Source organism: Lactuca virosa, chromosome 2 (genome assembly GCF_052849685.1).
Source record: "Lactuca virosa cultivar CGN04683 chromosome 2, Lactuca_virosa_CGN04683_v6, whole genome shotgun sequence".
NCBI classification, from domain to species: domain Eukaryota; kingdom Viridiplantae; phylum Streptophyta; class Magnoliopsida; order Asterales; family Asteraceae; genus Lactuca; species Lactuca virosa.
In genome coordinates, this window is record NC_136427.1 from 238734484 (window position 1) to 238806572 (window position 72089).

General features: G+C 38.3%; 2 protein-coding genes and 1 pseudogene across 2 annotated transcripts; 2 read left to right on the plus strand and 1 right to left on the minus strand.

Annotated features, from left to right (window-relative positions):
- The first annotated feature begins 4935 nt into the window (after nucleotides 1-4935).
- On the plus strand, nucleotides 4936-7541 carry LOC145158332 (uncharacterized; annotated as a pseudogene).
- A 3894-nt stretch (nucleotides 7542-11435) lies between these two features.
- Nucleotides 11436-12825, minus strand: LOC145156884 (uncharacterized). The gene has a single exon (XM_079076106.1). It carries the CDS (start codon nucleotides 12761-12763, stop codon nucleotides 11687-11689), a length of 1077 nt encoding a protein of 358 aa, XP_078932232.1. The 5' UTR covers nucleotides 12764-12825; the 3' UTR covers nucleotides 11436-11686.
- Nucleotides 12826-24643: 11818 nt separating this feature from the next.
- On the plus strand, nucleotides 24644-25114 carry LOC145158333 (uncharacterized). Its single transcript, XM_079077247.1, has one exon. It carries the CDS (start codon nucleotides 24644-24646, stop codon nucleotides 25112-25114), a length of 471 nt encoding a protein of 156 aa, XP_078933373.1.
- Nucleotides 25115-72089: the final 46975 nt, after the last annotated feature.

Here is a 72089-nt window from a genome sequence, read left to right on the forward strand (position 1 = left end):
TTCTCGCATCTCCGCATCGGGCCATTTAGACAGTCCACCCCGAAACCCAATCCGAACTAAAAGTTAGCTCACTCAGGCAACTGCCTTCCCATACTATATTTAGCCCGATCTTAGCGAAACTTATGCACCCCAACCAATAATGAATCCTTGACCCACTAACTTTTATCACTGAAGAAAACCATCACAATCTGCCCGAAATTCGAAAATCCAATACCTCGACTGACTCTCAAGCAAGCAAGACTATCTCGAAACACAGTCAATACGACCTCACTTTACAATCTAAACCATACGGAACCCTTCCGACCCCGAATTACCTTGCTGATACCACTGGGAAACAGAACCCATGACTATCCACTGTTGTTGAACCCTTCATTAAAAAACAAGGCAACTCCCAACACGAGTCTCAGCTTGATAACCGTTGTAGAGAAACACGTACAACGACAACATATTCCATAACTTCCTAGCTATAAGACCTAACTTCTAGAAAGAACCACAAAGCTGGGAATTTTTAAAACTACAACCAGCGAAACAACTCCATCAATATGCTTCCCGGGACCGAGAACCCATTAGTTCTAAGCTTCATAACCCATAATCCAGGACTGATCTTCATCCATTCGTTGAACCTACCCCTATCTTTGACTAAGAATACCACCAAACATGCGGAACAAAGTACTCAAAATACACCGGTTGTGAATTCCAACCAATCCCAAATTTAGAAGTTATACTAAAAACCTTGACTACACCCTTGATTCCCTGACACGTCATTACCATCCCACTGCTCCTACTAGCAAAGATGATCAAACCAAAATTTTTTACGTTGTATCCAAACCCTTATCAGCTCAGGTGTATTCTGACCTGACAACTCACTCGAAACATTCACAATGAACTTCTTGACTTGAGGTTCCAGAACTAACTCCTCATACTGGAAACTAATCTCCTAATAGACAACCCACAAGAAGACGGGGTCCACCATAGCAACCATTCATTAAGCGAATTCCAGTTTACAAATAATATATCAACCTAGATAACCTTTATTGACCACATGATCCAAACCAGCTGATCACAGAGTCTCCCGACCCCCAAAACAACGCACTGCCATCCAATCATGCCAATAAGACTAACGATTCGAGACCTAAGAGTCTCAACCAAACGATTATTGGGTCTCGCCCACAAGAATCATACATCCCATGGTTCACGATACGTCGTGAGACCTGCTAACCACAAAAAGATAAGGTCATGGTACTAATTGAAGACTCATGACCAACACCACAAGGGCCTAAAGATACCTAACCATCATTTCACCGACTTGTAGGAACCCAAACAACATCCCCCTCAATGCTAATCGAACACAACACGACCATACTCCTCCATCACGCACAATTCCTTTCACAGTACAGGTTGTTACCAACGTGAAACCAGATGAAAACATGGTCACACACAACCAGAATGAGATAGGTGGTTGTATTCTTGTTCGAATTCAAAGGATACAAACCAATTAAGAACCATACCAATAACTCGAGCCAAATACTCTCATGCTATCATACTCAGCCTACATACATCCCTCATGACAATATCTAATGAACTTATCACCTTACCTAAAGGTGAAGTACTAGTAGATCTAATGAAATGGACCCTCAATCATGAACATAAACATCCTCATGAACGACCGAAACAGATCCCATCAATACGTAACTAGATCGATAAAACTTTTAAAGTTAACCAGAACTATTGCTAAAACCATGGACATATTCCAAACTCTAGCCGAACTTGACGATAGGCTGATGAATCCATTGAACTTCAACTGATATGGCTCAAAACTTCCGAAGAATCTCCGCTTGATGATGAACAAAATATCCAATTTATCGAGAATGGATTGACACATAATCCAATAAACCCTAACCCACACAGAGCAGACCATACCTATCTCTGAAATTGATTTACCGATCGACAACTTCCCAAACTAGACTATAAATAGCAATCCATACATCCAGTTGACAAATCCCTCAACAATCGATACTCAACTTGAGCGATCCTAATGCCTCCTCATCTATTCATTGGCATCCCAAAATAAACCAATGGCTACAACGATCTCCTTGACCAACTACTTCCTGCTGCGAGACAACTCGTGTATTTCCTGAACACATACATCCGATAGCCACTTTCTCTACACCCCTGACTTGACCAAATATTGAATCGAAGTCTCGCATACCCGCACCGTAGATCCCTATGAACCATTCTTTTGACACCACAGACTCGAATAGACCGATGATCCTCCAAGCAGAATACCTAGTTCTCCCCCACTTAGTGTTCGAACTACCACTCGCTGGTGTTGCAACCAAACCATATCTCAAACCGGCTCAACCAGGTACAAACCATCCCTGACTCTTGGAATGTATAACACACACAAGATGATCTTCCAGATAAGGACCAAAAAAACCTTAAGAGATTCTAAATCTCAGATGAAGAACTCAAAATTTCCAATCATAACCACTTCTAACATTAAGAATTCCATGCAGATGCACAACTAATAACTGAGAGTCCATTCATGACACCAACTTCCTATCTAGAAAAGAATGAACTACTACACTCCTCGCATGCAAATGCCCAACCGTCAATTCATTGCGACGATTAGTCATAAATACAAGAGACATCATTCTCATAATTGGGATACATCAGAGACAACATAAGTTGTCATTCCCAATACACTTCCCTGATCACCCGAAGCAATCAGCTAACACCAGACCTCACTATATTTAAAGAAAGAAGACCCTTGATCTCATCTCAAGGCAATCATACCACAAGGATCCTCTTGTGCATTTCCACACTTCCATACTGCCGCCAAAAACCGCAACCATCTAGCCTTATGTTGGGCCTACACCCCAACTCTGAAGATCACATGTCCGCGCTCTCTCTCTCTTTCTCTCTCTCTCTCTCTCTCTCTCTCTCCTCTAAACACAACAAGCTAGAAGAACATAATCTCGGCCGTAGATAGTGACATTCCTATCCATCTGTCAACCACTTAGCCTCCGACTGCAATCCTTGAGTCGATCATAACAATTGCTTTCATCTTGAGTCCCGTGACTCAACTGGAATTACCTCGAGCAAGGCCTTCGAGACATCAAAATGCACTAATCCCCCTAGGTTTGCACCATTCAAACCCAAACAGACATGGTTACTAAGGCCCAAACAATCACCAGACTCATCCTCATGCCTGAACAACCATAACCAAAAGATTGACAGACATGGAAACATTGCCACGAACCATGGTATCCAACCATGCTACCTATCCTCAACCAACTCCTTAGAATCCTCGTGACTTCCCTTGATTCGAGTATGAATTATATGCTTCTAGTAGTACAAGCCCAATACTACCTTCCATACCAACCATACTTTCCTCAAGAGTCAATCATGAGTCCTCTAAGTCATCAACTCATACTAATACTCTTGATACCTTCCAAACAGCGTATCACCCACACTAAAGCACTCCCTAGGCTCTCCTAGGATCCCCACCTCACCCTCCTATCAGCTACTGAAGAATCCCTATTAATGTTAGATAACCACTTCATGAATACAATTACATGCAACAAAACTTAAATAATATTTTGACTAAAAGACACATCCCTAGAATGGTTAGACTCATATAAGAGTTGCGCAATAGGTCCGAATCCATCATTGTAAAATTATTTAAACCTTGCAGCATGTAACTTAACATATTCATTTAATATTTATCTCACATCAATATGAGTCCCACAAAGCACAATGCAAGCAACATTCGAGTAGTAAAACTGACTGGCACTAAAACACCATAAGATCAGACAGATTCTTAGACGTAATCCTGGACCACTATGCCCAAACATCAAGGATACACATACATCATTCATCTAGTCTCCCAAGAGTGGCTAATTATTCCTCACGCTAGCCTGCTATAAACTGTACTCACTAATGAAACTTCCACCAACCCTGTAGCCACTCGTATATGTTATACATAACGCTGGATCCTTTAGACAGTTAAATACTTGACCCTACCCATTGTTTTGAAAACCGGACCGGACCGGCCGGTTCAACCGGGAACCGGTCATGGTTCCGGTTCTTTCACTCCCGAAAACCGTTCGTATCTTAAACCGGAAAAAACCGCCGGTTTTTGTCGACCCGCGGTCTAACCGGGCCGGTTCAACCTCCTCCAAAACCGGTTTTATTTAATTTTTTTGTTTACTCAAAAATCATCGAGGGAAAAGCAAACACTATCTTAATTTCTCAATTGCACATCCAGTATCAACAGAAGGGAGAACCGTTTGCAACCCAAACTCTAAACCAAATGTCGACTAACACAATCGAGTGAAGAGTACCTCCGATTTTCAGTTTCTCCGATTTTTAATCGACTGAAGGGGCAAGAATTTCTGATTTCTGCGATTTGTGCTCCACTCCACCATCAACGACTCGGTGAGGATTTCTGATTTCTCTGATTTCCACCATAATCGACACTTCCATAATACAAAGGTAAGTAATCACTAGTTCTTATCAGGCTATAACTGTTTTAGCGTTTCTCTTTTATATAGACTAAAACCAATATTTTGTGATTTTGAAAATAGTCCCGACCCCAACACAGGAGCAATATATAGGCATTTAGTTTTAGTCACTGTTTTGGAGCTTTTGTACAGTTAACTTAACATTGATATTTGATGCCAACCTGAGTACCTGACTTGCTAGCATGTTTTAGTCAGAAAGCATTATTTTCAGAAATAATTTAGATTGTTTAGCATGTTTACTTGTTTATTATTGCTTAGGATTGTTTAGCATGTTCATTGTTTCTCTGTTAATATCTACTTTTCTTTTATGATTGTTTAGGATTGTTTAACATGTTTACTTGTTTAGGATTACTAATAATTTGATATAAATGTAACATTGGTTGTTTGTGTTTCTATTATAGTATAGATTATGAGCACTCCTGGTTCAAGTTCTAATCCATCCGAAGAAGCACAGTCGAATACTGTCCCATCTGGTTCACAAGCTTCTACTAAACCAAATGTTCGGGCAAAAAAGGATCCTGCTTGGAGGTATATTACTCAACTTGATGGTGGAGGCGGAAAAAAGGCATACTTTTGTACTTTTTGTAAAAAAAACGTATAACGGTGGAGGTATCAATAGAATGAAACAACACCTTGCTGGAGTGCCAAGTGCTATTTCAGCATGTCCGAGTTGTCCAGGAGATATAAAGTTTGTCATGAAAACTTCACTGAATGAAAATGCCCCAAAAACAAAAGAGAAACGTGCTAGTATGCTTAGTGATACTTCGGGGGTGAATGTAGATAACATGTATGATGTTGATGATGATGATGATGACGTTCAAGTACTCACCCAACAATCAACTCAAAAAAAGATGGAAAGAGAAAAGCTCCTCATACCTCCCAAACACAAACCGTGCCACCTTTTTTCAAACGAGGTATGCATGATCCTTCTCAACCATCGATTAAGGCAACATTGCAAAGTAAGGAAAGATGGCGTGATACGGATTTAGCTCTTGCTATGTGGTTTTATGATTCTTGTATACCTATGAATGCCGTGAATTCTCCCTTTTTCCAAATAGCAATGAGCAAAGTCGCTAGTATGGGTCATGGATACACGGGGCCTTCATATCATGCTATGTGTGTCACGTTGTTGAAAGATGCGAAACAGTCTGTACAACTTATAGTTGATTCTTATAGACGTTACTGGGCAGAAAATGGTTGTACAGTTATGGGTGATGGGTAGCGGGATACAAGACAAAGACTCCTTATCAATTTTATGGTGTATTGTGCAAAAGGGATATCATTCATCAAATCAGTTGATGCATCGGATATTGAGAGTAATGCCCAAACATTATGCAACTTGTTTAGTGAGATTGTTGAGATTATTGGTCGTCAGAATGTCATTCATTTAGTTACTGATAATGCTGTAAACTATAAGGCTGCAGGAAGATTGTCATGTGAGAAGTATCCGTCCATTGTTTGGTCTCCTTGTGCAGCTCACCGTATGAACTTGATTATGAAGGACATGTCGGAGATGCATGAAGTCACTGATTTGGTTACACTTGCATCGAGGGTTACAGTTATTGTTTATAACCACAAATGGCCATTAAATTGGTTAAGAAGACCAGGTTGGACAGAGATTATTCATCCGGGTGCCACTCATTTTGGTACTGCATTTATTGCATTGAAGAGTTTGTGTGATCACAAACATGATTTGCAAGCTATGGTCACCTCCTCGGATTATAAAAAAGTGATTATATTAGAAAAAGCAAAAGAAGTTAAGCTTATCATATTGAATGAAAGTTTTTGGAATAATTGTGCTATCATAGTAAAGGTGATGACTCCAATGTTGAGACTTTTACGGATTTGTAATTCGGATGAGAAGTCTGCTTTAGGTATTTTTTTTTATATTCTTTAATGATGTTTACAAATATATTATTATTTTTATTATTTTAATTGATGTTTTTTTTTCTTTTTTTTAGGTTATGTATACGAAGGGATGTATAGGGCAAAAAAAGGAATTAAGAAACTTTTTCGCAACAACAGAGAGTTATACACCCCGTATACTAACATCATTAAAAATCGGTGGGATAGGATGTTGCGTAAGAGTCTTCATGCTGCTGCTTATTGGTTGAATCCAATCTTTCAATATGATCAATAAATTTTTTCTAAGAAACCAGAGGTGGTTAGGGGGAGGGGGGGGGGGGTAATGGATATGATTGAGCGTTATAGTAGTGCTGGTACTGTGGATGGTCTAACTCTCATGGACCAACTAAAGTTGTTTCGTGAGCATGAAGGTAGTTTTGGTAGAAAACTTGCTTTCGCTTCTCGCAATACTACTCGTCCAGGTAACTTTTTTTTTCAACTTTTTGTTAATAGCGAATGATAGTAAAAATATTATAATAATATTTTGTTATTTTCCATTAGATGAATGGTGGAAATTACATGTTGGAGATGCTCCGGAATTGCAAAAATTTGCAATTCGAATTTTAAGCCAAACTGCTTCTTATTCCGGGTGTGAAAGGAATTGGAGTGTCTTTGAGAGAATCCACACTAAAAGACTTAATGACCTTGTTTATGTTCATTATAATTTGCGTCTACAAAATAGGTAATGTATACTTTCAAACTTTCTTTTTTCATTTTCTTTATTTATGTGTAAAAGTATATTAATATTTTTCTCTAGGCTCAAGGATTACAAAAAGTCTTATGATCCGATCGATTATGAAAGTATTGATAAAATCGAGTTTTGGGTGGTTGATGAAATACCGGAAGGTGAACTAAGTTATAATGAATTGGAAAATATGGTTGAAGAAGAACCACCAAACTACAATGAATCAACGATGTTTGAATCCCAAGTTTCTCAATGTTAGTATTTTATGTTATTCTATCAATATTTTGTTATTCTTCTATTTGAGTTTAAGTTTTGCTAAAATTGAATTTGTATTTGGTATTGAAGATGATGAAGAAGATGATGATGGAGTTGCGTTAGAAGAAATTGACATGGATTCCTTTAGAAGAAAATTAAATTGTGATTGAAGTTTGCATTTTGATACATTTCATGGTATTTTGATGTTTATGTTGTGAACTTTGTTTTTTTTGAAGACTAGAATCAAGATGTGGTGAATTAATTTCATGGTATTTTGTATATTTGGTACTTTGATTTAATGTTGAAAACTAATGTTTATTGATATTTTTGGTTTAAAGTTTATTTTTGTATTTTTTTGGAATATTTTAAAATTTTAAATACAATAATGATGTAATAATGACGTCATCCGGTTTTTTGGATCGGTCCGACCGGTTGATCAACCGGTTGACCCATCGACCCGATATGGCGGCCGGTTCGATGTCCGTTCCGGTTTTCAAAACATTGACCCTACCCTAAGCCCTTCATCAGAAAATAATAGGAAATAAGGCTAAACCAAACATTATCCGGCGATAAAATCTTAGTTATGTACAACTATGATGCACACACTAAGCAACTACATCAATGATGCCAATTTCATCTAACATACAAGAAATCCTCCTAGGCTATCAGGCATCATACATCGGGAAATTCTATCATGCAATTCCTAAAGATCCCTAGCCTACCACTAGCATGCAGCCCTATCATATTCATCAATAAAAAATAATAGTGTGGGTAACTTGGGGGTAAACTTGCTTGCTCTGGCTGATCGTACACATCTCATCCTTCCTTGGTTACTTTTGAAAATAATTCAGAAAACAATTTTAAAACAATTTTGAAACAAATTTTGAAAACAATTTTGAAAACTTTTACAGATCCTTAGCTTGAGACTGGATTCACACGTCTGCTTATCCAATTCACTCAAACCAGGGCTTTGTAACATCCCAAAAATCATAGAAAAATTATTATTTTTCAAAATCAACCCAATGACCATAATTGTTTACAAAACATTGTTTCAAAAGTGATAGTAAAAAATCAGAATATCCCAAAATTCAAATAACATAAACTCTGAAGGATGTGCACGATAGCGCCTTCGCCTTGCCCCGATCATCTGAAGAACCTGAAACCATAACAAACAACTGTAAGCACGAAGCTTAGTGAGTTCCCCCAAAGTATCACGACACAAACATATAACCAAATAGATATCGGGTCCACAACCTCGTGGTTCACGCACATAGCAATAAAGCCTCAACCCGAGCCTTCAGCATGATTGGACCGCCTCGCAGGCCTATAGACTATCTAGACTGCTCTCAGAGCCTTCGGTCTGACTGGACCGCCTCACATGCCTTCAGTCAATTTGGGCCGTCCTGGGTGTCTTGGCCTTCAACACCAGCTAGTCTTCCTCAACCCAACAAACCATAACATGTTGACATGTACATAAAAGATAACATATAACCAGTTAACAAACCACAGGCAGATCTACAGATCACTACCGCATAGCAACATCCTATATACCAGGACACAGATCTAATAGATCACTACACCATAACAACATCCTCTATACCAGGATACATAAACTAATGGCCCGTAACTAGTGCCTTCGACCTACAAGAACAACGAGGAAACTCACCTCTCAGTCCGAACAAATAGTTGAATAGGTCTCTGCTCCGAATATAAGCTCTACCCATCACCTTCAAATGTTGTCAAATGATGTTGTTATTCTAGATCCAAAGTGTTCCACTTCTCCAAGATGATCTTCCCTTCTTTCTCCCTCCTTCAAGATCACCAAAACACACTCAAAGGCTCAAAAATGCTCTCAAACGGATTAGGGTTTACAAAGTGGTCGAAATGGAGTTGGAGGATGATGAAAGGAAGAAGATATGGGAGTTAAAGATGTTTAAATAGGGTCCAACCCCTAAAAATTAAAGTTTGCACCCTGGCCACTTATGCCCAGTTCCTGGAGGAACGCCTAGAGTTCCCATGATTAGCCCAAAAATTACGAAAATGCCATTATGGACCAATTTTTTAATTAACTCTCATCCAAGGGGTTAAAAGGTAAATATTGAAAAATCCAGATGTTACACCCCACCTCACCCACCCCCATCTTCTTCTTCCACAAAATTCTTCTTGTTGTTGTTCCTCGCCTGCACCACAAATCTCTTATTGTTGTTGTTACTCACCTGCACCACAAAGACAATTCCATATATGTTTGTGATATAAACAAGATTGTACAAGAATAATTAATTGAAAATTGTGGGTAATGGTAAAGATTAAGGAGCATCACAGAGTGAAATTGGTAACGAGAGAAGAGGATGAATAAGATCAAAACACCCAAATTCAAAGCTTTTTATACGAAGATTATAAAAACACCCAAAAGCACAAAAAGTGAATTCCTTTAAATCAAACAATTGAAATCTAATACTTAGGAGATTGGCCAAATTCCATACACCCAAACATCATTAAGTCAACCAACATAATCATTGCCAGTTCTCCATGATCTTGGACCTTTGAAAAACCTTTTCCACTTTTCACAGTCGTCCTTTTCATTTTCTTTTTAAGGGTGATTATCTCATTAATCATGACAGAGATATAGTAGTAAGAGAGAACAAGAATGGTTGTAGGAGAAGGTGTTTTAAAAGAATTCACCATTGCAGATCTGGAATGATGCCTAGAATAATTCAAGTTTTTTTCCTGTGGTATCCAATCGACGTTAAATAAAGAAGATTGGAGTTTTTGATACTGATGTTTGGTCAGAGAGCAAGAACTTTGACAACATTGGAATGGGAGCAGTCCCTAGCACGTCGATAAATGTCGGAGATGAAGTGGATTTGACAGAATACGATTTCTTGTGACTTTTTGTATGAAGTGTGGTGGTGGTATATATCTAAGATTTTAAGGGAGGTGACCGGAGATCTGACATGAGATGACAGAGATAGAAATGGCAGAGCATATATGGGCGATGATGGGGTGGTTAAAGGCGGTGGACGGTGGTGACTGGTGGTGGATAGTGGATGGTGGTTTGAGACATTAGTTCTTGAGTAAGGTGTTTTTTTTTTTTTTTTTTTTTTTTTTTTTTTTTTTTTTTTTTTTTTTGAGAGAGAGAGGTGGTCCCCACTTCCCATATTAATTATTAATAAAACATTAAATTAAATAGAAAAATATAAAAAATGTATTAGGAGGGCATTTTAGTCTCTTTTCAATTTTCCGAGGGACCGGAATCACAAGCAAACTAGCTCAAAAGGACCATGAAGCCCAAAAAGTCGATGTTTAGACTAAACCTCAGAAAAAATGCATACCATAAAGATCATTTTTGCAGTTTTGTCAAAAAAAATATTTTGATTTCATAAGCTTTTCTTTAATTTCTCTAAGTAGATTATAGACATAGGATTTAATCCACCATTGAAAGTGGCAATGACAAGGAAATTGCATATTAATTGGTTCGAGAAATACCTTTAAACACCAGGATGGAAATTGTTGAAGATGGCGATTTGAAAAAACTACTGACTATGACAAACTTTGGCGACGACGAAGCCCGATTGGCAGCAATGAAGATGACTTTGTGTTTTTGGTGACTATTTTGCATTTGTGATATCCTCCGATAGTTTGATTCATGTATTCCTAAATGGGAGAATTACAGCTAGGGTAATTATGGATATTTCTGATTATCTTATAATAATAATAATTAAAAATAAATGATTATAAAAATATTAAAAGTAGTATTTGGACAAATATGATATTTTAAAAGCTTATTAAGGGTATGTATGAAATTTAGAAATTAGAATAGAGAAATATGATATTTTACAATTTTATAAGGATGTATACAAAATTCTCCCTTAAAAATGTTACCTTGGTAGGCTTCTATAGCATGTAAGAGTTACTTGTTACATTTATAAAAATTTAAGGTCTAATTTAACAAAGACTCAATTGTGACCAAACCAAAACTTGGATTGTCAATTTTATCATTAGTCTTTTCTAAAAATATATCATCCTAAACCTTCATATTAAATTATGAACTAATGGATACTCCATGAAAATAGAAAAGAACATCTAGATGCCCAATAAAACAGTGAACTTCATACAAAGTCTAACCAAAAGACAACACTCGAAAGTAGAGATAAAACAAATGTATGCAACTAACTAACGCCTCCTCAGCATGGATGAAGGTGGTGATGGAATGGCGGGTGTCACCATGTGAATGACAATAACGTTCAAGTAAATCACCCGTTAAACTGCACTGCACACTTCCAAGTAAAATAGCCAAAGCAAGACACAGGAAGACTCAACCATCTTCCCGGATGCAATTACCAGGCAACAGGTATCTGTACTTTTCTACATTACTCAACAGATACGAAGGAAGATGAACTGCAGAATACGAATGAGGAATTGGACCCATCTTCCCAATAAGCTCCCTGAAAGTGTACTCTTCAGGAAGCATATCGTACAAATCCGCACCATTACAAATCACATCCTGAATCCTTTTCGGGTCAAGATAATGAGAAAATCTCACTCTATCTGTATGACTATAAGCTTTCATCTTGAACAAAAAATCACTTATCTTCCTAAAACAAAAACTACAATGCCATCCCGAATCCGCCAACAGGTAATCACTCTGCCGATAATGAACGTATCTCGTTTTACCCTTTTGATACTGATGAACAGAAGCCCTCCAGCTTTTATGATCCAAATTAAACTCGAAAGAATACAAATAATTGTTCAAATTCAAATGAACAATCGGCGGTGGGCCATCGCACCATCTCAAAAGATCAATCGTATGAGCGCTAGGAATCTCGTCCACATCAGACATAATCAAAAGATCATCATCTTCAATCCCGGCGATTTTCAGAAGATGATCGAGACCTACCCTCTGATACGCCTCTTCGATAAACGGGTTTTCACCTTTTCTAAATCTCCCGCCGATTGTCCCGTAAGTCAACCTTGACTCGATAAAGTCAAACTTTTCTCGATTGATTGCGAAATTGAGGCGTTTGGGGATGCTTGTGAAGGTGGAGTTTGATTCGAGAAGAACGAATTGAGTTATGTAAGGGTAGATTTCTTTCCATCTGATTGTAAGCATGTCGACTTCGTTGCTAAATAAGACTGCATCGTATACCCTTCTTGGATAATCGCGAAGCTCCCAACCATGGAGTTTGCAGAGGGAAGCCATTGATACGTTTGCGTGATAGTAGTGAGGGATGTGGATGAAAGACTTGGGTGGTGACTGCCATAGAGGGCGGAGAAAGTAGGTGACTTTCTGGCCATGAAAGTAAATTCCGGCAACCGCAGATGGAAGTAACACGAGTAACACTATGAATGTCTTCAACTCCAAACTTTGGAAAATGCATCGGATTCTCGACATTTTGCTTGCCACCTGTACGTTACAAAGCCATGGAAGCAATTTCAATTTTCAAATGCCCTTTCTTTTCGTTTAAAATTTCATAATGCATCCAAATTCCAAAAATCAATTATTTAAATAGCAAACTACAGTCGCTTTAACCGCTTTAGGCATTTACATCAAGAAAAAACACATATTTGGCATTATACAAAAAAACTATATTTTTATGACTCAGAAAAAAGCTAAAAGAACCCCCTTTTTCCAATGCAAAAAAAAAAAAAAAAAAAAAAGTCTACTGAATGAACAAATAAAGAAAAGAAATAACATGAACATATGTCCAGTAACAAGAATCTAAAGATCAATCTTAAACACATTGTTACAATTCATAAAAAAACCTAAAATCCCGAATTCGAAAAAAAAACACCCATTTTTTTGAAGAAATTTGACGAATCCAGAAGATAATAACATACCTTACCACATAATCCATCACTCTTGTTGGAGGTTGATAAATCATCGGCAACCATGAGGTCTCAAATCAACAGCACATAAATATTAAATCTATAAAAAATGAAAATGCCGATTATGAGACCCCAACTTAAAAATCTTATGAATTTACAGAAACCCTGATCAAACCCTGTTTAGTGTTTTCGAATGCAAAAAATTTCCCCCAGTATCCGACCAAAGTATTAGGGGTTCATTCCTCGATAATCTTATTCAATCTTCCAGATTATTAGCCATTTGTTTCTTCATTGTCTAGATATAAGTTCTGTCTCTTTCTATATATATAGTGCAGTCTCGTTTTCCTCACGCTGTCTCCTAAAATCGAAATAGCCATCGAAATAAATCTAAAAGTCTCAAATAAAAAGCATAGGCTTTTCCCATGTGGAATTGTACTCGGTAGTCTACATGGACCTCTCTTACTTACCGTTCCATTTGTCACATGAGGAGTTTAGTTGAGAGATGGAGAAAGTCTAGGCTAACTACCGTGAGGTACGGGGTTGGAGATCGGTAACATAACGTGGAGTAGATTACGGTTTGCGTAAATTACATGAATGGTCCCTATGGTTTGGGGTAGTTTACATGCTAGGTCCTTAACTTATTTTTTTAACTCGGAAGGTACCTACTGTTTGTTTTTATTACACGTTTGATCCCTACTGTTTGTTTTTGTTACGCGTTTGGTCCCTGTCCTACAAAAAAAAATTATTATTTAAATAGGGAAAAATGGTGGTGTATGTAAGGTAAGGTGAGGGGTGAGATTAGAAGTGTGTTTATTTAAATAAACTAAAAAATCAAGAGCAAAATAGTTCATTTAAGTAAGATAGGGACCAAACACGTAATAAAAACAAACAGTAGGGACCTTCCGAGTTAAAAAAATAAGTTAGAGACCAAACGTGCAAATTAACCTAAACCATAGGGACCATTCGTGTAATTTACTTTTACAGTTATAATCTATGAGGGTTATATCATATGCAATTTCACTCTAATTTTTTATTTTATAATTTCTAAAAATTGCATTTACGATCCCTGAATTCGTTATCATTTAACAAGTTTTACAGAAATTTCCTTTGTTTTATCTTTTTCTTATTTTCTTATTTTCTTTATTTTTATTTAATTTTTTTAAATAAAAAACCATCAATTACCACCACTCACCACCACCAACCACCTGCCGCTAAAAAACCAACCATATATTTCAACTGTCATCAGCATTGTTGCCATCTTTTAAAAGCAACACCATGCAACCACCACCACTCACAATCACCATTTTCACTAACATCACTGTCATCATCACCACCACCACTAACCTCCTTCACACTATTATCACCAACGTTGTCAAACAGAAACATCTAAACTAAAAAATGAAAATCCTAACTCATAATCAAAACAAAAACACTAACTCACCACCACCATTTAAACTATACTACCCCTCCATCATCAATAGAATCATCGCCACTAAATGAAATTTTCTAAATCTAAAATCAAAACAAACAATGATAGATGAGAAATAGACCAAGAGAGGAAGATGGTGTTATAGTTGAGAGAGAGAGAGAGAGAGAGAGAGAGAGAGAGAGAGAGAGAGAGAGAGAGAGAGAGAGAGAGAGAGAGAGAGAAACGATGGTCAGAAGGAGGGCGTTGTCGTTGACATCAAATGTGACATCAAACATAATCTGGCTTAGGTGATGTTGTCGTTTGGAGCTGCTAAGCAATAAGACGAAGAGAAAGCGTGAAGCCTCAAAGCTTTAAGGCTTCTTTTATTTGATTTACAAAGATCGTCACTAAAGTTTAGTAATATGTTAAAATATCATAAATTACAAAAATAACAAAAATATGGTTATATTCGTAATTTTACAAGCATTTAAAGAAGGAAAATTGACCGTAACATTCTCAGAGGGGACCATGCGTGAAATTTACGAAACCCATGGGGATGATCTATATCAAAAACTCAAAATTAAACTAAAAATGCAGATAAATGTAAATCATAGGGACCAAAAATGTAAATTACACATAAATATTTGAATTATAACTAAAGGGCGGTTGATTAGTGGGGAACCTTTTGCTCACTCCCGGACTGCCCCCACGTACGAACGGAACGGGTGGTGGGTTGGTTTCTTTAAGAGTTTGAAAATTTTCAATTTAGGTCCTCTAACTTTATAATGTTCTACCTACTTACTAGTTCCTTATTAAGATTCGTAGCAATGCGATTACGGGTGCAAACGAACCAAACTACTCATAAGCTACTCATGATCAACTCGTCGAAAGCTCGACTCAACACCAATTTTAAATGAGTCTGAGTCGAACTCGAGCTTAATATTAACCTTGTTTACTAAACGAGCTCGAGTTCGAGCCTATGTTTCTAAGTTTGATTAGGCTTGCGAGTCTAAATGAGTCTATATATATATATATATATATATATATATATATATATATACACACACTATAATAAATAAAGATAATTTTGTCACATGTCAATCTCTAATGAGTTTTGACACTTATCATTTTATGATATTTTTTAAATAAATAATATCCATATGTTAATTTATGGTTTTTTTTTCAATTTTAAAATTAAAATGACACATAATACTTATACTTATATATGTAAACTATTAAATGTAATAAATATTATTCTAAATTGCTATTAATGTGTTTCTTATTTCAAAATTTTATTTTAAAAAATATTTATTATTTACATTTTAATATTTTGTTTTTTTTAATCAACCCGTATAATACACAGGTTTTACATCTAGAGTTGAGTCGAGCTCGAACCCGAGCTGAGCTTGTATAACTCTTTACGAGCTAGAGTTGAGCTTAGTAAAATAAAGCTCGAATCGAGCCTAACTTGAGCTCGAACCCGTATAACTTAAACGAGCCTGAGCAAAGCTCGAATCGAGCCTAACTATGGCTAACAAATAATCATTAAACAATTTTTATAACAATAACTACAATTGTACTTGTCGATTTTGTACAAAATAACTATCGTTTGCGAAGTGTAATTTTCATGTATTATATATATAGTTTAAATTACTATCCGTTACAAATTTATAGTCAATCTTTTTTTTGGTTTGTACCAAAATAATAGTCTATTTTTAAAAATAAATGATCATTTTACTAAAATACCTCTTATTATTACTTAATCAACTAGCACGAAATAACTACAAAGAAGAGTCAATTTTTTTCCTTACTTCGTCTTGTTTAGTACTCATTTGAACGGTTTGTTTTCCACTTTCAAATTGCAAATAGAAGTCATATTTTTTTTCCTCCATGCGGTTTTTTTCTAGTATTTGAATGGTTGTTTTTTATTTTTTTCACTTTCCAAATTGCAAAGAAAAGTTACATTTTATTTTTCTTGCCTTATGTTTTTTAGCACTAGAATGGTGTTTTATTTTTTCATTTTTCAAATTGCAAAATACAACATGCTTACGATTGGATAACAAAATGCTGAATTTTCGTTACATCCAACATGAAGTGGTGAAATCGTGTCTTTAATATATATATATATATATATATATATATATATATATATATATATATATATATATATATATATATATAGGGTTAGATTATTTTGTTTCTTACATCTATTGTGTGCCCGTAAGCACAATTCTGGACCGATAGATGAATAAAATCAGTGGTCATGATCTGAGGGTCTACGATATTACAATAGGGTAACATGTACCATATAATCACTAAAATTTAATTAAAAATGTATTTTAGACAATTAACTATATTTAAAAAAGAAAATTTTCGAAATTAAAGGGATAATTCTAATTGTTTTTTTTAAATTAATTCAATTTCAATTCTAATTTAGTTTGTAATCATAACTGATTATAACTTATTTTATTCTGTCCGAATACGATTCTATTAGAATAAAATTTTGTTATAATAACATTCTGTTAGAATAACAGTTTATGACATCCTTTTAAGAATACATAAATAAGAAGAACACTTGAATAAGTACATTATGAAACAATATACAAAATCGATTCTTGAACTAATAATATATCAAATAATTATATTTCATGATTGTGATACAAAAAGAATATTCTTGAATAATAACAACATTATGAAAGAATAACAAGTGTAATTCTTAAAAAACAAAAACATTCTTAAACTGTGAGTATGATCAATCTTCGATTCATTATTCACGTCATTCCTATAAGGTCTTCAAACCATTCCTATCACAAATGCAACAAAAACATCAAAATCAAAAAAAAAAAAAAAAAAACTATTCTGAAAGAATAATGTTGCTAAGATTCATTTTACACATTCTGGCGAAATACATTCTACTATAAGACACTCTTGTTCTCCATATTTTCTTTCTTTTCCACATGAATGACAAACTCTTCCAAACCTAAAAAGAAAAAAAAAATCATTAAAATCTAACAAAAACACTAATCTATTCTAAAATAATATTATTGATAAGATTTGTTTTATAAATTTTGGCAGAAAACATAAACTACATTCTGTTAGAATACAAACATTCTAAAAGAATGGATTTATATAAATAAATTCTGACAGAATACACATAATTTCATTCACACATCATACTCAACTTTCACATCATAATAGATTAATTTCTTCTAAAAAACAACACCAATTGGGTTTTTTTTTATACATTGCAGGAGAGAAAAAGTAAAAAACAAACATTAATGATATTATACTGAGAATTACAAGTTTAATAATGCATAGATTCTTCAAAATCTTGATATATATATTCTGGTAGAATACATAGAATATGGCAGAATACATGGGATGCTGATTGTAAAAATTACTAGAAAGTATGTTTTAAATATGGAATTAGTCAATTACCGAGAATTTGGCTTGAAACATCTCTTATGCTTTCTAACTATTGCAATTGAGAGATGAGATGATAAACTTTTCTGGTCACCAGTGCCATTGGACGTCTCCATTGCAAAAAAGGTCACTTCAGGTTCGATTTCGTGCAACACGGGGAGCATGCTATGTGCCCATTCTCACACTACAACTAAAAAAACATGTTATGATTAGTACAAGAGCATAGCAGTATTCAAATATTCAAATTTGAAAAGGGAAAGTATTAATTACCTGGTAGATTGGGGCGTACAATGGAGAAACTGCATTAGGGCAACGATAGTACTTCTTCAAGATGACTGGCCACTCAACGCAGTCAAACAAGAGATCCAAATCCGGGACCTTTCCACGATATTTTCGTAATCGGAATCAGAGTCGGACATGGAGACTTACGGGCGTCTAGCAAGCGTGTGGAAAGCAAGAGGCTAACGAACATAAAGATGAGGAAGAAGAGTAGTCGAACAGAGGATCTTGAAGTCGCTGTCATGATGGCAGATAATACTGGATGCCAGATCGTGTTTGAGAAATATATGTGAGAAATATATGTAGAATCGTTTTGATCTCGATCCCCAAACGGAATTGCTACTCCCTGCGTTGGTGTTTCATGGAGATGTGACGGTGGTGCTCGGGATCGATTTCTGGTGGAAAAGATGAACATAGGTATCGATGGTTTAAGGAAGTCGTCGTACTCTTTAGGGTTAGGGATGTTGGTTTTGTAGGGTTTAACTAATTATGGAGAGATTAATTGACTTATTTTTTTTTACCATAATTAGATATACTAAGTTTACCATTATACCCTTTTTAATTTATTTAATGATTTATTATTCCTGAATTCTCATTGGTGCATACATGTACACAATAGTTGCTAGAAACATTTGAACCTAGCGCTCTCTCTCTCTCTCTCTCTCTATATATATATATATATATATATATATATATATATATATATATATATATATATATATCATACTATATTATAAAGGAAGCATTTTTCCTTTCACCACATTCATTTGAAACTCCCATGACTTTTCAATTTCTTTCTAATAATAATTATAAGTTAATTAATAAGGTTAAATAAATATCAAACCTAAAGTGTAATCATATATAAACTAAATTTCAATATTAAAATAATATATTTACTTCTATTTATAAAGTTATGTTTTTTAACTTTTACCATATTATACTTAATTTATTAGTTTTAATATATTGTTGGATGTAAACCATTATCATTTTAAATATACAATTTTGGATCAATTTGTATAAAATACTTAAATTATTAATTTAAATATAACATTACATGGTCAACTTAAATATAAATTTTAGTTTAACTGAAAAAATCTAAAAAATATTTTGTAAATACTATATTATAAAGGAAGCATTTTCCTTTCACCACATTCATTTGAAACTCACATGCATTTTTCGTTTCACCACATTAATTTGAAACTCCCATGACTTTTCAATTTCTTTCTAATAATAAGTATAAGTTGATTAATAAGGTTAAATAAATATCAAACCTAAAGTGTAATCATATATAAACTAAATTTCAATATTAAAACAATATCTTTACTTCTACTTATAAAGTTATGTTTTTTAACTTTTACCATATTATACTTATTTTATTAGTTTTAATATATTGTTGGATGTAAACCATTATCATTTTAAAGATACAATTTTGGATCAATTTGTATAAAATACTTAAATTATTAATTTAAATATAACATTACATGGTCAACTTAAATATAAATTTTAGTTTAACTTAAAGAATCTAAAAAATATTTTGCAAATTGTTAAAAGTGATAAATTGCAGTGTCTTTCTAATAATGATTATAAGTTGGTTAATAATGTTAAATAAAGATCAAACCTAAAGTGTAATCATAAATAAACTAAATTTCAATTTTAAAATAATATATTTACTTCTACTTATAATGTTATGTCTTTAACTTTTAACATATTATTGCTTAATTTATTAGATTTAAAATGTTGTTGTATATAACCATTATCAGTTTAGAGTTACAACTTTTGAACAGTTTAGAAAAAAAATACTTAAACTGTTAATTTAAATATAACATTACATTGTCATCTTAAATATAAGTTCCACTTAAAAAACCAAAGAATATTTTGCAAATAGTTAAAAGTGATAAATTGTAGTGATAAATGCAAAAAATAAATTGTAATCTCTATTTAACTAAAATATTTCCTAAAGATATTTTTATAATCGTTAAAAGTTTTCAAATAAGTAGCTTAAAATAACTTACAATAACAATAGTTAAAACCAACTCTATATAAATGATTATATTGTTAACTTTAAAATCAAAAAACAATGTTTGATGTTTTAAATAATTATAATGATAGAAATTAAAACATTAAACAAATTAATTTTAAAAAATTAATTAACAATAACAACAACTATAAATAAGATTAAACCATATATTATATTTAATTTTATTCATGTATAACTCGCGAGTAGAAGTCATTCAAACGATTGAGATTATGCAGTTATAATAGATGTATATATTATCATATAATTCAAAATAATCAATATACTATATCAATTTAGTATATGAATTATTATATCAAATTTAACAACAACGTTATTGTTATATTTAAAAAAACATATATTTGTAAAGACTTCAACTATATAGGTGTTTCTGCGCAACGCGCGGGCATTCACCTAGTATATATATATATATATATATATATATATATATATATATATAGAGAGAGAGAGAGAGAGATAGATAGATAGATAGATAGATAGATAGATAGAGAATGTTAGTTCCATGTTGTAGCCGAAAATGTAAAATTGTCATTTTATTTAATAAATTTAGTGATAATTAATGTTTCCTTTATAACGACTCAAAAACAATACTAATTTTTTTTTATTTAAAAACCATTAATTTTCATTCATTGTTTGTATCAAAAGTCATCATTCATTACAATATCCCAAAACATCAGAGTACAAATACATCAAGTGCGGAAATCATGTGGAGAGGATGTTAAGCCATCACGTCAGACCCTTCCTTTTTGAACTGGAAGCACCTGAAACCATAAACTGTAAGCATAAAGCTTAGTGAGCATCCCAAATTACCACAAACAGCATAAATATAATATAACAGCATGAGGCCTGTGTCAAGTCCTTATCAACCCAAAATAACAACATGTAGCTGTGTCGGGTTCGAATCAACCCCCGGGTGCGTATCAACCCCGAGTCTGTAATGACTCTGAACCCATATAGCTAAATACATAAATCATACAAGCACAACAAATAGAATCATATGATAACATACAGTTCTACTCATACAATATAGTGGGTCGGCCTTGGTGCCTTCGGCTCACTCAAGATGGTAAGAAGACTCACCTCACATACTTACAAAAAGTTGAACTGACACGCTGCTATGAAACCCACGCTACTGATCACCTTTATGAATAACAATAACCAAAATTCAGACTACCATTCAATTGTCTAAAATACCCTTAGGTCAAACCCTAGTCAAAATCCAGGTCAAAGTCAACCAAGTCAACCGGGTTGACTCAGTCAGTATGCGGGGCGTACTCCTCTTGTATGTGGGGCGTACTTCGCAGTTGACCGAGGATCGGGAAGCTAACCTTGTACTCGCAGCGTACCCCTCGGTACGCCCTGCGTACACGACTGCTTACCACCCCTCTTATTAAGTGCTTAATCCTTTAAGCACTTACGTCCAAACTTCACATCTAGGCAACACAAGATGTTCTAAACCATAAAGTTTTTAACTTTAAGGTCTAGCATGGCCATTAAGTCATTAAATCCAAAAACCCTAGTCTCTTAACCCATTAAGACCATCTAACACTTGCATGGAGGGAAACTAGGGACCAAAAACCCAACTTTATGATTTAACACCCCTTAAAACCTCTGAAAGGACAACTAAAATGTCTTGGAGTACCTTCTACTGACAAAGACCAAGTTTGGGACAAAAAAGGAAACAATTTGAGCAAAAGCTAGATCCATAAGATTGCTACGTCAAGGTTGAGACGTTTTATCTCCACAAGGTGCACAAGGGGGACAAGATTTTGGATCTAAAGCCTTGAGTGAAACACCACCACCTCAATGCTCTTCCTTCTACTCCAAAAGCTCCAAATGGCACCAAAAATGGCTCTACAAGCTTCACAATGCACAAACACTCTTTTGGGTTTAGAAATGAGGAGGGAGGCAAAAGGTTAGAAGGGGCATGAGGCCATAAATGTGTTTAAATAGGGTCCAAACCCTGAAATTTAGGGTTTGCACCCTGCCTGCATACGTCCGGCATACCAGCGTACGCGCAACGTTCTTAGGCGATCCGAAAACTCCGGAATTACGAAATTGCCACCAGGGACTAAACTTGCAAATTAAACATAACTCAATGGTTAAAACGAATACATGAATAATAGGTGTTACATCCTTAATCCATATTTTTTGCTATGTGGACAATAATTTTGGAACGGAAGGAATAACATTTATTTATATTTGTAAAATAGACAAAATCTTCTATTTAGACTGAATGTATATTTATACGATAATAGTATTCTATTTAGATTTGCTACTTTCAACCTACAATAAAATATGATTATAAAAGATTATTTTTGCTGTACAAACTAAAAAAAATATTAAAAAAGTTGTTTCATATATTTTATAACTTTAGCTGTTGTATTTAATAGAAAATATAATCTCCTTGGGCAAATTTGCTTCTTATTTTAAAAAATTAAATAAATTTAAAGAATTGTAAATTATTAATTTACTTAAGTGGAAACATGTTTTTTAAAAACCACTCATGAAAATCACAAAAAACATTAAAATCAACTTTATAGTTATAACAGTATTTTACGAAATTTTGGTTTTTAAAATAGAAAGGTTAATGAAATGTTTAACACCACATAAGTTAAATTTCTATTTTAGGTTATTGAACGGTTTAAACCCCTCGAAATATACATTAATAGGTATAATCACAAGTAAGTGATGTCTAGTCTAAGTGGGTTGATGCATTTGGTTTTATATCCACGTGGGACGTGAGATTGGGAGTTCGATTTTCTTAAACTACCTCTTTTGGTGCCACATATAAAGATTTTTTCACTGGAAATCTATATGTATGCTGGGTTTGCCTTGTAAAGGAGTTCGAACCTGGTGTGCTCATTGAAATATTGCAAGTATGCTTCCATTTAATTCGTTTGTCGTTTAAAAAAATGTATAATCACAAAAGTCACCATTTTTTTAGTTAGATATCAAAAAACATAAGAAAAGAAATTACGCAAATAACCATAGAGTTCAAAATAATATTCATACTTCATTAAGATTTTAACTATGTTTTTCTCACAAAAAACAAATTTGAAAATAATTTTAATATGAATTTACAAAGTTAGTTTGAGTTTTTGAACTTGCCAAAATAATTAAACTTTTATCTGGTTTTTGACATATTCAGTGTGTCGTTTTTATGATATCAAATGCACAACTTGTTCCAACTTCCAAATTCCCTTAGATGACATGGAAGATAATATATTGATATGGAATACCATATAATCGAATTCTAAATTGCACATATATCTTTGGCATACAATGTGTAGATTGTAGAATCACGTTTTTACTAATCGAGTCGTTATCAAACCAATAGTTGCCATCGAGTAAAGAAGACGTACACAAAGAAGTTGCATGGGAATAACATGTAACATGTGGTATACAATAATTGCCTTGTGGGTTGGTGAAACTCAATCTTAAAGAATGAAAAGTCCTAAACCGAGCCTTGTGGGTATGTTATTACATATGATTTAGCTAATAGTTTTTTTCCTGTAGAAAAACCAAAAACCAATCTGTAAATTGTCATCATCGAGTCGTCATCAACACAATAATAAGTTGCCTGAAATGACCTAAAATTTAAAGATGGTAGAGAAATGAATATAGGTCCATGAAAGGGATTCAACTCCGTTGGGTTGTAGAGCAAAGACCGTTTAGGGTTTCAATTAGTAGATGTGATTACCTCTACGATCATCTTCATTCTTGTTGGTTTGATGATAAAGCGAACAAAAACAACCAGATATTTTACGAAAACAATACTAAAAACTAATTAAATTTCAATTGAAAAAAAGTATATTGCCATGAGTTTCGAACAATTTCTTCCTATGATTTTCAAAGAAGTTCTTCATTGTGTATGAGTTTCGAACTAAAATAGTATATTATCTGATTCTATAATTTAGAAAAAAACAGGTACATCATGAAATAGGCATACTTGCTTTTTGAAGGGTATATATAATAGTTAAATTAACAAAATTGTACTCGTTAGCATGAGTTTCAAATATGTTTTTTGTGGTTTATGGTTTTCGAACAAAACTATACTCGTTAGCATGAGTTTCAAATATGGTGTATTTTTAGATAGTCCATTGGTATTTGAGGCCTTTATGTGATAGAACCCCATTGTATTTGTATAAATTCTGATCTTAATGGAAGATTATGTTTTATGGGAAAATACTCGATTTCATGGCATCAGAGCGGTAAAAATATTGCTTCGTAATTAACCCTAGTCGCATCCTTGCTTCTCTAATCATCTTCTTTAATCATTCCTTTGATCGATCTTCATCATGTCTACTCATAATCTCATAGAAAAGCCTTCATCTACAATAAACATCAAGCATGTTTTTCCTATTGTTCTCAAACTCAATCAGATGAACTATGCCATATGGCGTGAGTTATTCGAGATTCACTGCATTGGTTATGGGGTGGTAGATCATCTTACACCACCGGTTTTGCCATCATCTTCTTTTGCAGAAAAACCTATTGAAAACGCCATACCCATCACGAAAACACCTACATGGCAATGTAATGATTCTATTGTCAAATCTTGGATTTATGGTACTCTTTCTTTACCTCTTCTTCATCTCATATTCAGAAAGCAAACTCCAGCACGTGAAGTTTGGGAGACTATTGAAAATACATTACGTGATAACAAGAACAACAAAGTGATGCATCTTGACAATGAGCTCCGAAATATTTATGTTGGTGATTCCTCCATGGTTGATTATTGCAATCGTGTCAAGTCCCTAGCAGATTGAATTGTGAACATGGATGCAAAAGTTTCTGAGATAAATCTTATCTCTTATATGTTGAATGGACTTTCTGCAAAATATCGCCACATTGCTACCACCATTCAACACCAACGCCATGTCCCATCGTTTTGGGACACACGATCCATGTTAGTGCTTAAAGACCAACAACTTGTTCAAGAAGAAAGTCGGTCCTCTTCTATTTCTCATTCCGATCACACATCATCACCCACCGTTCTAACTGTCGACTCCTTATAGCAAAATAACAATCGCAGAGGGTTTCGTGGTGGACGGAGTGAACGCAATTACAAGGGTGGTCGTGGAGGAGGAAGTCATGATGGTGGATAATCCTATGGAGGGAAACAACATCAACAGATGCTGTTTAACAGCAGATTGCCCACGACAACGCCGCCCACAACGCCTTCTGGATTGGGCTTTGGGTGGTATCAGATTCCATCTCAACCGGGTCTCCTTCCTAATCCTCCAGTCCAATCAGCAACTTCCCAACAGTTCACTGGACCGAGGCAGACTTCTGCCAAATAGAACTCTCATCAATTTTGTGGTCCTTCTGCACCAAGCCCATTCCTTCAGCATGCTCCTCAGGTTTTTAATACAATTCAACAGTCTATAGCATCCTCTGAACAGCCGACTAACTCCCACAAATATTCAATATTATGTCGCTAAATGACCCGGGAAATGCAAATTGGTACATGGACACCAGAGCAAACGTATCATATTCACCAGGTTACACGCATACTCTCATCTGTTTTAGATAAAAGCAAACATTTATCATCATCAGTTGTAGTTGGAGACAAATCATCGATTCTCGTAACCAATCAAGATCATGCCACTCTTCCACTACTAAATACTTATCATACTCTAAATCTTTCAAATGTCTTGATTACTCCTAATATCATAAAAAATCTCATTTTTGTCCGAATATTCATTTTAGATAATATGGCTTTCATTGAGTTTGATCCTTTTGGTTTTCTATGAAGGATTTTCATACTAAGCACATTCTCATGCGATGTGATAGCTCCAACGACCTCTATATATGTCACCATGACCGATGTTGGCCTATTTCTCTCTCAACATAAATATGCTCTTGACATTCTTGATCGAGCCTCCATGCTTAATTGCAAGCCAACTCGCACTTCGGAAAATCTCTCCACCAAGTTGGGCGACATTGGTCCTTCTGTTGCTGATCCAACTATGTATCGCAGCTTAGCAGGTGCCTTTTAGTACCTCACATTTACTAGACCTGATATTACCTATGTTATTCAGTAAATATGCTTGTATATGCATGACCCTCATGATCCACATCTCTCTGCTCTCAAACGCATATTGCATTACATTAGAGGTACCACCGATCACGACCTTCAGCTTTTCATTTCTCCATCTCGTGATCTCATTGCCTACTATGATGCTGACTGGGGGATGCCTTGTCACCAGGCGATCCATATCCGGCTACTGTGTCGTTTTAGGACACAATCTTCTTTCCTGGTCCTCCAAATGTCAATATACGATCTCTAGATCAAGTGCGAAGGCGGAATATCGAGGTGTAGCCAACATTGTTGTTGAAACGTGTTGGTTGCATAATTTGTTACTTCCGCTCCATTACTTTCCTCCTCGAGCTACCATTGTTTACTGTGATAATGTGAGTGATGTCTATATGTCATCCAATCCGATTCAACATCAGCAGACCAAACACATTGAGATTGATCTTCATTTTTCTTAGACAAAGTTGCCACGGGGCAAGTATGAGTTCTTCATGTTCCCTCTTCGTTTCAATATGATGATATTTTTACCAAAAGTCTTCCATTTCCTTTGTTCCTTGATTTTAAATCTGGTTTGAATGTTCACAATACTCCCGTTCGAACTGTGGGGGCTACTAGTGTATGTATTTATGTTGTATTTTTAGATAGTCGATTGGTATTTGAGGCCTTTATGTAATTGTCACGCCCCCGAACCGTCAGAAATAACGGCGGAAACGTTCGGAGGCGGGTGACGTCATGCGTAGTATCACAACAGTTGTATCATAGTAAGCAAAGTAAACACAACCATTACATTACAATATGATTATTTACATCTGTTTGAAAACGTAGTTTGTACATAAGAGTATATAACAAAAGTAAAAGACGTGACTCCAAATGCTCCGTCTTCTCCAAAAGTTGATAAAAGTACATGTCTATTGCTGCCCTGAGAATACAAGCAGTTTGAAAGAGTATCAACATAAAGCTGGTGAGTTCATAAGTATTTAATTCTGGTGAAAAATGTTTCCTTGATCCTTTGAAAAGTATTTCCCAAGAAAATCCTATATTTTCTTATGAAAGACGTTTGATTATCCATTAGTTATTTGTTAAGCAATCCGTTTATGAAAGGTTGAGTTATCCCAGGAAAATCCTATATTTTCCTTAAAAGTTGATGGTTGGTTATCTGTTTCCAGTCTGAGGTGTACAAGTATCTACCATACTTATATCGTTAGATTAGTTTTCTTGAAAAACCCTGTTAGCTCCCTGTGAGGTGTATTAGCCTTATTACATAAATAAAACTAATAAATAAGTGGTGAACTAAATCCTAAGGGTATTATTAATACCCTCTAGTAATCGAATCGGTTATTACTTTGAGGTTAGTTCACTTGATTCATTATTACAAAAGTAAATTCTTGTTATCTGGGTTGTGGTTGTCATAACCATACTTAAACTTGATATGGCACGTACCGGGGCCAGTATCCTTTTATGACTTTGTCACCACAGGCATGTATGCCTAACTGTAGCTAGCAGTTTAGGTGCGGGATAGTCAGTCCCGTATAGATCTATACACAACAGTTACGCTCTCCCTACAAGAGATTCTGGTTACAAGTGCTAGTCCTGCACTCTCGAATTCGGTGGGGAGTGTTACAAGGACGTGTCCCCAACTTTAGACTAACAATTTACAAGTAATAATACTAAAAATCCGGTTTATAATCTGTATGATATACATTTTACGAAATGTTTCACGAGTTCATTACTTTAGTTTGAAAACTGTTTCTACGAGTTGATTTCTTAATCGTTTGGTAAAACTGTTTTCTGTGTTTAAAAGCATGCTGAGAATATAATTATCTTATACAAAATAATATACTTTGAGCACAAGTTTCCTTGTACTTTTTCTTGTATTCCCCCCTGAAAACATGAAAAACTCGGAAAAAGCGTAGGGGTATGAACTCACAGTTGGTTGGATGCAAAGGATTGAACTGGACGATCCTTGGTGTACGTTGCACTTAACGGAATCCTAATATCAAATAAATACATATATGTATCTAAATTAGCGATTTCGTTAGATAAAGTGTTAGATAAACACTTGTTTTTGGTTGAGGAATGTTACCGGGACTTGGTTGAATTGAGAAAACAGGCTTTTCCCCACGAAAGAGCTGTTTACGGTTGAAAGACATTTTACGATTCCATGGGTTCACGGTCCCATGTGTTTACGGTCTAAGGAGATCTAGTGAGTTTACGGTCTATGAAGATTGATGGGTTTACGGTCGATGAAGATTGATGAGTTTACAGTCGCAACAGGTTTACGGTTTATGAAGATTGGTGTGTTTACGGTCGCAACGGGTTTACGGTCTATGAAGATTGACCGTAAACTCAAGAACAAGGGTGCTTGTTTTCGACGAAAAAGTGTTCCAGGGGCTCCCAAACAGCTCCAAATGATGATTTCAGGCGTTTTTCGGGTGAAAGGAGGGCTTTATGGTGTTTACGGTCAAGAGGTTTAGAGAGATAAAGTGGATGTTTCCAGTCAAGAAGGTTCAAATGAGGGTGGGGGTCCAGTATTTATAGGCTGGGGGTTTGGTCGGTAGTGGGGTCCACCTGGAACTGACCGTAAACGGGTTTACGGTCTACACGAGTTTACGGTCGTAAACTCGTCCTAACCGTGAACTCGGTGATTTTCGAGGAAGTTTCAAGTTTTTTTTTTCGCGTGATTCCCGGTTTATTCCGAATCGTATAAAATACATATTATTTATTTAAACGTAAAGTCCTTCCCAAACTAAGAAATTTGACGGAATTTAATAAAAACCCAAATTTTATTAACGGAAACTGGGTAAGGATAACGGAAAAGTTTCGGGTTGTCACATCATCCCCCCGTTAGAAGGAATTTCGTCCCGAAATTCGAACATAGAATACAAATCATGGATTAGAAAAGAGATGCGGATACTTCTGTTTCATCTGATCTTCGCGCTCCCAAGTGAATTCAGGTCCCCGCTTGGCATTCCAGCGAACCTTCACTATCGGGATGCGACTTTGTTTCGTTCGTTTGATCTCTCTATCCATGATTTCGACCGGTTCTTCCACAAAGTTTAGGTTCTCGTTGATTTCAATCTCATCGAGAGGGACCACAAGGGTTTCGTCGGATAAGCATTTCTTAAGATTCGAAACGTGGAAGACAGGTTGAATGTTGTTAAGTTCTCGGGGTAGACGAAGTTTGTAGGCTACGGGACCGATCCTAGCGAGGATCTCGAAGGGTCCTATGTATCTTGGATTTAGCTTTCCACGCTTTCCAAAGCGTATCATGCCTTTCCAGGGCGAGACCTTTAGCAGGACACGGTCTCCAACCTGGAATTCCAAGGGTTTTCGTCGTTTATCGGCGTAGCTCTTTTGTCTATCTCGTGAGGCCTTCAGTCGTTCTCGGATTTGTACGATCTTTTCGGTGGTTTCACGGATGATCTCTGGACCAGTGAGAGTGCTGTCAGAGACTTGCCCCTTGGCTAGCTGCGTGTCGCCCACCTCAGCCCAGCACAATGGGGATCTGCACTTGCAGCCATAGAGGGCTTCGAAAGGCACAGCCTTGATGCTGGTATGGTAACTGTTGTTGTAGGAAAACTCAACCAAGGGAAAATGGGTGTCCCACGACTTACCGAAGTCAATGACACATGCTCTCAACATGTCTTCCAAGGTCTGGATGGTTCTCTCACTCTGCCCATCTGTCTGAGGATGATAAGTTGTGCTCATATCCAGCCTAGTTCCAAGAGCTTTCTGCAGGGACTGCCAAAATCTCGAGGTGAACCTGTTGGGTTTTGAGCAAACTAACACTCCTAAGGTGTTCATGCAACCCTAGAAACCTTGGATCTATGTTTGTCTAAAATACATGCAAAATAATTTTCCAAGGTTCATAACCTATCTAGCATACATGGGGTACTTTTAAACATAAAAGATACTAGAAGAATTACATACCTTTGTTAGTGAGTTGATTCCTTGAGAGTTTGAGAGCCAAGCACCAATAATGTGAATGCCTCAAATGGAAATCACAAATCACCACAAACTTGGAAAACTTATGAGAGAGTATCCAATCACTCTAGAAATTCGGCCACTCTTATGCACACACACATAGTCCTTTTTCAAGCACTATAAGCCTCTTTATATAATGTAGATGATTAGGGTTATGAACCATGCAAACCCTAATAACCCATGTCTTTTCCTATTCCAAGGATCCATGGGTTAAAAGCTTCATGGATCATCCATGGACTCCCATTTAAGCTTAGCCCATTCCCTAATGAGTGTTAGCCCACACTATATAAGTACAATAGCCCATTATTTAATTAGTCACCTTATGATCACTAAATTAATTCATAATTAATTTAAGATCAATACTAATTAAATACTACAATTTCATATTAATATATTATAACTTATAATATATTAGTAGGCCGTAAATATACTCTTCTCATAATGTTATCCATATAAATAGTTCGGGTGAAGTGCAACCCAAATGGACCATGCCGGGTCGGGTCAAGTATATACCAAATAAGTTATGGACTTAGACACCTTATCCAACAGAACCGGCTATCTCGATCGGAGATAATGGACACAGGCACACCGTGCAGTCGGACTATCTCTTGGATGTAGATTCGCGTGAGTCTCTCCATTTTGAAAGTTTCTTTGATTGGTAGGAAGTGAGCGGATTTCATCAATCGATCGACTATTACCCAGATGGCGTCGTACCCACTTGGAGATTTGGGTAATTTGGTGATAAAATCCATAGTAATCCTTTCCCACTTCCACTCAGGTATGTCCGGCTGGTGGAGTAGACCTGAGGGCTTCTGATATTCGACCTTCACCTTGGCGCAAGTCAGGCACTTGCCCACGAAGGTAGCGATCTCTGCTTTCATGTTTGGCCACCAATACAGTTTCTTGAGATCGAGGTACATCTTTTCCGAACCTGGATGAACGGAGTATCTAGTCTTGTGAGCTTCATTCATGACAACCTCTCTGTAACCACCGAACTTTGGGGTCCAGATCCGGTCCATGAAATAATAGACTCCGTCTCCCTTGATCTCTAGGTTCTTTTCCATTCCTCTCAAGGCTTCACCCGACATGTTCTCTGGTTTTAAGGCTTCCAGCTGAGCCACCTTGATTTGCGCGGATAGATGGGAAAGGATAGTCATGGTCATTGCCTTCACTCTACGACCTGAGCACTCCTTCCGGCTGAGGGCATCTGCCACCACATTGGCCTTGTCGGGATGGTAGCGTATTTCACACTCGTAATCGCTGAGTAGCTCAACCCATCGCCGTTGTCTCATGTTCAATTCCTTCTGATCGAAAATATGTTGCAGGCTCTTATGGTCAGTGAAGATAGTGCACTTCGTTCCGTAGAGATAATGTCTCCATATCTTCAATGCGAAGACCACTGCTCCCAATTCCAGGTCGTGCGTTGTGTAGTTGACTTCGTGTGCTTTCAGCTGTCTTGAGGCATAAGCAATGACTTTTCCCCGCTGCATGAGCACACAGCCTAGGCCCTGATTGGATGCATCACAGTAGATAACGAAGTCCTCCGTCCCTTCGGGCAGAGACAAGATAGGTGCGCTGCATAGGGCCTGCTTCAACGTTTGGAACGCAGTGTCTTGCTTTTCACTCCAACAAAAGGGTACGCCTTTCTGAGTCAGAGTGGTTAAGGGTTTGGCAATTCTGGAAAAATTCTGGATAAATCTGTGATAATAGGCACCGAGACCCAAGAATTGACGGATTTCCGTGGCATCTTCGGTGCTGACCAGTTCTCTATCGCCTTGATTTTTTAGAGGTCCACGTGTATGCCTTCCTCGCTTACCACGTGACCTAGGAAGGTTACTTTTCGAATCCACAATTCGCACTTGGAGAATTTCGTGTATAGCTTCTCCGCCCTTAGAGTTTCTAGCACCAATCTCAAGTGCTGTCGGTGTTCTTCCTCACTTCTGGAATAGACAAGTATATCGTCGATGAACACGATTACAAACTTGTCTAGGAAAGAATGGCACACCCGATTCATCAGGTCCATGAATACCGCCGGTGCGTTGGTTAGACCGAAGGGCATTACTACAAATTCGTAGTGACCATACCGAGTCCGAAATGTTGTCTTAGGAACATCACTCTCACGGACTCACAGCTGATGGTACCCTGATCTTAGGTCTATTTTGGAGAAGTAGCTGGCTCCTTGAAGTTGGTCGAAGAGATCATCGATTCGAGGAAGAGGGTAACGGTTTTTGACAGTGAGTTTGTTCAGTTCTCGATAATCAATACACATCCGAAAGGATCCATCCTTCTTTTTCACGAACAAGATCGGGGCTCCCCAGGGTGAGGAACTCGGTCTTATGAATCCTTTGACGAGCAGCTCATTGAGCTGACTGGATAACTCCTGCATTTCTGCTGGCGCTAAGCGGTATGGGGATTTAGCTACGGGGGTAGCTCCGGGGATTAGGTCGATGCGAAACTCGACTTGGCGTTCTGGAGGAATTCCCGGAAGCTCTTCGGGAAAAACATCAGGAAAGTTGCAGACTTCGGGGATGCTCTCGAGATCTTTAACTTCCGGCTTCTCATTTATGACGTGGGCTAGGAATGCATGGCACTCCTTTCGCAGAAGTTTTTGGGCTTTGATGCACGAGATGATGCGGAGGTTCGAGCTGAGTTTGTCACCATAAATCATGAGGGTTTCACCAGAAGGAAGATTGAGACGGATAGCTTTTTCGTAACAAAGGATATCAGCATGATTGGGGCTCAACCAATCCATGCCGATGATGACATCGAAGCTTTTTATGGAAACTGACATAAGGCCGATAGGAAAAGAATGATCATTTAAGGTAAGGGTACAACCTACGAATATGTCGCTAGTGCTCTCTTTCTCACCGTTAGCCATCTCGACGGTAAACTTTTCGGTTAGAGGTTGGGGTTTATGTTTGAGAAGATGTTTGAATGCATGGCTAACAAAACTTCTCTCAGCACCAGAATCGAAAAGAATGCATGCATAAGAGTTATCGAGGAGGAACGTACCCGAAACAACGGTGAGATCTGCAACTGCCTCCTCTTGGCCCATCGCTAGCACTCTCCCCGTGCTACCAACTGTTGTTGCCTTGGGGCAGATTCTCTTGTAGTGCCCGACTTCTCCACAACCATAAGAGGCTTGTCCAATGCCTGCTCCAGGGGCCTGGTTAGTGGGTTGGACTTGTGTCTTGCAGCCTCGAGCTGTGTGGCCCTTCTTGCCACAGTTGTTGCACGACATCTAACGGAACTGTCCCTGATGATGATAGTTGCACTTGTTGCACAGAGGTAACTTCCCAGCATAGCGACTGGGGTTTGTTGGAGCAATGGGGACTGTAGCAGGGGTAGTAGCAGCGTGGACTGCCACAGTTTGTTGTTTCTTGGAGGGCTCCTAAGAGGGCTGGCCCTTGCGCTTGTTCCAAAATCTCTTCTTCCCACTACCCTCCTTCTGTGGTTCAGAAACAGCTGTCAACTCATCAAGATCGACTCCATGATCGATCAGAGTCTGCGCCAGACACTTGGCGCTATCAAATGTAGCTGGCCGAGCAGCCAAGATATTTCCTTTGGTTGGTTGTGTCAGTCCCCAAATGTATCTCTCAATCTTTTTGCTTTCCGGGGTGACCATACCCGGGCAAAGAAGTGCTAGATCTTCAAATATGGAAGTGTAGGCAGCAATGTCGGAACCCTTCATCTTCAAGTTCCATAGCTCGTGCTCTAGTTTCTGCATCTCGCCCCGTGGGCAGTACTCAGCAAGCATGAGCTCTTTCAAGCTCTCCCACCCCATAGCATTGGCTATCGGTAGGGTTAGGGATTTGACCCGACCATTCCACCAGGTCAGTGCTCTGTTGGCGAAAGTGCAAGCGGTGAATTTCACCTTGCTGGCTTCGGGACAAGAGCAAATTTCGAAGATAGACTCGATCTTTTCGAACCATCGAGTCAGGGCAATAACACCTCCATTGTCGTCGAAAGATGTGGGTTTTGCATTCATGAAGTCTTTATAGGAGCACTCCTTCTGGTGTCCCTGACTCCCTTCATGATTCTGGGGATGAGTACCACCTCCCGGCCCGCCAGATCCACCAAGATATATCTGTGACATCGTGGCAGCCACAATGGCAGTAACAGCTGCCTGGAACATAGCAGGATCGAACTGAGGAGGTGGCGGTGTCAGATCTGTTGGGGGATTGTTGTTCTTTTTTCTGGGTCTTTTCTTTGGAGGCATCTTGTTCTAAAAGTAATCAGGAAGAAGAGGATGATAAGTCCCCCAGGATTTGAATATAGATATGAAACAAGATATATCTCGATATGATAGCTAGAGTGTTCTACTAAGTGATAAACAAGGAAAAGCTACCAATGCAAATAAGTTATCGCTAAAAGGGATGAGTAGCAACACTTGGAAGCGAATTTTCTGCAATGCATTTGACTCTCGACAAATACTCCTATAGTATTTTAGGTTGTAAGTTTTGTTATATCGATATTTTGTTGTATGGATACTTGGTAAGTTTTAGGCCTGCTGCAACACCACAGTCACTCCTAAGCACATGTTGGTCATGTCTCGAATGAATATAGCTGATCAGGCTATATTGACCCTAGACATGATTACATAACTGCCCAGGTTTAACCGCAGTGTCCAACATCTAAATACTTTTGTTTTGTTCTACCCATAATACTGTTTCTGGTATATAGGTATACTTGTATACTTTTCGTAAAAATACTTATATTTTAAAAGCATACTTTTAGTTCAGAGCACTTCAGCCCCTTAGTGTTTATAGTTGTATACCATGTAAGGTTCGGTATACTTAGTTCACTATAAACAATAGCTCTGATACCAATCTATCACACCCCTGAACCGTCAGAAATAACGGCAGAAACGTTCGGAGGCGGGTGACGTCATGCGTAGTATCACAACAGTTGTATCATAGTAAGCAAAGTAAACACAACCATTACATTACAATATGATTATTTACACCTGTTTGAAAACATAGTTTGTACATAAGAGTATATAACAAAAGTAAAAGACGTGACTCCAAATGCTCCGTCTTCTCCAAAAGTTGATAAAAGTACCTTTCTATTGCTGCCCTGAGAATACAAGCAGTTTGAAAGAGTATCAGCATAAAGCTGGTGAGTTCATAAGTATTTAATTCTGGTGAAAAATGTTTCCTTGATCCTTTGAAAAGTATTTCCCAAGAAAATCCTATATTTTCTTATGAAAGACGTTTGATTATTCATTAGTTATTTGTTAAGCAATCCGTTTATGAAAGGTTGAGTTATCCCAGGAAAATCCTATATTTTCCCTAAAAGTTGATGGTTGGTTATCTGTTTCCAGTCTGAGGTGTACAAGTATCTACCATACTTATATCGTTAGACGTATTTTTCTTGAAAAACCCTGTTAGCTCCCTGTGAGGTGTATTAGCCTTATTACATAAATAAAACTAATAAATAAGTGGTGAACTAAATCCTAAGGGTATTATTAATACCCTCTAGTAATCGAATCGGTTATTACTTTGAGTTTAGTTCACTTGATTCATTATTACAAAAGTAAATTCCTGTTATCTGGGTTGTGGATGTCATAACCATACTTAAACTTGATATGGCACGTACCGAGGCCAGTATCCTTTTATGACTTTTTCACCATAGTGTCACGGGATGACTCTTTTAAACTAGTCAATACCGTGTGCCACTTAGTGTTTCTCCGACTAAGTCAGGCTAACTTCGACGATCTAGATGTACTAACGAACTTAGGAAGCAAGAGTTACGACAAGGGACACTTCAAGAAAGCTTCTATTATATAACTCAACTTCTTTACAAGGAAACTTCTCGATGGTTTGGACAAATGAGCCCTTCTCCATATTTATAGGAACCTTACACCTCCTCAAATGGAAGTTTCTAGGTCCCGATCATTCTTGAGTAATCTAGACTCTTCCTATTATATACATGGATTTTACAAGACTCTAGAATATGGTATACTTGTCTACGATGTTCTAGAAATCTCTAGGTCATCCCGTCATTATCCAAATCATTCTTGTATGATCTAGCGTGTTCTAGATCGTTCCAAAGTCTTCCGGGTCGTTCTAGCTTCGTTTAGTGCCTTCTTGATTATTCCAGATCGTTCTCCTTTGTTCCACGGACATCTATAATATTCTAGTATATTCCAGGGTCCCGTAGAGCATTCTTGATCTCTTCGGAGACTTCTCGAGTATACTTGATCGTTCCAGAGTTCTCTAGATGATCGTGGAATTTTCCAGAAACTCGGTCCGTGACACCCTCCCCCACTTAAACTCTTGACGTCCTCGTCAAGTCTTTTAACATGTTTCACTTGTCTTCTTACTTCCTCGCCTGTTGTGGGTCTTCTTGTAGCCTCACGATATATCGGAGAAATTCTTAAGGATAATCGTGACTCCGTCTTGCACCGATATGTGTCGACACCTCGAACTATGTGGTTTGGTTTCACATACTTCCTGGTTCGATCACTAGTCGCATGTGAATCATCTTCATTCTTCCAACTTAGGGTATTTTCCCGTATCTTCCCAACTTCCTTAAGGTCTTTGTTAAACTTCATCGATGACAGCGTTCGAGACCTTGTTCTACTCCTTTCTATTGGTACGATGTGAATGATTTTACCTTTAGTAATACGCATCGTGTTATCGCTTTCAAATGACCATGGACGTACTCCGTCTAGGAATTCCATTCCTAATATCATGTTATAGTCGTCCATCGGTACGACTACTAGGTCAACGTTCCCTTCCCATTCCGCGATTTTCATGGGTACTCCCCGTGAAACTCCCAGGATAGGTTTGGAGGGAGAATTGACAACCTTCAACTGGCCTTCTTTTTTCAGGTAGTGGATTCCCAATCTCTTTGCTTCGTTTTCAGAAAGGAAGTTGTGAGTCGCACCTGAATCTATTAGCGCTTTGGTATTTCCTCCATTCAACTTGGCTTCGACTAGCATGAGACTTCCTACCTTAGAACCACTCCCTTTCGATTCCCTTGTCTCGTCTTTTGTTATAGAGTTCAGAAGTTGCATGGAACTCATGTGAGCTTCTTTTTCTTCTTCTTCTTCTTGCAACACCATCGCATAAAATGTCTTTTTCTTCGGATAGTCTCGGATCAAGTGAGGACCATCACACAAGTAGCACTTGATCTCCTTCCGTTCTTCCCTTCGGTTTCTTCCTTCGATTGCTTTTCCTTTCGTATTCAAAGGTTGGGGTGTGTTTTGTTTTGGTTCCGGTTCTGACATAGTTTGTTCTCCCCCACTATTCTTCTTAACCGTGCTTTTTTTTCGAAATTCCATTAGATCTTCTCCCACGGCAATAGCTTCGTCGACGTCTTTGACATTTCTCCTCTTGAGCTCGTTGTAGGCCCAAGATTGTAGTCCATCCATGAAATAGAAAAGTTTGTCCTTCTCCTGCATGTCTGGTAACTCTAGCATCAAGCTCGTGAACTCGACTATATAGTCTCGGATGGATCCAGTATGCTTTAGCCCACGAAGTTTCTTCATCGCTATGTCTTCAGCATTGTGTGGGCAGAAGTGTCTCTTAAGTTGCCTCTTGAATTCTTCCCATGTGTCTATGGTATACAATCCTTTTTCAATATCACCGTGCTTCCTTCGCCACCATAGAGCTGCACTCTCGCATAGATAAAGTACGGCTGTATCTACCTTCGTCTTGTCGTCCTTCAGTTGACTAGCATTGAAGTAGCATTCCATCGACCAAAAGAATTCGTCAAGTTCTTTAGGATCGCGTTTACCTCCATACTTCAATGGTTTGGGTGCTTCTGTGTGCGGCAACGTTCTCGCAATGGTCCCTCCGACGATTGCTGCCTTGCACAAGTTTACTTCGGCTTGTAATGCGTCTACCTTCTCACGGAACTCATTCCGCAAGGTGTTGATAAGTCCAAGGACTTCTTCCTTGATGACATCGATGGTCTCCTTCAATCCATCGCTCATGTCACTTATCTTAGCAACGAATTGATCGACGGTATCCTTCCACTCAAGGATCTCACCGACGCTAATCTCCACCTTTGTAAGCTTGTTTTCTAAGCTTGCCAAAGGGTCAACGGATTGGTCCCTCCTCCTGGACTTCCTTCCTTTCTCTTCGACGACAGGGGGAATGTTAGCTACATCACTTCCTCCTTCCATTGCTACGATCTCTTGCTCGTACGAACTCTAGCTCTGATACCACTTGTCACGGGATAACTCTTTTAAACTAGTCAATACCGTGTGCCACTTAGTGCTTCTCCGACTAAGTCAGGCTAACTTCGACGATCCAGATGTACTAACGAACTTAGGAAGCAAGAGTTACGACAAGGGACACTTCAAGAAAGCTTCTATTATATAACTCAACTTCTTTACAAGGAAACTTCTCGATGGTTTGGGCAAATGAGCCCTTCTCCATATTTATAGGAACCTTACACCTCCTCAAATGGAAGTTTCTAGGTCCCGATCATTCTTGACTAATCTAGACTCTTCCTATTATATACATGGATTTTACAAGATTCTAGAATATGGTATACTTGTCTACGATGTTCTAGAAATCTTTAGGTCGTCCCGTCATTATCCAAATCATTCTTGTATGATCTAGCGTGTTCTAGATCGTTCCAAAGTCTACCGGGTCGTTTTAGCTTCGTCTAGTGCCTTCTTGATTATTCCGGATCGTTCTCCTTTGTTCCACGGACATCTATAATATTCTAGTATCTTCCAGGGTCCCGTAGAGCATTCTTGATCTCTCCGGAGACTTCTCGAGTATACTTGATCGTTCCAGAGTTCTCTAGATGATCGTGGAATTTTCCAGAAACTCGGTCCGTGACAACAGGCATGTATGCCTAACTGTAGCTAGCAGTTTAGGTGCGGGATAGTCAGTCCCGTATAGATCTATACACAACAGTCACGCTCTCCCTACAAGAGATTCTGGTTACAAGTGCTAGTCCTGCACTCTCGAATTCGGTGGGGAGTGTTACAAGGACGTGTCCCCAACTTTAGACTAACAATTTACAAGTAATAATACTAAAAATCCGGTTTATAATCCGTATGATATACATTTTACGAAATGTTTCACGAGTTCATTACTTTAGTTTGAAAACTGTTTCTACGAGTTGATTTCTTAATCGTTTGGTAAAACTGTTTTCTGTGTTTAAAAGCATGCTGAGAATATAATTATCTTATACAAAATAATATACTTTGAGCACAAGTTTCCTTGTACTTTTGCTTGTATTCCCCCCCCTGAAAACATGAAAAACTCGGAAAAAGCGTAGGGGTATGAACTCACAGTTGGTTGGATGCAAATGATTGAACTGGACGATCCTTGGTGTACGTTGCACTTAACGGAATCCTAATATCAAATAAATACATATATGTATCTAAATTAGCGATTTCGTTAGATAAAGTGTTAGATAAACACTTGTTTTTGGTTAAAGAATGTTACCGGGACTTGGTTGAATTGAGAAAACATGCTTTTCCCCACGAAAGAGCTGTTTACGGTCGACAGACAGTTTACGGTTCCATGGGTTCACGGTCCCATGTGTTTACGGTCTAAGGAGATCTGGTGAGTTTACGGTCTATGAAGATTGATGAGTTTACGGTCTATGAAGATTGATGAGTTTACGGTCGCAACAGGTTTACGGTTTATGAAGATTGGTGTGTTTACGGTCGCAACGGGTTTACGGTCTATGAAGATTGACCGTAAACTCAAGAACAAGGGTGCTTGTTTTCAACGAAAAAGTGTTCCAGAGGCTCCCAAACAGCCCCAAATGATGATTTCCGGCGTTTTTCGGGTGAAAGGAGGGCTTTATGGTGTTTACGGTCAAGAGGTTTAGAGAGAGAAAGTGGGTGTTTCCGGTCAAGAAGGTTCAAATGAGGGTGGGGGTCCAGTATTTATAGGCTGGGGGTTTGATCGGTGGTGGGGTCCACCTGGCACTGACCGTAAACGGGTTTACGGTCTACACGAGTTTACGGTCGTAAACTCGGTGATTTTCGAGGAAGTTTCAAGTTTTTTTTTTTTTTCGCGTGATTCCCGGTTTATTCGGAATCGTATAAAATACATATTATTTATTTAAACGTAAAGTCCTTCCCAAACTAAGAAATTTGACGGAATTTAATAAAAACCTAAATTTTATTAACAGAAACTGGGTAAGGATAACGGAAAAGTTTCGGGTTGTCACAGTAATCCAGCCCAATTGTATTTGTATATATTGTGATCTTAATGGAAGATTACGTTTTATGAGAAAATACTCGATTTCATAACGTTATTTTACTTACAAACACAAGATATATATGAACAAGAGCTTACTGTCAACCGCTCGAATAAAAGCAGTCTCCATATTTTGTATTCAATTTTCAAAGCTATTCTTTGTATGGATAACCATTTACAACGAAATAAAAAAATGAGTTGCACATGAAAGTTTTAAACTTGTTATCGGTTTGAGAAAATCACAAATCGTAAAATTTGAAATAAGGGGATCATATTTATTGAATTCAAAAATCGCAATGTTGTTCGAAAAATGTGCATTTTCCGACTCCATAGACATTTTGGCTTTAAAGAAAAAAAAAAAGCTAATATATGGTGATATCTAATTAAAAAAAGTTGATCATTTTGGTGACATGTCATATTTTTATTCTTAATCATTTTTCTTTCTTTACCTATCAAACCGGTTTTCATGTCGACTGAACTTCCATACCAACTTCCACCATGATACTTGTAACGTTCAAATTTTTCATACTAGGTACACGCCAATTTTTTTTATTTACAACCATATAAAATATTTTGGTGTACACTAGCATACTAGGTACAAGAAGTTATCATCAGAAATCGTACTAGCATCAAGTACAAGATCCGAGTTGGGCACTACAATCAACCCATCCTGCAATACAACATCAATGAAACACCATAAGTTATAAAACTTAGTGAATAACTACTACAATAACAAACAATATATATAATCATATAAATCAACTTATCAAAAAATAAATATACACCACATTAAATACACTAGACTAAATCATATCAACCGATATATCACCTAATTGATTATTGTTTTATAACATTGTTGAGGCTAACCAATAATTCACCACTATAATATATATGCATACCTTTGGATATACCCCATCCAAGGTAAATACACAACATTCACCACATATTATCACCTAAACTTATTACATTAAACTATAATATAATAACGTCACAATACATCTAATATACATATAGCAACATGTACATCAACTACAATAGGTGCTAGAGTAGAGTTTCTCACTTGGTTTGTTAGTAAACTAACTCTCATTGGTCTCTAGCCTCTGTTGCTTCTCAGCTGGCCACATGCTAACTGTAACATCCGGACTTTCAGGTATATTATTGTGTGGCCAATTTTTTTGAGATTTATGGAGTGACTCGACGAGTTGTGAGTCAAACTCGTCGAGTAGAGTCGAGTTTGGCCGCGTGGATTAATGAACTGACTCGACGAGTCAGTGTGCCGACTCGCCGAGTTGGTGATGTGCGTGGAAACCCTAAATTTTCGGGTTTGTGACCTATTTAAGGGGCACCAAGCCCTCATTTCCGCCACCATTTGTCATTTGAGAGCCTGAGAGAAACCCTAAACCCGTTCCATCCATTGTGAAGAGAATGAGTGGCCATTTTGGTGCATTCTTGTGCACTTCTTCGAATGAGATAGAAGAGCTATGTGATTTGGATCAAAGGAGGGCTGTGGATCTGTAGTTTTGAGTGCATTAGCTGCTGGGTGGAGGTACAAAGTTCTCATCTTGTTCATTTCTTTTGCTAGATCTCATCTTAAGAGTTTTAGGGCTTTTCCCCACTCTTTTGTACCTTTGAGTTAAATGAGCATGGTTTGAGGTTGGAAACCTCAGATCTGGACCATAGGAGACTTTGTGAGTCCAAATACCCAAACTTTATTGAGCTAGAGGCAAGATCTTGTGCATCTAAACCTTGCTAGAGTCTTGATTTGGCATTCTGAGCCAAAGTGCCATGCATGAACGTAAAGTTGCAAGCTTTACGTAACTTGTGAGCTTAGGGAGGTTAGATCTAGGGATTGGGACCATAGATCTGACTTAAAACGTCTGGAAGAGGAAGTGGACTGAATAGACTCGCCGAGTCTATGAGCTGACTCGACGAGTCGGCTAGGGTTTGTCCCGATGAGCTTGATCATGCGATAACTCGGCGAGTTGGGGGTCAACTCGACGAGCTGAGTTGGACCTTCACGAGACTTCTGAGGAAATGAAGGGACTCGAAGAGTCACATAGATTCACTCGGCGATTCGGGTCAAACATGGACTGTTGACTCGAGTTTGACTTCTGTTGACTTTAGGGTTTGGTCATGCATGAGTAATGAAGACCATGGAGGGGTAAAATGGTCTTTTACGCAATCCAAGAGCTAGAAAGAGAAAGAGAGGACAACCTTTTGGTATTGTGTATGAATAGAATATTAATTAGAGATATTTACCCTATGTGATAGGCGGATGCTAGTTCGAGATTTCCATGTGCAAGATTATTACTTGTTAGATTTCGAGGTGAGTCTTCTCACTATACTTTACCTTGAGTGGTATTTATGTGTGACCAGAGGGTCTTATGTGCTTACTTGAGTTGTGCTTTATTTGTGTGATATATATTATGATATATTATGTGAGGCTGAGACCGGACCGGAGGGTCCAACGAGCCATGGGACTGGAGGGTCCCAACCAGACCGGACCGGAGGGTCCAACGAACCGTGGGACTGGAGGGTCCCACTGAGATACATAGACTGGAGGGTCTTACAGTGTTATAGCCTCGAGTGGCTAATATGTTGAATGTGGTATTTTGGGGAACTCACTAAGCTTCGTGCTTACCGTGATATGTGTTATGTGTTTCAGGTTCTTATCAGGATCGCGGGAAGGCGCCGGCTCGATTGTACACACATCTGAGTAGAGATATATTATTGGAGGATCCTGGATTTGTGATAAACAACTTTTGAAATATGTTGATAAATTAATACTTGTGATTTTTGAGCAAATGTGGCATGTGTTTTATTGTGTTTTTAAATGAAAATTTTATTTGAAAATTTACGGTGTTACAAGTTGGTATCAGAGCCTTGGTTTGAGGGATTCGGGTGCACCTTCGGGTACGTCTGGACTCAAACTGAGGATTTGAGAAAAGTTTTCAAAAGAAAAGATTTTTCTAAAATGAGTAAGAGTTTCTAAGAGAAAAACGAGAAGGAGCAGTGTATATAATCAGCCAGAGCCCGAACGGTGATTTCCCAAAGTACCCTTACTTATTTGTGCTATAAGTTATTATTGAGATATTAGTGATGCATGCTAGGAGATAGGCTAGGTATTTCATATTTTAGGACTAGAGTTGTCTGATTTGTGATGCCTTAGCCTAGGGAGTTTTCTATCTGTGATGTGTTTTGAGTATGTGCGGAGTAAGAGTATCTAGCAGGAATATTTCAGAGATAGAGCCTTGAGTAGAGGAGCAACCTAGGAGAGATACCTAGATAAGCATTGGAGGAGCCTACTGAGAGAGTAGTTAGACACCCGCGTGGGGTATAGTTGCTTGAGTTCGTGACACCTTTTGAGTGTGAGTTGAGCAAATAGAGTTGTAACCTAGAGTGGTTTTACGTGCTGGTGGAGACTATTCGATGCCCGAATGCTGCTTGCTTCGTGCTATGTGGAACTCTCGATGATGGGAGCCAGCTACTAAGTGAATATGATGATATTCAGGAGGTAGATGGTTGGCATCATAAGGAGTTCTTCAGCAGCTGATGGTAGAGAAGTGTGAGAACTTAGGAAGAGCCTAGGGAGTGACCTTGGTCAGATGAGTACGCTGATAGAGTAGAGTATTTCGCTGGGAAGCGAACACGCGTGACATGGTTGGTGATTGATAAGGTTGAGCAACTACTTAGCAAACCTGGAATGATCTGTGTGGAAAGTATGGGTAGATGTGGCAGGTAGTATGGGCTCGTACTACTGAAAGCAGAGGACCCATACTCGAAACAATGAGAATTCTAGAGGTTCTAAGTAGCAGAGTGAGAGGTGATAACATGGTTCGAGTACCATGATTAGTAGCAGAGTGAGAGGTGACAACATGGTTCGAGTACCATGATTCGTAGCAGAGTGAGAGGAGATAACATGGTTCGGGTACCATGATTCATAGCAGATCGAGAGGTGGTCACATGGTTCGAGTACCATGACTCGTGGCGGTTAGTGCTTCTGGTTTTACCAGTTATCCCGTTGTGATTGATTCGACTGAGATCAGATGTGATAGAGTGTGGGGCCAGAGGGCCATGTTGAACGAGTTTCAGTGGGACATACCTAGAGAGGGAAATCGAGTTAGTTTTGAGAAAATTTCATTGGTGAGATGCCAGTTGGAGTCGCAAGACACAAGGATGAGTAGAGATGAGACTTTATGGAGAATTGCGGCCTGAGTTGAGCAATCGACCGATAGTTGAAATGTCACTTTCTGAGACAAGAGTTGCGTTGTTCCCGTTTCCTGGGAGAAGCAAAACGAGATATTGAGCTTCCGGTTTCAGAGTTGGAGGTAAACCCCGTGGGGTAGCATAGGGTTGCAACCTTCCCATCAGAGTATTTGGGCAATATGTTTGCTGCGAGGTATTCCATATACCACGAGAGAGCTATTAGTGGAGACTGAGATAAGGACAAGGAGATGCCTTAGTTGAGTTAGGCATACATTTAGCAGCGGTTTCAAATGATCAAGAAGAGTATATAGGGGTGGCGGCCCTCACTTTCTACATTGTGTATCGACTGTGAGAGTGAGGCCTCTTGCTTTTATGATGGTTTCTGCGATGGGAGGCTGTTCGAGGAATCATAGACGAGGTGCGTGATAGAGCATTATTTCCAGGTTGAGATTCACGACTGTTTCGGAACAGTTGGGGTATTCGGCGGTGTGTCGGCCTGAGGCTTCGAAATGAATAGAGGCAGTCACGTCGAGGGGATTATGAGATTTTTGTCTGAGTTACGGGATATTTGGAGGTGTTTGGTTTGCATCGGAAGATCATCGAGTGTTACGTTGTACGAATCCAAGAGCCAAGAGTGATGTACCTGGTGAAACAGTCTGTTGAGTAGACTGTTGGTATGCCAATTGGTGATGGTTCGAACCCTGAGTGGGGGAGAACTTAATATTTTATTATGAGGATCAGAGATTTGTTCAGGTGCGGTTAGAGAACTGATTATGGAGATCTGCGGTACGGGAATTATGAGACTTGGGTCATTGGTGGATAAGACAAGGTGCAGAGTGAGATAATGCAACCACAGTAAGTAGCCGTTGGCTAGGGACTTATTGTGGTTAGGAGCTCTTCAAGTCGTAATGGTTGAGATTCGAGGCGGTTGGCTCGTTGAGGTCCGGTTTCGACTGCTGAGAATTTCTAGTTCAATATATGAGTTATTATATGCACTCCAGGAAGGGGCAACAGTTGTTGGCAGTCAACTTCAGAGTCGGTATGAGTATTCTCGCATGGGTTTGAGCTGTAGAGGATGGGGTTTCGGGTGGTCGTCAACGTGTTCTTGACATTGAAGATTCCTCCGTGTTTCAAGTTGTGAGTTGGAGTATATCGAGGTTGCGAGCTGTGCTAGTGGAAGATCAGTGGATGAGACAAGCCATGGTGAGATTCTGAGAGGGTGTATTGTGGTATCCGAGTATGATGCCGTGAGTGGAAGATCAAGGTATGAGACAAGACATCGTGAGATTTGTGATGGTGTACCACGGTATCTGAGTACGGCACCCTAAAATTTTGGATTATTTTGAGACTTGAGTTGCAAGTGGAGAACCGAGTGATTATTGCTCCAGTGGGAACCTCTCAGTCATTTTTCGCCAGAGCGAGACTGCCTAAGGGTGTACCTGTGTTGAGAAAAGTGCCTTGCTTACGAGAATTTACATCAGGAGTGGTGGTGCATGAGCTGAGTGGGTGTGTGCACCTATCTATGTTGGGTTGTGGAGCATGAGTCAGTGAACTCAGTGTAGTGATAACTTGAGGATGGGATTATGAGGTGATAAGGTAGCGAGTGGATCCGAATGGGGGTAATCACTTAGGACTATCAGTGAAGACCATGGAGTGAACCCATGGCGAGACAGTGGGTGAGAGAGTGTTGTAAGGATACGGGGAGCCGTAGCATCCATGAGTCAGTGGGAGAGAGGATATCGTATGATTACGGGGAGCCGTAACATACATGAGTCAAAGAGAGAGAGAGTATCGTATGATTACGGGGAGCCGTAACATACATGAGTCAGAGAGAGAATATCGTATGATTACGGGGAGCCGTAACATACTTGAGTCAAAGAGAGAGTATTGTATGATTACGGGGTGCCGTAACATACGTGAGTTAGAGATAGAGTATCATAAGACTGTGGGGGAGCCGTAGCATTCGCGAGGCAATGAGAGAGTGCAATAGGACTATGGGGAGCCGTAGCACTTGATAGCCAGTAAGATAGAATGTTGTATAACTGCGGGAAGCCGCAGCCTTGCTAGTCAGGGTGTGACGCAGAGCGGCTCGTAGGCCTGGGTAGCCTTCCCAGAGGAGTCTGTGAGAACCTGGTGGCCGAACCAAGGACGAGACTAGCATCTCGGCAGTGGTCGGAAACAGTTGTGTTTTAAGTTAGAGCGGGGTTGTCGCGAATCGGACGGATCAAGGTGTAATGCATGCGTATGATCGTGGAACATGGGTTATGAGTTGAGCGCTAGATTGGGACGAGTGGTTCCAATTCTATGTCGGACCAGACTCTGGTGGATGAGTTTGGCTCTATCTATGTGGAGGACGAGCAGGATGAGATTTCAGGTGGACCTCATTCTGAGAGGAATGTGTTCCCGTCTGATATTATAGACTTGAGTGGTCTAATTCGTTGGGTTGGGAAGGACCGCGAGACGCATAGAACTAGTGAGTAGTAGACGACAGAGGTCGGAGGTGAGACAACTTCAGATGGGGTTGTAGTATTCGCTTGGGGTAAAGCGAACTTCGTGACTTGTGTGTCACGACGGACCGAGATAGTCATTGTGAGAAGGAAGCCGGTAAGTCATTTTATTGGGTGTGCAGTGGGTAACCTTTGGAGGTTCAACTATTGGGTCGAGAGTTGACCTGGTGCTCAGTGTTGAAAGTGATATGTGAGAGGGAGCTGGGACTTATGCTCATAGAGGTCCGAGAATACTTCTGAGCAAGCCTGATCAATTTCTTATGTCTGAGGACAGGGTGTTGGGAGTTCATTGTTCAGATGGGTTTTGATTGCAGTACAGTGGATGGGTCCCTGGTGTGATGTGATCCTTTCGTTCCTTGGAGTATGATATGGATCGTCTAGTATGTCCTGTATGAGTGATCAGTAGCCAATTTTTGGGTTTTGACTTGTTTCTATCAGTCGCAACGAGAGAATCAGAGGGGCAGTGAATTATCGGGGTCTGTTATTCAAGGAGCGAATAACATGGTGATATCTCGCGAGGGCGGTCTGGCAGTGAGACAGACCACTAGAGTTTCCAGGTTCTGGAGAGCCAGAACGAATATTGTAGCGGCAAAAGGGTCTGTCCTTTTTTCGGGTTTGAGAGTTCTTGTTTGGGTTCAGGTATTGTTGGTGCATGGAAATGCTCCACAAATAATGAGTGTTTATTAGGTTGTATTTTCCCTTTATTGTATTTATGGTGTAAATACTCTCCCTCCTATATAAAGGGAGAGTTGGTCATTTATTACCTTAGCTAGCTCATTTACTTTTCTTAGAGGTACACTTTTCTTACCATGTAATCCTAGAGAGAGAGAATTGGTGGGATCTCTCCCACCAAGGGAGAGTTTCTCTCTCCCACCATGCTCTTCATGCAATATTATAATTATTCTCTCTTGTTCTTGGTCTTTTCTTATGAACTCATAATATGTTCTTGGTGTTCATACTTACAAAAACACGATTAATCTCGAGATATCCTTCTTCCGCACTCACCGTTCGTTATAAAAATTGGTCTCTACAATTGGTATCAGAGCCGTACCTTGAAGATCTCACGATTATTTCAAGGGAACGACTTCCGTTCGGTGATTATCTTGTGATTTTTCTGTGTTTCTGCAAGAAAAATTTTTCGAGTTTCTTACCAGAATTTTTTTTTATGAGTTCGTTCTTAGCTCTATTTTCTGGGTGATTCTATCTTAATAAATAAATTGTTGTTGCTGCTGCTCGTTCTATTTATTGTTGGATGAAGATGTTCTTAAAAAGTTATTATTTTTGCTGTTGAAGAAATGAAGAAAAATGGGAGAAGAAATTATTTTTGTGGTCTCCATATTGTTGAAGATATTGTTCCAGGGAGTTCTTTTTCTTGGATGAGAAGACACAAAAATTATAGGCTTAATTATTGATAAAGTTGAAGCATTCTTTCTTGAAGACATTTCCCAACAACTTTTGTCATCCAAAAGGTATGAACTTCTCTTGTTCATAATCAAATTGTTGCTGTAGATCTTTATGAAGAATGTATGGACGTAATTCTTTGGTTTGCATAAAGCCACTTGTCCTTGTTACTCTTTTTGGTAAAGAGTATTCAACTTTTATTTTCCTTCCCAAGATAAAACCATGTGACTATGACAAATCTCATCACCTTTTGTCCCCTAAAAACCCCTGCACACTCTTCCTTTTTGCCTTCCCAAGACCACATGTTGACTTAAAATGCTTTATAAAAAGATTCCCTCATTAAAATATGAATAAATGGCCTTTGCGGTACCATTTTTCATGAAAAAATAGCATTTTTCGTCACCTGTTCAGCCCTTCTCAGCCCCCCGTACCGCAGCCAAAAACTGCCTACCGGAGTCCCCTTAAAAGCCTACCCGCAGCCATTTTTTAGCCTTGATCCGAGGTCCTCTCAGGTCCAATCCGCAGCCTCGGATGACTGCTGATGGACCGCATCCATCTCCCTTGCTGATGAACCGGAGTCAGACCGCAGCCATCCTTCCCAGCTCGGACCGCAGCCTCGGACGCAGGCTCCCTTCTCGGTTCGGACCGCAGGCGCTTCACTGTAGTATTGCACCGCAGCCGATTTGCTCACTTGCACCGCATCGCCTACTGCAGCTAGCTCCATCCGCGACCAGCTCCATCCGCAACCAGCACCATCCGCACCCAGCTCCCTCGTCCGCACCCAAGACCCCCACCTTCCTCTCTGATCCGCAGTCACCTCCTACCGCAACCACCTCCCACCCAAATCACCTCTCTCACCCGCAGCCTCCTACCTCCGGTCCTCCCTCCTCCCTTCTCCACCTCTCTCCAGCGCCCCCCCTTCCTCCTTCAGCCCCTCCTCCTTCTCCTCCTCCCTCCTTCTTCCTTCTTTTTCCTCCCCTCCCCTCCTTTTTTCCCCTCTTTTTTTTAAAAACCCTTTTTTTTCTAGACTTTTTTTTTTATTATTCAGATTTTTTTTTCTGCATTAATTTTTTTTAATTATATTTTTTTTTCAGTCAATTTTTTTTATTTAGCCATTTATTTCTTAACACCAATTTTTTTAGCCATTTTTTTTAATATAACCAATTTTTTTTTATTAAAACCAATTTTTTTTTACACCATTTATTTTTTTAACACCAAATTTTTTTATTTTAGCCAATTTTTTTTATTTAGCCATTTTTTTTTATTAAAATCAATTTTTTTTATTATGCCAATTTTTTTTTTTAACACCAATTTTTGCCACAACCGAACCTTGGATTGTCACATTGGTTCATTTCATGCCGGTTATTATTATTGGAAGAATACTCCTACCGCAGTCGGACTTCATATTATTTTTTTGTGATGTTTGCACCGCAACGGCGATTGATCAACAAAGTTGTTTCGCATTCTTCACTTTATCAGATTTTATGACTTGTCGCTCTTGATTTTTGGTTGACGAATCATGTATCTTGAGCATGTGGACTTTATTCTCTATTGAAGACCACTTCAAGTGTTCCGGCACCGCAGTTTGGATATTTGGATATATTTTTGGCACAACAGATTATTCTCAGCACAGCTTCAGCAACTATATCACCCGCCTCCTCATGAACGCAAGAGTATCTCTTTTACTCTGTCTCGTTTCTTATCGAGACCCTTCATACATCTAGGGAGAGCTTCTCTATTAGCTCTTGGTATCCGACACTCTCCATCCGATGATTTGTTGATTTTTGATATCCGGTCATTGGTTATCAAAAATAGGGAGAGAATATCATCCGGATTTGGTTATTATGATTGTTTGAGTTTGGATTTTGAAGACTTCTGAATACGATTATTTATTTAGTGATGCGATGTGGCACTTCTTTTTGGTCTTTACGGATCAAATTTTTGGCATTACTCGATGTTTTCCGATTTAGATTATTTATTATTCGGACTCTACCACAAGATGATTTTGTGTTCGCATCTGGTTCAGATCTTATGGTTTAACGAGTTTGGATTTGTGATATGTTGAAGACGAAGATTATTTTGGCAATGTGACGTGGCACTTATTTTTGGTCCTTGGATCAAATTTTCGGCATTGCTAGACCATGTTTTTGGACTCACATTATTGTTATCCGGACTTCATTTTATGGATGATTCACATTTTTAGCAGGTTATTCTTTGAAGAATTTCGGTGTATTATGATTCGAGAACTCGAGATGTTTTTCAGACTTTTGAAGCCGAAGTGTTTCTTTTATTGGATCTTCTACTTGCTCATGGTGACCTCCTTCTTCGGGTGATTATGACTGGTTTGAAGATTTGGATCTTATTTTTCTGCTTCATTGGTTGTGCTTTGAAGCCGAAGACCTTCATTGTTAGAGATTCATGGCCAGTTTCAGACTTCAAAAACACTTCAGAGTTTCAGAGACATTTCAGCACTTGATTTCATTTTATTACCACACTTGCTAGTCGGATTACTGTATTATAGCCTTATATCACTTATTGGGTCTCTCATCATTTGTAAGCATTTAGGGAGATAATGTTGGTGCATGGAAATGCTCCACAAATAATGAGTGTTTATTAGGTTGTATTTTCCCTTTATTGTATTTATGGTGTAAATACTCTCCCTCCTATATAAAGGGAGAGTTGGTCATTTATTACCTTAGCTAGCTCATTTACTTTTCTTAGAGGTACACTTTTCTTACCATGTAATCCTAGAGAGAGAGAATTGGTGGGATCTCTTCCACCAAGGGAGAGTTTCTCTCTCCCACCATGCTCTTCATGCAATATTATAATTATTCTCTCTTGTTCTTGGTCTTTTCTTATGAACTCATAATATGTTCTTGGTGTTCATACTTACAAAAACACGATTAATCTCGAGATATCCTTCTTCCGCACTCACCGTTCGTTATAAAAATGGGTCTCTACAGGTATCCATGGAGGAAGATAGTTGTGTGGTATGAGATCCTTTCGGTGGTGCTTTTCGGGTTTTTAGGTTCGATCTATGTGTTGTTGAGGAGCGATTTCGAGGGCGAAATCTAATTCAAGTGGGGGAGATTTGTAACATCCGGACTTTCAGGTATATTATTGTGTGGCCATTTTTTTTAGATTTATGGAGTGACTCGACGAGTTGTGAGTCCAACTCGTCGAGTAGAGTCGAGTTTGGCCGCGTGGATTAATGAACTGACTCGACGAGTCAGTGTGCCGACTCGCCGAGTTGGTGCTGTGCGTGGAAACCCTAAATTTCCGGGTTTGTGACCTATTTAAGGGGCACCAAGCCCTCATTTCCGCCACCATTTGTCATTTGAGAGCCTGAGAGAAACCCTAAACCCGTTCCATCCATTGTGAAGAGAATGAGTGGCCATTTTGGTGCATTCTTGTGCACTTCTTCGAATGAGATAGAAGAGCTATGTGATTTGGATCAAAGGAGGGCTGTGGATCTGTAGTTTTGAGTGCATTAGCTGCTGGGTGGAGGTACAAAGTTCTCATCTTGTTCATTTCTTTTGCTAGATCTCATCTTAAGAGTTTTAGGGCTTTTCCCCACTCTTTTGTACCTTTGAGTTAAATGAGCATGGTTTGAGGTTGGAAACCTCAGATCTGGACTATAGGAGACTTTGTGAATCCAAATACCCAAACTTTATTGAGCTAGAGGCAAGATCTTGTGCATCTAAACCTTGCTAGAGTCTTGATTTGGCATTCTGAGCCAAAGTGCCATGCATGAACGTAAAGTTGCAAGCTTTACGTAACTTGTGAGCTTAGGGAGGTTAGATCTAGGGATTGGGACCATAGATCTGACTTAAAACGACTGGAAGAGGAAGTGGACTGAATAGACTCGCCGAGTCTATGAGCTGACTCGACGAGTCGGCTAGGGTTTGTCCCGATGAGCTTGATCATGCGATAACTCGGCGAGTTGGGGGTCAACTCGACGAGCTGAGTTGGACCTTCACGAGGCTTCTGAGGAAATGAAGGGACTCGAAGAGTCACATAGATTCACTCGGCGATTCGGGTCAAACATGGACTGTTGACTCGAGTTTGACTTCTGTTGACTTTAGGGTTTGGTCATGCATGAGTAATGAAGACCATGGAGGGGTAAAATGGTCTTTTACGCAATCCAAGAGCTAGAAAGAGAAAGAAAGGACAACCTTTTGGTATTGTGTATGAATAGAGTATTAATTAGAGATATTTACCCTATGTGATAGGCGGATGCTAGTTCGAGATTTCCATGTGCAAGATTATTACTTGTTAGCTTTCGAGGTGAGTCTTCTCACTATACTTTCCTTGAGTGGCATTTATGTGTGACCAGAGGGTCTTATGTGCTTACTTGAGTTGTGCTTTATTTGTGTGATATATATTATGATATATTATGCGAGGCTGAGACCGGACCGGAGGGTCCAACGAGCCATGGGACTGGAGGGTCCCAACCAGACCGGACCGGAGTGTCCAACGAACCGTGGGACTGGAGGGTCCCACTGAGACACATAGACTGGAGGGTCTTACAGTGTTATAGCCTCGAGTGGCTAATATGTTGAATGTGGTATTTTGGGGAACTCACTAAGCTTCGTGCTTACCGTGATATGTGTTATGTGTTTCAGGTTCTTATCAGGATCGCGGGAAGGCGTCGGCTCGATTGTACACACATTTGAGTAGAGATATATTATTGGAGGATCCTGGATTTGTGATAAAAAAAACTTTTGAAATATGTTGATAAATTGATACTTGTGATTTTTGAGCAAATGTGGCATGTGTTTTATTGTGTTTTTAAATGAAAATTTTATTTGAAAATTTACGGTGTTACACTAACACATATCCAACAAATAACCAGTTCCTTAGAGCTTGTCACAACTCACTACAATCTAATCCCCATGACTATTTGTCACAAGACTAATTAAACTCCAAAATACAGCTGGTAAATAACTTAACTATGTAAGCTATTAGCTAAATCTCACTCATCGAGTAACTCCTGTAAATTAGGGTTTATAACCATCACCATCTAGACTAAGTATTTCACTGTAAGATTTATATACTAATCTTATAATTGAGTCTGTAATAGCACCATATCACAATTTCTTGTAACACACGCGGGTCTAGCAGTCACACCCCCAAACCAGGATGGCGGAAACGTCCGGGGGCGGATGACTTTCATGTATTGTATCATAACAAAATGAATAATAATGACCAAAGCAAAACAACAATCATAAATATAATTGAAAAAGTTACATTGTTGTAAGTGTTACATGTTTCAAAAATCAATTACAATATGATGATAAAAGGTGTGTTTGACGCCTTAGCATCCCATCCTCAAAAGCTTGTAGTTACATGTTTAGTAATTCCCTGAGAATACAAGTGGTTTGAAAAAGTGTCAACAATTAAGTTTGTGAATTCATAAGAGTTTGTATGAAGAATTGTAAGCTTTTCCTTGTAAAATGATAGTGTTCGTTCCAGAAAATTCAATATTTTCCATAAGAATGAGTTGTAGTCTTAGATGCTCTAAGACCGAAATATACAAGTATTTTCCATACTTAAAATAGTAATATGCAGTTTTAATCTATGTAAAACCGTTTGAAGAAATGTTTTTCCGTAAACTAAACGTATCGTCGTTTCTCCATGTGAGTTTTTATAACAGTGCTATGACAAAGATGGCCTATCGCGACGGTCTTTGTCACACCCCCAAACCAGAACGGCGGAAACGTTCGGGGGCGGAGGACGTCATGTACAGTATCATAACAATTGAATAGTAAAGAAAGTACACATCACCATAATATAAATATATTTGAAAAGTTTACATGATTGTATGTGTTACATGTTTAAATATCAAATACAATATGGTGATCCAAAATATGTTACTAACGCCAGCGCGTTAGTCTTCAAAAAGTAGTTGCTACCTGACTTAGCGTTTTCCTGAGAATACAAGTTATGTCAAAGAAAAAGTGTCAACAACAAATTTGGTGAGTTCATAAGTAGTGTTTTGATAAAATGTATGCCATTCGAAAGTTCGTATATGTTTTCCAGAAAATCCGATATTTTCTAACAAATGTATGTAATGAGTATGAAAGATCGTTGTATAAACTGTATGTATTTGAACCAGGAAAATCCTATATTTTCCTAAATGAGATGCAGTCTTAAATGTCCAAGACCGTAACCTGTAAGCAAATATGACATGCTCAAAAGATGATGTATAGTCTTATTATAAAACAAAACTACAAGAAGATTTGTATTTGAATGTGAAAAGAACTGTATTTGTTACTTTTCCCCATTAAAAAGTAATACCATAATAATTGTCTATCCAGTGAGTTTTTATAACCGTACTATCATAGTTTGCCTGTAGCGACGTTCTTCAGGCATCGAAATGAGATGACACTTGTCACCCCGGGGACTGTAGCTAGCAGTCAGGGCGCGGGATCATTAGTCCCGTATAGATCTATACACACTTGTCACGTTCTCCGGACGGGAGATTCTGGTTATAAACAGGACTTCTAGTGGTACCTTAAAAGGTATATTGAAGATGAATGCCTCACGAATTCTCAATTAAGTCACGTATTAAAATGTATATGTTTGTTTCTGTAACGATTATCCTTTTTCATAATGATAATAAAGGCACAAAATGATTTGTATGTTCTTGTATGTATAAAGAGGTCATAACGAAAGTGGTTACCCTAAATATGATGTAAACGTATAAATAGAGCTTATGATATTTATACTCATATTCCATTCCGTGAGGGTAAAGTAAAGTAAGATGTTTTGTATGTTAGACATGATCCATATGATAGTTATTAAAAACAATCTGAAATGTATAACGAAAGATAGATGTTTTCACACAAGATTTAACCGTGTGTTTACTTGTATTCTCCCCCGTAAAGTGTTCAAAAGCATTTAAAATCAGTTAAAAGCGTAGAAATGGGGGTATGAACTCACTTGATTGAAGTGGTTGTTTTGAAGTAGTCGAGAGAAGAATCGAGTAGAACTTCGACTAGAGAGAGTTGAAATCTCGGGATTCTCGGGGATCTCGGGAGTGTAGAACTTCCTTCAGGACTCGAGTATGAAAAATCGGGGCTTCGGGAAGGCTTCTCGAGGTAATCACGTAGAGTAACGGCACTTAGTTGGAAAGAGATGAGCACCAAACCCGGCACCCTTAAGCTTCTATTTATAGGGGCTGATTTGGGGTCTCACGTCGTGAGTTTTAGATTGCTCACATCGTGAGGCTTAGTCAGCATGATCCTCTTCGACGAGTTGACGTGGCTGACACTCTGGAACCCATCAGTCACGAGCTCACGTCGTGAGCATGGTTCCCTCACGTCGTGAGGCTGAGTCAGCCTCAGGTTTTGTGTCCCGAACTTGTAAAATCCGTAACTTTCGCGTACGAGCTCCGATTTCGACGTTCTTTATATGCTCGCGTAGGTGTGAAAAGGCTTTACAACTCTCGTTTAGACTCCGTTGGCTAATTTTGAGTTTATTTTTATTATATTATTTTTAACAGGCCGGGCCGGGAAAAGTCCGTTTAAATTCCATAACTCCTTCATCTGATGTCCATTTTCGTCAGACTTTTTACTGTTGTACTCCTATTGTCGGGGTCTTCAACTTTCGTTTAGGTTGTGTCGGCTAACGACCGCTCGATATCTATTTCGAGTTTTTAGCTGTCTACTGCTAGGTCAGAAACTTCGAAAAATCATAACTTCCTCATACGAAGTCAGATTTGGGCGTTCTTTTTATGTATGTTTACGGTTTAATGATATCTACGACTTTCATTTAGATACTTAAGGCTAAAAAGTATTTTATCAGAATTTCGTATTTTACGCTTAACAGTGTTTTGTCGATTTTGTTGCGGATCTTCGATTGGTCATAACTCCTTCGTTATAACTCGGATTTTAATGTTCTTTATGTTTTTGGAAACCTTGTTACGATATCTACCACTTAGTACACTCAAAATGAGACTTTCGAACATTTCATTTTTTTGATGTTATTTCAATTAATTCAAAAAGGGATTACCACATTTGACTTTCAGTGAATACATTGTCTTGAAATATCGGGTTGTTACATCATCCCCCCGTTAGAGGGAATTTCGTCCCGAAATTGATTACAAAACAAAAGTTTATGAACTAGTGAAAAGATTCGGGTACTTTTGTTGCATCTGATCTTCTCGCTCCCAAGTGAATTCGGGTCCCCGCTTAGCATTCCAGCGAACCTTCACTATTGGTATGCGACTCTGCTTAGTTCGTTTGATTTCCCTATCCATGATTTCGACGGGTTCTTCCACAAAGTTAAGATTTTCATTCAGCTCGATTTCCTCGAGTAGAATTACAAGGGTTTCGTCGGATAGACACCTCTTCAAGTTAGACACGTGAAACACCGGATGTACTTTGTTAAGTTCGATTGGAAGTTGGAGTCTATAAGCTACTGGACCAATCCTTGCAGTAATTTCGAAGGGTCCAATGTACCTTGGGTTTAGCTTTCCACGTTTTCCGAAGCGTATCATGCCCTTCCAGGGTGAGACCTTTAGTAGAACGCGGTCATCAACCTGAAATTCCAAGGGTTTTCGCCTTTTGTCGGCATAGCTCTTTTGTCTATCTCATGAGGCTTTCAGTCGCTCTCGAATTTGAACGAGCTTTTCAGTCGTTTCCCTTATGATTTCCGGACCAGTGAGAGTACTATCAGGGACTAGACCTTTCGCCAACTGCGTGTCGCCCACCTCCGCCCAGCACAGAGGTGATCTGCACTTGCGGCCGTAAAGGGCTTCGAATGGCGCAGTCTTGATGCTAGTGTGATAACTGTTGTTATAAGAGAACTCCACCAATGGCAAGTGGGCGTCCCATGCTTTACCGAAATCGATTACACATGCTCGCAACATGTCTTCTAGGGTTTGGATCGTTCTCTCACTCTGCCCGTCAGTTTGTGGGTGATAGGCTGTACTCATGTCAAGCCTAGTTCCCAAAGCTTTCTGCAGCGTCTGCCAGAATCTTGAAGTGAATCTACTGTCTCGGTCCGAGATGATACATATTGGTACTCCATGAAGTCGCACGATCTCTCAGATGTAGGTTCTCTACTGAATCCAACTCTTAGCGTGGGTGTTCCAGCGGATCTTTATTATCCTGTCTATTGTTTTGAATGGTAGAGGTCGTGTGGATTTGAGTTTAATTGTCTATGTTCTTCTAAATGTTAGTATTGATTACTCGTAATACAGGTCATTTCTGTCTTGAATTTTATGGCTGAAATCATACCGGGTCCGTCTATCATCGCCTTGTGTATACAATTGGCATACACACTTTGTAGTGATAGGTTAACTGTATTTATTCATAGCCTCTGCGTTTGAACTTGACTCACTGTACGCGTGCTTATTCCCAAGTGGTCTGTCGGGAATACTTCGGGTAGGTTGTAAAGGAGATAGTACTCTTCACATGAGTGCTACGGGATTTTTGATATGGGAGACGATTTGGAAGTTGTGTCGGGTTTATCATTATATGTTAGAAGAGTTTTATTAGTCGGTGGTTAACGCAAAGGGTCTTTTCATAGCATATGCAATTGGTATGGTGAATACCAAGCCAATCCATTTCTAGTAGTTATATGGGAACTTCTTATCGTATCAATAAAGAAGTCGATTAGTAAAAGTGTTTGTTAGTGGGATAGTGCATTCTACATATGAGTTTTCAGTGCTTTTAGTCTATCCTTGTTATTATCACAATGAAGGTTTTGCTTAATGATTGGGGTGTTTGTTTGAGTAGATTTTTAAAACTATGGCTCACGAAACTCCTCTCCGCTCCTATTATCAAATGGAATGCATGCAAATGAGCTATCGAGGAAAAACGTACCCGGAATAACCGTGGGATCTGCAACGGTTTCCTCTTGGCCCATTGCGAATACTTGGCCTCCTCCACCAGCATTCCTATTGTTTGCCTTAGGGCAGTCCCTTCGGAAGTGCCGCGTAGCTCCGCACTCATAACAAGTACGGTTTACCATGACATTTGTGGCTGGAGCGGTTTGTTGGGTTGGTTCCCTGCAGTAGCGGACAGTGTGTCCCTTACTGTTGCACCTAGTGCAATGCATTTCACGGCAGGGTCCGTGATGATGAAAGTTGCATCGGTTGCACTTAGGCTGGTTGCCGTTGTACGGCCTTGTGGGTGTGGGGGTGATAGGAACAGTAACAACGTGAGCTGTCACTATCTGTTGTCTTTTGGTAGACCCTTGTTTTGAACTGCCCCATTTTCCATTCCCGAACCTTCGTTTCGTGTTACTAGGTTTGTGGTTTGGAGTATCCTTGTGGGTAGACATTCGTTGATTTCCTTGGTTGATACAAACATTTGAATTTTTGACATCCATTCTAGTTTTACTAGTGTTTCTTGCGTTGAGATGTGCCATGATGACTGTCACGGCGGCTGTGACCGCAGCTTGAAAAGTAGCTGAGTCAATATGCAGAGTGGTGTTTCGTTGGTTGGTTGGTTACTTCCATGTGAAGACATGATTCTGTTACATGATGTGAAACGAGTCGGTTAGCTAACTACGGTAGTTCTTGGTTGAATTCTATGAGTACAATTTCTCATTCTGATATTCGGTTTCTAATGCTTCGACCTACATCCTTATGATGTATTTATGAAGGGAGGTTAAATAGGTATTGTTTTTAAGTTAAGTTTTAGCAAATTAGGGTATGGATGTTGAAATCTTTAGTCGATCTAGTTTCATAGGGTTTGGAAGAGGGTATATTTCTTACTATCTCGAGTTATGAAGAAGGATGTGACGTACCTATCTCATAGCGTGAGTAATATAATTACCAACTCATTAGATAATAATAACTATTACTTATTAGTCTGACGTATCAGGTTCTCTACCACCTCGCATGCTTCACGAGTGGTTTCCTCTGTTCTCTGTCTTATCCTCGGTGGTACTTATTTATCATAGCCTGGTATCTACATACAAGTCGTCCTTGCTTTTCCTCAGGCATATTTAATCTCCGTCATTGCTTTGATTTTTCCTTAGTTGAAGTTGTAAAGGTTTGTTATTATATAGTAACTGTCTCTCTTTCTAAAGGGTGTAGGTGATATGAAAGTTGGATTTATTGAAAGATTGATTATGTTTGAATAGCGAGAAGGCATTTCCAGCTATAGGGTTACAGACGAAATGGTGGCAAAACTTCGCCAGTGTTGTTGAGTTTAATAACATTGAACTACATTAGATTAGATCAACAGGGACGGTGTAGTGAGTTGCTATAACAGTTTATGACACGAACTGTTTACACAACCCAAAGCATGGGTTGATAATGATGATCTTTTTAGAAGAAACAAGAAGTCTGTCATAATAATTGGTATAGAAGTTACATAGAATTCGGAAAATTTGACCTTGGAGTAGGTCTACAATATACCAAACAGGGAAAAACTTGACAGCTTAGAGATCTAGTGAAACAGTAATTGCTAGACGGGAATATTTACATGAAAAGAGTACTACTTGGAGTACGTACGAAGGTTATTCCACAAACCAAAAGAAGGAGCGAGTAGAGTATCCCCTACTCGTGACGGGAACTGTTCTGGTGAGCCTTTGGTTCTGCCAACTGACGCTCCATCTCGAGCATATGCATTTCATACCTTGCCTGGCATGCTCTAAGTTCCCTAACTTCAGTTTGAGTTGCAGTTAGCTCTCTCTGCCAGGCCTCATTTTGATTTACGATTCTTCCATGAGCTAATCCTAAATGTCGGATGCGAACTGTATTGACTCCAGTGTTCGCATCATTCTCCTCAGTTCGATGGATGGTTGTCCTTCCTTGTTCATCAATGCGAGAAATTCGGCGAACCAATATAGGAAGGACTCTGTCTGCTGAGCCTCCCTCGCTCAGATTGTAGAAGCTTCGGTCTCTATTGTATGGAAGGAGTTGAACCTGTTCGCGACTCCACCTATTCAGGTTGGTTGCCCATAGAGGTGTCGAGCCATGAAATTCCGGTCGAGGATTAGGGTTTTGGATCGAAGCCACTAAGGGTAGGTTATTGTCTTCGGGATCTGAGTCTGAGTCTTCTTGCATTTCTTCTTCTGGATCATTCTTTATCCCTTCTCCACTGTCTTGGATCGGGTAGTAGGGGTCTCCTGATAGGTGGAATCCGGCCATTGTGTCTGTACGAGAATAGGGGTATAAGAATTGTCTAGAATTAAGGCACATAAGGCTGATTATTAAAGTTAAACTAGGGTATGCATAATATACTCATATAGTATTCTAAATGTTATGTTTGATTCTAAAGTTTATAAGTTTGGTAAGTTTTAGACTTGTTGTCCACGGTAGCTATCCCCTGGCATACGCAGTTCGGCTCTCGGACAAATATAGTTGATCAGGCTATATTCATCCCAGTCCCGATTACATATCCCAAGGCATACCTGTATTGTACAACTCATCTATAATACTTTTCATTATGATACTGACCCTGTTATATAATGTATGCCTGTATACTTTATAAAAATTTCATTTTAAAAGTATAACTCTCACTCAGAGTGTTTTTGCCCAGTTGTGTTTATAGTTGTATATCAAAAAAAATGGTTTTGATATACTTAGTTCACTATAAACAATGCTCTGATACCAATCTGTCACACCCCCAAACCAGAACGGCGGAAACGTTCGGGGGCGGAGGACGTCATGTACAGTATCATTACAATTGAATAGTAAAGAAAGTACACACCACCATAATATAAATATATTTGAAAAGTTTACATGATTGTATGTGTTACATGTTTAAATATCAAATACAATATGGTGATCCAAAATATGTTACTAACGCCAACGCGTTAGTCTTCAAAAAGTAGTTGCTACCTGACTTAGCGTTTTCCTGAGAATACAAGTTATTTCAAAGAAAAAGTGTCAACAATAAAGTTGGTGAGTTCATAAGTAGTGTTTTGATAAAATGTATGCCATTCGAAAGTTCGTGTATGTTTTCCAGAAAATCCGATATTTTCTAACAAATGTATGTAATGAGTATGAAAGATCGTTGTATAAACTGTATGTATTTGAAGTCTTAAATGTCCAAGACCGTAACCTGTAAGTAAATATGAGATGCAGTCTTAAATGTCCAAGACCGTAACCTGTAAGTAAATATGACATGCTCAAAAGATGATGTATAGTCTTATTATAAAACAAAACTACAAGAAGATTTGTATTTGAATGTGAAAAGAACTGTATTTGTTACTTTTCCCCATTAAAAAGTAATACCATAATAATTGTCTATCCAGTGAGTTTTTATAACCGTACTATCATAGTTTGCCTGTAGCGACGTTCTTCAGGCGTCGAAATGAGATGACACTTGTCACCCCGGGGACTGTAGCTAGCAGTCAGGGCGCGGGATCATTAGTCCCGTATAGATCTATACACACTTGTCACGTTCTCCGGACAGGAGATTCTGGTTATAAACAGGACTTCTAGTGGTACCTTAAAAGGTATATTGAAGATGAATGCCTCACGAATTCTCAATTAAGTCACGTAATAAAATGTATATGTTTGTTTCTGTAACGATTATCCTTTTTCATAATGATAATAAAGGCATAAAATGATTTGTATGTTCTTGTATGTATAAAGAGGTCATAACGAAAGTGGTTACCCTAAATATGATGTAAACGTATAAATAGAGCTTATGATATTTATACTCATATTCCATTCCGTGAGGGTAAAGTAAAGTAAGATGTTTTGTATGTTAGACATGATCCATATGATAGTTATTAAAAACAATCTGAAATGTATAACGAAAGATAGATGTTTTCACACAAGATTTAACGGGTTACAAAAGTGTAAACAGTTCGTAAACTATATTTAAATAGTTTATTATGGCATGAGTTTTTTGTACCCATATGTATGTATATACATATAAATATGGGCTATTGTACTTAAATAACAAGTATTTTGTGTTTAGATCAAATAAATGGGTCTTTAGTTTGAAAAACGCCCATTTTCCTAGTTTTCAACTTTTAATCATTATAAACGGCAAATAGCGAAAATATAGTTACGTAAAACTTGTGTTTGCCTTTTTAAGAATTTTAGCTCTAGTTAAATTTATATATTTTAATCAACATATCTTTGGTCAAAAACCTGCAAAAATGGTGTCATAACCTAGTTGCGCCTATTTTTGCTAGAAATTCCATTGTTACTTAACATATAAGCAAGTATTTATAACAACTTGTATATTATTTTGTTCACTAGTATTTTCCTTGTATTCCCCCTTAAAATATAGAAAACTTCGAAAATTGTGGGGGTATGAACTCACCTTATGTGTTTCCTTGATGAGTGGAAGGTTGTGGATGAGAAGTTTCAAGTCAAGAATACTTGAAAAATACTTGGAGATTTGATGGTCCTATGGACATTAATACATGAATATGTGGGTAAGAGGTTCAAGATTAGTATAGAAGTATGTAGAATTATTAGAGGTTGAAGGAAGTACTTACCAAAAAGATCCAAGAGCAATCTTGGAAAAATCCTTGTTAGAGAGGGAGTGAGAGCTTTTCTTGGAGAGAAAGGTGAATTTGTGGAAGAAATGGTGAAATGAAGAATATCTCCTGATCGTGAGTATAAAAGGGAAGAAGTGCAAGTGGAGTGGGTGGTTGGGAGGAGTTATGAGGGGGAAAAGGATTTGACCAATGGGGACTGGCTAGAGTTAGAGAAGTGATATAAAGGAGTCTTGGGTCATGATGGAGGAACCACTTGTGCTATCAACTTTATGTATAAAATAATATAATATCTTTAAAATTTTAGATATTATTTTATGCAATGGTGTGCTTTATATATAATAAAGTTTCAATATGGGCATAAAATATGAGGTTAGAGGGTCTAAGTTGTGAAAAATATGAGTTTGATGGAAATCCCGAAGTCAAAATCTCTTAAAATGAAGAAAAGTCTGAAAATGCCCAAAATACGGAATGGGGTCCGAAGCTGAGAAGGAGTCCGGAGTCAGTCAGAAGTTCCGAGGTGGCTGGTGCGAAGTCAGAAGGAGTCCAGAGTCAGTCAGAAGTTCCGGAGTGGTTGATCTTCCGAGATGCGAATACTTCCGGATCTGCGAAGGTTACGAGATCAGAAGTGTTCCAGAGTGAGAGGGTTCCAGACTGAGAGGGTTCCGGACTGAGAGGAGAGGCTCCGAGAATGAATAGTGTATTCTGAGATTAGCATGTTCTTTTGGGTTTTCTCCTTCTGTTTTTAGTTGTTTTCAACAAGGGAAGGGATGGGATGATGTCGGTGTTTATGGGAAAGGTTAGAAGTGCGATTTTTGTTATCAAGGGAGATTTGGGAGAGAGAGATGTAGAGAGATTTAGGAGAGATTTGAGATATAGAGAGTTTAGAGAGAGAGATATAGAGAGTTTAGAGAGAGAGAGATATAGAGAGATTAGAGAGAGATACTTTGTATTATAATTGCAAGTCGAACATTAGGAAACCTAGCGTTTGTTTTAAAATCTTAATGCTAGTTGTGTTGACTTGGTTGACTCGTTGACTTTGTTTGACTTTGATTGACGTTGTTTGACTTTAATTGACCCAAAATTGACAGTTATCACACTAGTAACCCATCATAATGTACACTATTGATAACGATAACGTAACAAAAAAAATAAGAGGATACATTGCCTCAATCAACAACTTGTACCCTCTCATTCTAGCACTGACACTCCGATCACCCTCTCAAGAACCATCGATATATAGCTCTCTCTTTGATTTCAGTTCTCCAAAACTCTTTATATAAACAACACAACCTTGTTTATATACTCCAAGATTTTCGGGAATCACGCCACGACCAATAGGTCATCGCACCGTGATAAATGTTGCACGTCTCGACCATCTGTCACATGTCGTTTTCTGTTGACACGTGTCGGGACCTCTTAACATGTGTCTCACCCATTAAGCAAATGTCCAGCATCGGACACCTTGTCGCGTCGTAATAATTACTACTCGTATAGCGACCTAACGGTTAACTTTTGTTGACCACGACTTCGTCCCTCGCGTTTAGATAGTCGCACTGCGACTTTCCAGAATTAACAACGTACTTTTTGAATGACCATAACTTCTTCGTACTAACTCCGTTTTCAAAAAAATTATATCTATAGAATCATCTTCGTGTGAACTACAACTTCAAAAATATTTTGCTAAACACCGATACACAACATAAAGAAATTCCATGCTTTATTTCAGCTGCTAGTCTTATTAACAAATTATACCTCTTTGGATATTACTTATTACGAAAAACAGGTATTACAAAATCTACATGAAACAATCATTAGTGATGAATGGACTTCTAAATCGGATACCTCCAATGCAACACAAAATATAAAATAAAATTATTCATTCCAACATGGGATAAATGATAACTCGTGATAAAACTATGATATAAACTTGGAAGAGAACTAAGCACAAGATCCATTGTTAGGTTCTCATCAAAGATAACATCGAGGTTCTTAAATTAGCCAATGTAACTCTTCATTTGTTGAACATGAGTACACACATAACCGCCTTCTTTGAGTTTGCATGACATTATGGCTTTGATGACTTCAAATCGTTCTTGTCTTTTTCTTTGTTGAAACATTTTGCAAATTTAAAGTTCATCTCATATGCCCAAGTGTTCTTAAATGTCTTTTGTTGATCCGAGGACATGGTGACTATCATAATGCAAGAAACCTTATTCGAGTCATCTACATGTTTGGCACGGGCGGATTTTTCTTCATCAGTTGAGTCCTAATCGATTTCGGGAATTGGATCATCGAGCACATACTCACGATTGTTGTACCTAAAATTGATCCTGAGATTTCTCATCCAATCGAGGTAATTAGCCCCTTCAATGAGTTTCTCTCTTTGGAAAACAAAAATGAGTAAGATGTTTGGGTTGGTGGGAGTAGGAGGGACATTCTGACCCAACATCGATAAAAAAAAGAGTTTAGTTAGTTGATTTAATCCTTTAAATAATTTCCCAATTTATTTTAAGGCTAGGATCCATATTTTCAATTCGTTTTATGAAGAGCGATACTATAATCATATTTAAAATTTATTTTAGGTAGGTAATTCACTTTACCAATTTCAATCACTATGAAACTCTTAGATCTTTGAGATTCATTGAAGATATCCAATGGCGTGTTAATATTGGATTTGCACATCCTATATTCGTGCTTGTGATACCGATGTCTCACAAATATGATGGTGAATCAACCATGCAAGAATGTGTGACACTTTATTATGTTATGACTCTCAAATTAATGTATCATTTAACCACATACGCTCCATCAATAAGCCATAACCACATGTCCACACTATTTTCCTTTTACGTCTCAAATTTATAACACACACTCCATAAATAGGCTTGTAACAAATAATGTGCGTTAATCATGGGTTAGTAACTATTCACAATTTCCTAAAATAACTAAGAACGAGAATTTTATTTTTAGTGTATAACTAATGGGGATACTCCAAGATCAATTTATGAATAAACATGAAGAAACCTAAATCAATTTAAGTAAACTTACTTGGAGAGAATGATATATTCCGTGGATTTCAAGATGTTGATGCCATATAGTGATCTTACTCACTTCCTGTAATGGTGCCTCAATGATCATCTTGATGTAGATTCTACACATATGATAATGGTGTTTGTTGAGAGGATTGTAAAAATACAAAATAAAGAACCGATGGTGATTCTCACATATTTCAACAAAGTGCTAAAGCGTTTTAGCATGGAGAACTCCAAGAAAGGAGAGTTGCCTATCCAGAGTAATACCAAGCTGAGTAAGACTCAGAGTCCGAGTACCGATGCAGAGATAGCGGAAATGAGTCGAGTTCCATATGCTTCCGTTGTTAGATCGATCATGTATGCTATGACATGTACTCTCCCTGACGTGGCTTTTGCTTTGAGTATGGTTAGTCGATACCAGGGAAATCTGGGTAAAGCTCATTGGATAGTGGTTAAGAACATTCTTAAGTATCTGCAAAGGACTAAGGACTGGGTCCTTGTGCTTGGTGGCATTGATGACTTAAGAGTTACTGGGTATCGTGACGCCAGCTTTCAGACAGATCGAGACAACTTCCGTTCTCAATCTGGCTGGGTGTTTACCCTTAATGGAGGAGCTGTGACTTGGAAAAGTTCCAAGCACGAAACTGTAGTTGATTCTACATGTGAATCAGAGTATATAGTTGCGAGCGAAGCGTCAAAGGAGGCTATATGGTTGAAGAACTTCATTGGAGACCTTGGAGTTGTGCCAACCATTAAGGAGCCAATGTATATTTTCTACGATAATGAAGGAGTGGTTGCCTTGACCAAGGAACCAAGAGATCATGGGAGATCTAGACATATCGACAGAAAATACCACTTTATCAGACATCGAGTAGAAGAAGGACACCTCGTTGTAAAGAGGGTATCATCTGAAGAGAATCCAACAGATCCCCTCACAAAGGGTATGAGTAGGGTTAAGCACGTTCAGCATGCAAGGAGCATTGGTCTGAAGGATGATATTAGTTTTAGTGATTAGATAGATATTTAGAAACTTGTAACAAATAAATGTAATTGACATTTGATTATTAAGTAAATGGAGATTTGTTTATAAGTATTGTTTACTATCTTTTGTCAATTGTTTATCATTGTGTTTCACTTTTGCATGTTTTACTTCCCGAATAATTGGATTATTCAAATATCCACAGTCGATCATACTTTGGAAGTAAGTAGTGAATTAAGATTGTCATGAATTGGGTTGTAGATTGTCTAAGTGTTTAGACTTATCAATGGTTTGCTGCAACATTCATGAGTGCTTTTGAAATGGGGATTTAAGTATTGGATTAAACCAACGCTCAGTGAATTACTTCATGGAATTTATCACGAGTAATTCTGAGACGATAATATCGTATAATCTTTAAACGAAGATATATGAGTTGTTGTTTACGAGTTAGTAGTGCATTGATAATGTGTAAACGCATCAGTAACTTGGTGTTATAAAGCGTATTGTTGTGCATGATTTGATAAGTAAATAGTGCAAGCATATAAGTCAAAGTTTATCTGTTCCTTTTGCCCTAACGGGAAAGGCGATATCTTGGGCCCCTCGATGATTTGGTGTTGACTTATGTGTCGGGCCCAGTCAGGACTGAATTGATGTGTTCAATTAAGTTCTTTGTCATTACAAATCAGAAATCGGAAAACAAACTGTTGGACGATGAGAATGATTATGTTCCATGTCATTTTTCCACATGATATCTTATAGCACGGGTGATTATACAATCACTTATTTTAGGACACATTACTGACTGGGTCAGAGTTCGATAACGGCTTTTGAGAGCTACAATTTGCTGGTTCATTTTGAAGTTATACTTGCAATTATAGTTATTAGACTTATCCAAGTGGAAGACTGTTGGATTAGGTGTCTAAGCCCATAACTATAATTGGTATGTACTTGAATTAATAGTACCACAGTCCTTTTGGGTTTCCTTCATACTAGCAACTAGACAAGATGAATTTTGGAGAGAGAGATTGAATTTATTATTTGGAATAATAATTTGGAATAAATGATTTATTAATGTATTATGAAAATAATATATTAATTAGAAATCATGTTGTTTAATTAATATTTAATCAAAAATTAATTTGGAATTAATTTTGGGATTAAAGGAATTAATTAAAAGTACAGGGGCTGTTTTGCAATTAATTAATAGTTTTTGTTGGGGCTCTTGGATCACCCTAATGAGGGTTGGCCGAAAATTCTAGGGAGGCTCTAAGAATTTTCGTCCAAGGCCTTAAGGATGAGGAGCCCATGGGCTGCTTAAGCCTTAAGCTGGAAATTAGGGTTTCCACCAGCAAACCCTAGCTTTGGCTCTAAGCAACCAACAACTATATAAAGAGCCCCAACCCCTTGATATTTTGGTGATATGCTTCCAAAAACCCTAGAAGAACCGGATTCTAGTGCTTCCTCCTCCTCTCTCCTCTCATCCTCTTGCTTGGTGTGTTTGTGAGCCATTAGAGGTGTTATACTTGTAACACTTGCTCTCAAGAGTTCAAGATCTTCAAGGAAACCATTGTTATTACTAAATAACAATTAAGGTATGTATCTTAACCCTATTTTAGATAATTGCAAAAATTATACATGCCTCCTAGGGTTTCTAGTTTTTGTGTTCAATGCGTGTATGTCTAATAGAGAAAACATAGATCCAACAATTAGAGTTGCATGTACACATAGGATTGTTTGCTATGCTCAAAACCCATCACATTGTATGTTTGATATGTATGGTATGAGGTATTTTTTGGGAACTCACTAAGTTTCATGCTTACGATTTTTATTTTATGTTTCATGTGCTTCCGGATCAAAGGTGAAGAGCTCGGGATGATCGCATCGCACACACCATGATTTCTGTCTTATTTGACTCAAATGTATTTGAGATGTTTGATTGATGTACTATGATTTTCCTTTATAGCTTTATAAACATGTTTGGTTGATGGCTTTATTATTATGAAAACAAAATTTTTGGTTTTAAATTTTGGGACGTTACAGTAAGAGTCCTTTATAAAGCTGTGGTATTTTCCAGATAACACTGATTTGAATTAATTAAATATTAAAATTTAATCCAGATTTAAATCTTTTCCTTATCTATTATTTGCAAACATTTTGGAAGCCTTCTAGAAGCTCCAGAAACTGTCCACTCCTAACGGAGCTCCACGATATTCCTTTTGTTCAACTATTGAACAATTAACATTCAACCCATATACATTCAAATTAATTCCAATTAATCCAAAATTAATTCTAAATTAATTCTAAATTAATTATAATTAATTTATTAACATGTAATAAATTAATAAACCATTTTCTTAATCTCCTAAAACTGTTTCAAGTTATTCTTGCTCTTGAGGGCAACCCAAAAAGAACTTCGTCGTTATTCCCAAAATCTCAAAGGATCCACTACTAGAAAACAACCATTTAATGACACGCAAATAATGACACACACTGATTTACGATATACATTTTATGTGTGTCCTAAAAATAATGTCAGTTTTATAAAATTTGAAGGATTGAGGACACGTATTTGTGCGTGCCCTAAAATTAATGTCAAAAAGGAAAAAAAAACACGGAGGGCACTTGTCTTAAAAGTGTGTCCTCTAGAAATGTCGTTTTATAATTTTTTAGAAAACGCGCATCCATTATCATCATCACAAAACGGTGTCAAGTCTAGGGCTTTTTTTTTCACAAAATCACATCCAGTATCCTCATTCCACACGATGGAAAGAACGCTTAACAACGCTAGCGACCTTGATGAGGCTCACCTCACCTCATAGGCAACCTCCTCTGTCCGGGAATGGTCACCCCGGAGAGCAAGAAAATCGAGAGGTACATCTGGGGACTGACACAACCAACAAAAGGAAATATCTTGGCTGAGAGGCCGACCACATTTGAAAGTGCCAAGGATCTGGCACAGACTCTAATCGATCATGGAATCGATCTGGATGAAGTGGCAGTTGTCTCTGAACCACAAAAGGAAAGCGGTGGGAAGAAGACGAAGTTTGGTAACAAACGAAAGGGTCAGTCTTCGCAGGAGCCCTCCAAGAAACAACAAATAGTGGCAGTTCATGTTGTTACTGCTCCTGCTGCTGCTCCCACTGCTGTTCCAACCACCCAATCCCCTACCGGTGGTTATGCTGGAAAACTACCCCTGTGCAACAAATGTAACTTCCACCATCACGGACCCTGCCGTGAGCTGAGTTGCAACAACTGTGGAAGGAAGGGACACACAGTTCGATACTGCAAGACACCAGCTCAACCAACCAACCAGGCTCCGGGAGCGGGCGCTGGTCAAACTTGTTATGGATGTGGAGAGGCTGGGCACTTCAGGAGAAACTGCCCCAAGGCAACTGTTGGATTAATGTCTAAGTCCATAACTATAATTGGTAAGACTTGACCCGACCCGGCATGGTCCATTTGGGTTGCATGGCATCATGCATTTGGATAGACTATAATGAGAGAAATAATACTTAAGGTTGGTTAATATATTATAAGTTCTAATATATTAATAAGGTTATTTAATTAGTATTGATCAAGAATTAATTTGGAATTAATTAAGTGATCAAAAGGAGACTAATTAAATATATGGGTTGATTGTGTAAATCATTCATTCTTATATATGTGGGCTTGTGATCCAAGATTCCTTATGTTGGACTAAGTCCATGGGGTGACCCATGGATACTCCATGGAGGCTAAAATCCAAGGAGCATAAGGAATGGGTAAAGTTATGAGTTACATGGTGTAACCCTAATAGCCACCATATAAAAGAATCCCATGGCTCAAGAAATCGTGCACTAATGTGTGAGTGTGAGGGCTAGACGATTTCAAGGAGTGTTCAAGTTTCTCTCAAGTTATTCCAAGTGTATTTGGTGTTGTGTGAACCATTTGAGGTGTCACACTTGGGGCACTAGGCACTCAAGCTTCATGAAGACATTCTACATTAAAGAGGTATGTATTCTATCTTGTTATATTTATTATCTTGCTCTTGAGGGCAACCCAAAAAGAACTTCGTCGTTATTCCCAAAATCTCAAAGGATCCACTACTAGAAAACAACCATTTAATGACACGCAAATAATGACACACACTGATTTACGATATACATTTTATGTGTGTCCTAAAAATAATGTCAGTTTTATAAAATTTGAAGGATTGAGGACACGTATTTGTGCGTGCCCTAAAATTAATGTCAAAAAGGAAAAAAAAACACGGAGGGCACTTGTCTTAAAAGTGTGTCCTCTAGAAATGTCGTTTTATAATTTTTTAGAAAACGCGCATCCATTATCATCATCACAAAACGGTGTCAAGTCTAGGGCTTTTTTTTTCACAAAATCACATCCAGTATCCTCATTCCACACGATGGAAAGAACGCTTAACAACGCTGGCGACCTTGATGAGGCTCACCTCACCTCATAGGCAACCTCCTCTGTCCGGGAATGGTCACCCCGGAGAGCAAGAAAATCGAGAGGTACATCTGGGGACTGACACAACCAACAAAAGGAAATATCTTGGCTGAGAGGCCGACCACATTTGAAAGTGCCAAGGATCTGGCACAGACTCTAATCGATCATGGAATCGATCTGGATGAAGTGGCAGTTGTCTCTGAACCACAAAAGGAAAGCGGTGGGAAGAAGACGAAGTTTGGTAACAAACGAAAGGGTCAGTCTTCGCAGGAGCCCTCCAAGAAACAACAAATAGTGGCAGTTCATGTTGTTACTGCTCCTGCTGCTGCTCCCACTGCTGTTCCAACCACCCAATCCCCTACCGGTGGTTATGCTGGAAAACTACCCCTGTGCAACAAATGTAACTTCCACCATCACGGACCCTGCCGTGAGCTGAGTTGCAACAACTGTGGAAGGAAGGGACACACAGTTCGATACTGCAAGACACCAGCTCAACCAACCAACCAGGCTCCGGGAGCGGGCGCTGGTCAAACTTGTTATGGAT

What these genes read in the sequence shown, in the direction of transcription:
- LOC145158333 (XM_079077247.1), top strand. Translation starts at nt 24,644, where the DNA reads ATGTCTACTCATAATCTCATAGAAAAGCCTTCATCTACAATAAACATC.
- LOC145156884 (XM_079076106.1), bottom strand. Translation starts at nt 12,763, where the DNA reads ATGTCGAGAATCCGATGCATTTTCCAAAGTTTGGAGTTGAAGACATTC.